At 42.7% G+C, this 62,448-nt stretch overlaps 3 protein-coding genes across 3 annotated transcripts; 2 read left to right on the forward strand and 1 right to left on the reverse strand.

The window, feature by feature from the left end:
* Nucleotides 1-5,542: 5,542 nt before the first annotated feature.
* Nucleotides 5,543-25,679, forward strand: mfsd2al2 (major facilitator superfamily domain containing 2a-like 2; the record flags this gene model as incomplete). The annotated part of the gene is made up of 13 exons (XM_034171522.1): nucleotides 5,543-5,737; nucleotides 7,278-7,402; nucleotides 7,496-7,628; nucleotides 8,694-8,772; nucleotides 8,854-9,017; nucleotides 9,549-9,639; nucleotides 9,933-10,054; nucleotides 19,266-19,349; nucleotides 19,446-19,529; nucleotides 20,764-20,876; nucleotides 20,947-21,090; nucleotides 21,174-21,329; nucleotides 25,448-25,679. Coding segments are annotated over 13 exons (1,722 nt in total), but the record flags the coding sequence as incomplete, so codon positions are not given.
* A 4,859-nt stretch (nucleotides 25,680-30,538) lies between these two features.
* On the forward strand, nucleotides 30,539-40,825 carry LOC117512784 (peptidyl-prolyl cis-trans isomerase FKBP1A-like). The gene is made up of 5 exons (XM_034172998.1): nucleotides 30,539-30,798; nucleotides 30,890-30,937; nucleotides 34,532-34,644; nucleotides 34,801-34,971; nucleotides 40,068-40,825. The coding sequence occupies exons 1-4, from the start codon at nucleotides 30,762-30,764 to the stop codon at nucleotides 34,930-34,932; spliced, it is 330 nt and encodes a 109-aa protein (XP_034028889.1). The 5' UTR covers nucleotides 30,539-30,761; the 3' UTR covers nucleotides 34,933-34,971; nucleotides 40,068-40,825.
* A 172-nt stretch (nucleotides 40,826-40,997) lies between these two features.
* On the reverse strand, nucleotides 40,998-50,703 carry LOC117512782 (syntaphilin). Its single transcript, XM_034172997.1, has 6 exons — nucleotides 50,512-50,703; nucleotides 46,116-46,231; nucleotides 43,472-43,603; nucleotides 42,745-42,894; nucleotides 41,319-42,519; nucleotides 40,998-41,240 (listed from the first exon to the last, which is right to left on the reverse strand). Exons 2-5 carry the CDS (start codon nucleotides 46,157-46,159, stop codon nucleotides 41,337-41,339), a joined length of 1,509 nt encoding a protein of 502 aa, XP_034028888.1. The 5' UTR covers nucleotides 46,160-46,231; nucleotides 50,512-50,703; the 3' UTR covers nucleotides 40,998-41,240; nucleotides 41,319-41,336.
* Nucleotides 50,704-62,448: the final 11,745 nt, after the last annotated feature.

Consider the following 62,448-nt stretch of genomic DNA (forward strand, 5'->3'; position numbering starts at 1 on the left):
GCTCTGTATGCACCACTCTGCATTTAATCATTAGTGATCGATCTCTGCTCCCCTCCACAGCATGTCTTTTTCCTGGTTCTCTCCCTCAGCCCCAACCAGTCCCAGCAGAAGACTGCCCCTCCCTGAGCCTGGTTCTGCTGGAGGTTTCTTCCTGTTAAAAGGGAGTTTTTCCTTCCCACTGTAGCCAAGTGCTTGCTCACAGGGGGTCGTTTTGACCGTTGGGGTTTTACATAATTATTGTATGGCCTTGCCTTACAATATAAAGCGCCTTGGGGCAACTGTTTGTTGTGATTTGGCGCTATATATATAAAAAAAAAGATTGATTGATTGATTGACAAACCCGTCTTTCTGCACGACTCCCAGTTACGATCCTGAGTGGGGATCTAACCCTTCAGGCCCCTGCACTGGTGGACACGGGGTCAGAAGGGAATCTGCTGGACAGCAGATGGGCAAGGGAGGTAGGGCTCCCTCTGGTGGCGCTTCCTTCGCTATTGAAGGTACGGGCACTAGATGGCACCCTTCTCCCTTTAATCACACACACTACCTGTGACTCTGGTGGTGTCTGGGAATCATCGGGAGGAGATTGATTTTTTTGTGACTCCTTCTACCTCCCACGTGATTTTCGGCTTCCCTTGGATGATCAAACACAATCCCCGGATTGATTGGCCGTCTGGGGTTGTGGCTCAGTGGAGCGAAACCTGTCACCGGGAATGTCTAGGATCCTCGGTTCCGCCCGGTTTGACCGCTAACGAGGAGGTTAAAGTTCCCCCCAATCTTGCGGCGGTGCCTGAGGAGTACAACGATCTCGCTGACATCTTCAGCAAAGATCTGGCACTCACTCTTCCCCCACACCGTCCGTACGATTGCGCCATTGATTTGATCCCGGGCACTGAGTATCCGTCCAGCCGGCTGTATAACCTCTCATGTCCGGAACGCGAATCAATGGAGACCTACATCCAGGACTCATTAGCTGCCGGGCTGATCCGGAACTCCACCTCACCGATGGGTGCAGGTTTCTTTTTTGTGGGCAAGAAAGACAGCGGACTCCGTCCATGCATTGACTACAGGGGACTGAACGAGATCATGGTCCGCAACCGGTACCCTCTACCCCTGTTAGATTCGGTGTTCACGCCCCTGCATGGAGCCCAAATATTCACAAAACTCGATCTTAGGAATGCGTACCACCTGGTTCGGATCTGGAAGGGAGACGAGTGGAAGACGGCATTTAACACCCCATTAGGTCACTTTGAGTACCTGGTCATGCCGTTCGGCCTCACCAACACCCCCGTGACGTTTCAGGCTTTGGTAAATGACGTCTTGCGGGACTTCCTGCACCGATTCATCTTCGTATACCTAGACGATATTCTCATTTTTTCCCCAGATCCTGAGACCCATGTCCAGCATGTACGCCAGGTCTTGCAGCGGTTGTTGGAGAATCGGCTGTTTGTGAAGGGCGAGAAGTGTGAGTTCCACCGCGCTTCTTTGTCCTTCCTGGGGTTCATAATCTCCTCCAACTCCATCGCCCCTGATGCGGCCAAGGTTGCGGCAGTGAGAGACTGGCCCCAACCGACAAGCCGTAGGAAGCTGCAACAGTTCCTCGGCTTTGCGAATTTCTACAGGAGGTTCATAAAGGGCTACAGTCAGGTAGTTAGCCCCTGACAGCTCTGACCTCCTCCAAAGTACCATTTACCTGGTCGGATCGGTGCGAGGCCGCGTTTAGGGAGTTGAAACGCTGGTTTTCGACTGCACCAGTTCTGGTGCAGCCCGATCCTAGCCGCCAGTTTGTGGTAGAAGTGGATGCCTCGGACTCAGGGATAGGAGCTGTGCTGTCCCAGAGCGGGGAGTCTGATCAGATTCTCCATCCTTGTGCCTATTTTTCACGCAGGTTGACCCCAGCTGAGCAGAACTATGACGTGGGCAATCGGGAACTCCTCGCGGTGAAGGAGGCTCTTGAGGAGTGGAGACATCTGTTAGAGGGAGCCGCGGTACCATTTACAGTTTTCACGGACCACCGGAACCTGGAGTATATCAGGACCGCCAAGTGGCTGAACCCCAGGCAAGCCCGCTGGTCATTGTTCTTCAGGCGTTTTGACTTCCGGATCACCTACCGCCCCGGGACCAAGAACCAAAGATCGGATGCTCTGTCCCGGGTTCACGAAGTCGAAGTCAAAACCGAGCTGTTGGATCCGCCGGAATCCATCCTACCTGAGTCCACTATCGTGGCCACCCTCACCTAGGAGGTGGAGAAGACCGTCCGGGAGGCCCTTGCACAGAACCCGGACCCAGGTAACGGACCGAAGAACCGCCTCTACGTCCCACCAGAGGCCAGAGCTGCTGTCCTGGACTTCTGTCACGGTTCCAAACTCTCCTGCCATCCAGGGTTGCGAAGGACCATGGCAGTGGTCCGGCAGCGCTTCTGGTGGGCGTCCATGGAAGCCGACGTCCGGGACTATGTCCAGGCCTGCACCACCTGCGCCAGGGGAAAGCTGACCACCAACGGGCACAGGGACTCCTCCAACCGTTACCTGTGCCCCATCGCCCCTGGTCCCACATCGGCCTGGACTTCGTCACGGGCCTCCCGCCGTCCCGGCACATGACTACCATCCTCACAATAGTAGACCGATTCTCCAAGGCGGCCCACTTCGTGGCCCTCCCGAAGCTCCCTACGGCCCAGGAGACAGGAGACCTCCTGGTCCACCACATCGTGTGTCTGCATGGGATACCCGTGGACATCGTCTCGGATCGAGGTCCCCAGTTCTCCTCTCAAGTCTGGAGGAGTTTCTGCAGGGAAACTGTGAGCCTCTCGTCTGGGTATCACCCGCAGACCAACGGACAGGCAGAACGGGCCAACCAGGAACTGGAGCAAGCCCTGCGCTGTGTGATGTCTGCGCACCCGACTGCCTGGAGTGAACATCTGGCCTGGATCGAGTATGCGCATAACAGCCAGGTGTCCTCTGCCACCGGCCTCTCCCCGTTTGAGGTGAGTCTGGGGTACCAACCCCATTGTTTCCTGTGGTGGAGGGAGAGGTCGGTGTGCCCTCGGTCCAGGCCCACCTGCGGAGGTGCCGTCGGGTGTGGCGCACCGCCCGTTCTGCCTTGTTGAAAGCCCAGATGGGGGCCAAAGCCCATGCAGATCGCTGGCGTTCCCCGGCCCCTGCATACCAGCCCGGGCAGGAGGTATGGCTTTCCACGAAAGACGTTCCTCTACAAGTGGACTCCCCAAAACTCAAAGACAGATACATTGGACCATTTAAGATCCTCAAGGTCCCAGCTTCACTGCGGATCCACCCGGTTTTCCATGTCTCTAGGTTGAAACTCTTTCACACCTCACCCCTCTGTGCTCCCGGACCGGCACCGCCTCCTGCCCGGATCATCGACAGGGAGCCGGCTTGGACTGTGCGTCGGCTCCTGGACGTCCGCCGGAAGGGCCGGGGTTTCCAGTACTTGGTGGACTGGGAGGGTTATGGACCCGAAGAACGCTCCTGGGTGAAGAGGAGCTTCATCCTGGATCCGGCCCTCCTGGCCGATTTCTACCATCGCCATCCCGACAAGCCGGGTCGGGCGCCAGGAGGCGCCCGTTGAGGGGGGGGTCCTGTTGTGTGGGCCGCTGAAGAGGAGGTACTGCTGGCCCACTACCAAAGGGCGCCCAGCCTGAAGTGCGGGCTTCAGGCACTAGAGGGCGCTGCCGCCTCACAAGAACAGCCGGGCTGACAGCTGTCACTCATCAACTATGACAGCTGTCACCAATCACCAGGTCATCAACCACACACACAAAAGCCGGACGACATCTCCACCTCGTCGCTGAGATATCGTCTACCTCTACGGTAAACTCTCAGCCGTTTGACTGTGCCGTTACGCACGTGATCTCTTTTCTGAGTGTTTGCAGGAGTTGCTGTAGCTGCTGTCAGCTGGGTGCGGCGTTTTGTGGTCCGTGTTGGAGTGACGCTCTTCACCCTCACGCCAAAACGATAAGTAACTCTTAGGCTCTGCACAACTGTGTTCTGTGTTAAAGGTGGAGGTGTTGTTTCCCACCTGGAAAGATGACTTGCTGACTGTTTACTGAGTGTATTGTCACACACTCATCACATCTGTTCTTCTGCTTCCTGCCAGCAGTACCAGATCCGACAGTCGGTGATGGTGACCACCTGGGGACTCGGGACTTGGCGGCTCCACTATCCTTCGGGTGCGGTGGCAGTGGAATTCGTGTGGGATCCGGTTCTACTCGAGACGGACGTCTCCTATCCTCGAGCCTACCCACACATCACCTTGTATATTTTGATTGTGATCCAAATTCTGCGTTTGTCTGTATTCTCGTTGTGCACATTTCACAACAGTAAAGTGTTGTATTTTTGGCTCATCTATTGTCTGCTCATTTACGCCCCCTGTTGTGGGTCCGTGTCACTACACTTTCCCAACATTATCAGCTCTTTAAGTTGGGATTTTTGTGGATTGGTGTACTTTTTATTATTGGTATTTATTGTTTTATTATACAGTTTTATTTTGTTTAGTGCTCTGATTCCTGGGAAAGGCCATATATTATTATTATTATTATTATTATTATTGTGTGATTTTTCTGTATATAAGCTGCACCAGCGTATTAGTTGCACAATGTCCCAAACAAGTAAAAAAACAAAACAAAAACAAAACACAACTTATGCACTAGAAAAAACAAATTTATCACTGTCAATAAATCAATAACAAGGCAGAGTAAAAGTAAAATAATGACTTAATAGATAAATTACTTACACCCAATGCATATATAAAAGTTAAGTCATTGACGTGGTTTCTTTATGTTTGTAAAACTGAATAAACTACTTTGATGTGTGTCAAAAACATTTTGAAGATGTCCAGTTTCTGTTAAATTTTAGATATCTCCTGTATGACTGACAAATTCAAGTCATATATGATCAGAATTTTATATAAGAAGCAATTATAGAAACTCATAAGATAAACATTCTAAGCAGATTAAAAGCTGTTAATATATTTGTTTTAGGTGGTTATGAATGTCTAATTATGTAACAAGAAACATGTTTATTATGCTATCTATAGTCTTATTAATACATAATAATGATAATAAGAATCTTATAAGGGCCTTATTACAAATTTTGGGAGGTGATAGTCAAGTGGCTAAAGTGGGCTTGTGACCAGAGGATCCTCAATTCAAATCCCCATCAGACGGAAAAATCACAAGGGGCTTTAGGTTAAGGTAACCCCCAAGTTGTTGCTGGTGTGCAGTTGAATGCCTTGACAGCACCCTGACATCTCTGTGTGTGTGTGTGTGTGTGTGTGTGTGTGTGTGTGTGTGTGTGTGTGTGTGTGTGTGTGTGTGTGTGTGTGTGTGTGTGTGTGTGTGGTGTGTGTGTGTGTGTGTGTGTGTGTGTGTGTGTGTGTGTGTGTGTGTGTGTGTGTGTGTGTGTGTGTGAGAGGTATAGTATCTTGACCATGAAAACACAATATAAACACAGTCTATTTACCATATAATTAGTTCATGTTTATTGCAAGGACTTTAATATAAAACATTTACAGCCTTTCAAAGTGAATTTTGTTGAAGTTGTATGTTGGCACGTCATTTCTTGCTCATGAAACTCTTCCATATGACAACCTGTGGCCCTTGCAGGACTCCCAGCGGATCCCTCGGATCACCAAGCTTTGTTATGCTGCTGGCTCGGTCCCGTATCAGTGCACTACAGCAGCTCTATTTGTCTCACAGCAGATATTCCTTCTGGATGTTGTGCAGGTACAAACTACACCTTTATCAGTTTTAAACGTTGAGTTAAATTCCCCCCCCGCCAGCCCTGGTCATACTGAACCATTGTTACTCACCTTTGAAAATTGAAATCTCATTTCAAAAAAATTAGTTTGAAAAGGAATGAATGAGACTGAACAGGACAACCATCAATCCAACATCAGTGACCTGCTTTCTACCTGCAACAATGTGTAAAGAAATACAGCTTGCTGGATGTATTTTTATTCTATTTATTCATATATTATTATTATTATTATTATTATTTGCTTAGTGCTGAATACACCAGTAACATATGGTGTGGTCTCCCTGTTTCCAACCTGAGGATGCTGTGTACCCTTATAAATGCTGGTCTTTGACATCAAATTGATCAACGTCTGATGGACAGGACACACATTATGGGGAAGGTCCACTAGTCTAGTCCAGTTCTAACCTCTTTATATAATTTTGTGGTGTATATTACAACCCCAAACTGATTTTAATGTTCACAAATAAATGTAATACTTTCAAACAGCTAACAAACCAGATCCAGTTTTGTTCAATTTACAAAGATAAATCATACACAGTAAAATCACCAGTGTCCATATGGACACTGACAGAGAGCTGTGTTCGGATACTCAGTAGTAAGTCAGACTCGTTTCCAGTGGGGGTTGGCCTCCGCCAGGGCTGCACCTTGTCACCAATCCTGTTTGTGATATTCATGGACAGGATATCAAGGCTTAGTCGGGGGGAGGACGGTTTCCAGTTTGGTGGGCTCAGGGTCTGATCACTGCTTTGCAGATGATGTAGTCCTGTTGGCTTCATCAGCCGATGACCTCCAACACTCACTGGATCGGTTCACAGCCGAGTGTGAAGTGGCTGCGATGAGGATCAGCACCTCTAAATCTGAGGCCATGGTTCTCAGCAGGAAACTGATGGATTACCTACTCCGGGTAGGGAATGAGGTTTTGCCCCAAGTAAAGGAGTTCAAGTAACTCTGGGTCTTGTTGATGAGTGAGGGGACAATAGAGCGCAAAATTGGCCAGCAAATCAGCACAGCATTCGCTCTGCAGTACTGTTGTGGCAAAAAGTGGGCTGAGCCAAAAAGCGAAGCTCTCGATCTACTGGTCAATCTTCATTCCTACTCTCACCTATGGTCATGAGGGTTTGGTCATGACTGAAAGAAGTAGATCATGGGTACAAGCGGCCAAAATGGGCTTCCTCAGGAGGGTGGCTGGTGTCTCCCTTAGAGATAGGGTGAGAAGCTCGGTTATCTGTGGAGAGCTCGGAGTAGAGCCGCTGCTCCTTCGTGTTGAAAGGAGCCAGCTGAGGTGGTTTGGGCATCTGGTAAGGATGCCCCCTGGGCGCCTCCCTAGGGAGGTGTTCCAGGCATGTCCATCTGGAAGGAGACCCCGGGGAAGACCCAGGACTAGGTGGAGAGATTATATCACCACAATGGCCTGGGAACGGCTTGGGATCACCCAATCAGAGGTGGTCAATGTGGTAACATTCCATATAAGAAATGTTACCAACCAACATTTCATTTGGTTCACAGATGGAGGCTATCTACGTGTCCATGATTCTGTTCCTGACTCGCGTCTGGGATGGCGTGACCGACCCTCTGGTTGGATACCTTGTGAGCCGCAGTAAGTGGACGCGCATAGGCAAACTCAAACCTTGGTTAGTGTCACCACATGCTTAACATACTCATTAGGCTGAACTATGAGTCATCCTTCTGTGTTGTGTTCAATGCTATCTGTGCTTCTCATACAGGATCGCATTTTCCACACCACTTGGTATCATCTTCTATGTGATGATGTGGATAATGCCATTTGGATCAGGTTCTCACGCTGCCAACTTAATGTGGTTCCTCTCAGTTTCCTGCCTGTTTGAGACCCTCATGACGGTAACTTGAACGCTGTTTCTCTTACTTCAAATCACTTTACTGTTACAGACCATGCAGTGTGTCATCATCAAGAACCAGCTTCAGTGGTTCTTCGTATGGATGACAGCCGATTTCCCGAGCAGATCTTCCACTTTCAGCTGAGTGAAGGAAAATGGTCTTGAAGAAATGCTAGCAGGGCCTCCATGAAGCACAACCTCAAGAACTGCTCCATGGAATGGAAGACCTGGGAAGAATAAGTGAGGGGCCAAGTCAGCTGTGAGCAGTGATCCACACGGGAGTAGAAGTCTTTGAAAAAATGCAGACGAACAACACAGAGGAGAAGAGGAGAAAGACGGAGAAGAGAGAGCAAGATCCTGACCGGTAAAAGCTTCCTGCAGCAAGCACGTGTAGTGTCAGTCAAAAACCGTGCACATCAAGACTGAGCCTGTTCAGTCATCTCCACGTCCACCATCCCACCTCAGAATTGATCAAGAGACAATCTTCCTTGCCATTGTGGAATTTCCACGACAACGACTATTCTCAGATGACAGAGAACCTTTTGTTGCTGTAGCTTCTGAGTTTTTCAAGCTCCAGTCTCACTTTGATGGATATAAATCTCAGAAAACCATGGTTTGAAATATTGTCCTTACCTTGGAAAACCTTAGAGGGTCGAGGATGTGGTGTCCATAATGAACCTGGATATTCCGTCAATGCGCCATGTTCTTGTTTTAACCATGGTAGGATTTCAAAATGCTTGAAAATATCTATTTTCCATCACAAAGTTTGACATACTTTGGTTGTCCTTTTTTTTGTGGAGGCTGTACATACCATGACATCACAGCATGTACAGCCAAGGAAGTGGAAGTGCCAAGGCTGCTACCAAGGTTGTGCCGAGGTTGTTTTTGCACATCACATCATGGTACAAGTCCAGCGTGTCATGTTATCAAACTGCATGATAGAATACATTCTCGGGCAACTGGGACCATCATATGCTAGTTTATCACATTATAGACCAGGACCTTTCCCAGTGTGTACGAGAACAGGGCTTCACTGGTGAAGGTGACATTTTCCTATCATCTCCAACAGTGCTACAACATCCCGTACCTCACACTGAACATGTTCCTGGGGGGAAACCAGAAGAACAGAGACTTTGCTACAGCATACAGTAAGTACACCAACTCCTCTGCAGATATCAGAACGCTGTTACCTGCAAGCCAACAATCGCTTCTGTCTGTTTGTTTGTCAGGAAAGGTCACAGACGCCTTTGCAATGGCGGTGGCTTCAGCCATTCAGGGCTACGTTGTAAAAGAGTACAACAAAGAAAAGCAGACAACATGTCAGCAGCATGACCACGATGACACCACACCTCAATCCACATCTTTGCCAACCACAACATTACTCCAGAAAACGGTAATGCTGCCATCGTTCACTGGAAAAGTGCAGCCAAATACATAAAAAAAAAAAAAGAGTTATCTCATTGAGGTAACCGTGCTGCATAGTGCAGAGAAGCAGAGCTTTGTTATTTTTGCAGAGTGATCCTTATCATCATCCGGGTTGGTACATTGTGATGTTGGCTTCTTAACTTGTTATATACAAGGGCTGACTGAGAAGTTTTGAGCCTGACTCAGAAGTATTAGGGTGTGGTTCTCCATCGCTTTGCATTCGGAGAACCTAACATTTCTCAAGAAAATGTGAAGTTTTGACTTTCTGGGTGCAGTGCTGAGAAATGTTGTGGTCTTCTTCTTCTTCACCAGTACGGATGTAGACAAACAAGATATAAGTGGATCAGACCATGTATTCCTGGTGTGAATCCCAGACAGGACAGCTTTACAGTTTGAGTCCTCAGACTTAGATTAAATGAATGCTACACGACCACGTCTCCAAAATGAGCGGGTTGTAGTCACATTGCTCTGAAGCTTAATCACTTTATTTCACCCCCAGCAAACGACTTTCCTGATATCCGCTTTGGCCATGGGTGGGATATTTTTCCTGTCCAGCCTGATTCTCCTGTTTGGGGTGAAAGAGCAACGAGGTGAGTGCTGGAATGTTGGGGAGTGGCTAACAAACATTACGTAACTTACTACTGAAGATGCATCAACGTTTTCCATGTTAATAATCAACCAGGTTGTGTCCAGATGCACATGCAGAGCAGGCAGGTCACTGCTGACCACAAACTTTGTGATGAAGGTTAAAGTCACTGTCTCAGAATACCGACGGCACTCAGTACATCATAAATAGACATTTTTGTGACTCTTATGGGCTGTTGCCATTTGTGTTTTTTAAGAACTAAACTTTGCCAAATATACTCCTGTTGTATTTTTTCAGCTCTGCCCTGTTCTCATGAGAAAGTGCGACCACCCTTTGTGACCTCACTTAGGATGCTTGCATGTCATTTTCCTTACCAGCGACTGGTGCTTGGTTTCGTGTTCTGCACATTTGCATTTCAGGTATACAGTTTTGTTTTGTTTTTTTAACATGACTACCCTGTGTGTCGGCAAAACCGGCAAGTTGGTATTGTTTTCACTGGTGTGTGTGCATTCGTGTGTGTGTGTCTGTGGAGATCAATCAAAAATGGCTGGATGGATTTCCTTCAAAGTTGGGGGTATATTTCGGTGATCGGAGTTTGGAGTAGTTTAGTCAAAGGACAAAAACCAAGGAAAACTTGATTAAAAAACAAAAAACACCATTCTTTCATAGAGCTTAACAATCAAAAAGCCTAGATAGGTAGATATCTAGAGATGATTAGACGTTGGAGTAGTTTAGTCAAAGGTTAAAGGTCACAATCAAAGAAAACATAGTCTGAAAAACCACCTGTTAGCTTTGATATCTAGAGGTTATTAGTATTAGTTGTATTATTTGTAGTAGTTTCAAACAGGCAAAGGTCAAGGCAAAGGAAAGCATGTTCCAAAAACAAAAACACCTGTTTTTTTTTTTGTTTTTTTTTTTTGCATATATCAAGAACCAAGAAGCCTAGATGGATAATCTACAGCATATATTTAGATTCTGGAGTAGGTTGGTCAAAGGTCAAGGAAACCACAGTTCCAACAAAACACAGTTTTATCCCCCTGGTATAATACGGGGAGATATAGCGATCAGCGTGTCCATCTGTCCATCCACCCGTCCGTCTGTCTGTCTGTTTTCACTTGTTAGCGTGATATCTCAAGAACCAGTTGACCAGTTTCATTCATATTTAGCATAAGACTGTACTTGAGTGATCCCCTGACATTACTGATTTGTGTGGACTGGGGGGATATGATGACTCTAGTTTAATATCTCAACAACCAAGAAGACTAGAGGGATCAGCTGTAGTGGGAATATTACTTGGAAAGTAATAATAGAAATCTTGGGGTGATCAGATCAATGGAGAAGGAAAACTTGGTCCAAAAAAAGCACCTTTTTTGTGTATCTCAACAACCAACAAGTCTATGAGGGCTCGAACTTGGTGGAAATATTACTTTGATAGATATCTAGAGGTGATTAGATTTTGGAATTGTTTGGTCACAGGGACCCAACAAGGGATCATGTTTGTCAAGGAAACGCGGTCCCTTATTTGTGACTGACTGCTATGAATAACTTTAAAATTGTCCCGATTTGCCCTGGATCTGGGCTCATGTGCCGTTTTGTCTTTTTTTTTTTTTTTTTTTTTTATCTGTGAGCCATTAGTCTTTGATTTTCTGTTTAGCATGATTTCAGTCTCTGGTTGTATTTATCTGGTCATTTTATTTTAGTCACTTGTTTAGTCTCATCTTGGTTTGGTTCTGATTATCTATTTTCTGTGCATATTATTTTTGTTACTGGTTTTATGCTCTGTTTATCATTTTTCTGTGTAGTCATTAGTTGTATTAGCTGTTATTCTTTTGCCACATTGTGAGTTCCAGTTTAGTTTCTGCCCCAGCCTTTAATGTCTTGGTTATAGTTCTGTATGCCTTCTGTCTGTCTTTTTGCTCCTGCTCTCATTCCTCTCCACTCTGCTTTGTGTTTGTCTCTGCACTATCTTGCACCACTTCTTTCCTCTTAGTCTATCTGCTTTGTGTTACTGCACTCTCGACACCTGTCCTCTCTCATCTTTGTTTTTTACCACACACCTGTTCTCACTTACCTTAATCACCACACCTTGTATTTAAGCCCACCTGGTTCTCTCCCTCACTGCTCGTTTGTTGCACTTCTTGTCTTCCTTCCAGCCTGTGTATTTTTGTAGTTCTTGATCATTATATTCTGCCGGTTACAACCTTGCTTGTTTTTTGACCTTGCCCTTTTGCCTCAGCCTGTGTTATACTGTCTCGCTGTGCCTCTGAACCCCGCCTGTTTGGTCACGCCTTTTTACCTTGTGCTTTCCTGTACTTCTGCATCGCTGACTGACCACCTGTGTACTGTATCCTAGTGATAGCAATTTCGAAGCCTCATGAACCAATGAGCCACTGGAACACAACTGGCTGAAAATCGACACACCGCATTGACACGCTTGATACAGTTTGAAGGGTGACATCTGCTGGATTGCTTTGAGAATTACCTTGATCAAGTGCCCTGACAAATGTTTGCATTAATTCATGACTGATGTGGTTTGTTCTTGAAAAATAATAATAAAAAAAATGTCATATGTATTATTGTGTCTTTCTTAATGTAATAAATAGTCCCTACAGATGCACATATTGGTTATGAAAGCCTTTATTGTAGACTATATGTAGATTTGTGTTATCATTCCTCAAACTATATTTGGATAAAATGTGACGACTCGTGTCGCCCAGTATTTGAGCCGGTCTTCTCCTCTGGAGAGAAATTAGATTTTTTAGACCAAGCCTGGAGCTTAGTTGAAGCCACCCGCTGGTTATATGATTACTTCCCAGAATGAGAAGATTTGGACAGTTTGTTTCCTGCTGGGAGTCTTCCTGCCTGGGTGTGGCAACCTGAACTGCGTCTGCCGTCCAGCCCACCTTACTGTGACAGTGAGTCTGATTGGGTGGACATAGAGGATGATGAAGATGATAATTATGAAGGTGATTCTTCATCAGAGATGGATGGGCAGGCACTCCAAGACACTGCTGCTGTTTTCTTTAAGATTCAAGACTTGTATTTTGAATTTTCGGACAATCCAGGACGGCAGTACCGAAAACAAGTTTTTTCGGCAACCATCCAGCTTTTGCAGGCTGAGCCCGATATAGTGGCGGCATATCCGGATTTGGCAACCATCAAAACACAGTTCAGGCAAGGTCAGTTGCCTCCTTACATTGAAGACCCAGTGGACTATCTTTTTGAGTCAAATATTCATGAGACCCGCTTCGACACGCCACGCATAATCACCCTGTCTGACGCAGCAGTTGCACCGCTCAAACCATCCACTCCAGCAGCTCAACAGTTCCTGACCCGGCCACTTTCATCACCGAGCTTCCCACAGAATACTGTGCCCACAAAGACCACGCCTTGTCTGCCACCTGCACCAGCTCCACGGCGTGCATCAGCGCAGATGCCTGTTTTGCAGCCATGTGTGGCACCCACGCAGGCCAAGATTCGTTCTCCTCTGGTGCCAGCACCACGCAAGTCCCAAGCTCTCATGTTTCCTCACTGCTCTCCGGTGCTCTCTCCCACCAAGTCAGCAGAACCAATCCTGTTTCCTGAATTGCCGACAGAGCCATCAGGAAAGTTTCCCCGTCAGAGCTCTCAGCAGTGCACCTGCCATCGGAGAAGCCTGTAGTGCACACATCATTGAGATCTTCAGCGGTGCCTACAGAGTCATCCACTTTGTGCATGACTCAGACCTCATCGGCGCTGTTTCCACCTCTGGAACTGCCAGCGAAATCACAGTTGACGTTCACGCCACCACTGCCATCTGCAGCGCATGCTACACGGGAATCTCCAGCAGCACCCAGAGACTCTTTCCCAGCGTACTCCTCCCCGATTCCATCAGTGCCGTCCCTGCATCCAGAATTACCGTCAGAACCGATGTCAAAGTTCTCGCTACAGCAGCCTACAGTGGCCCCTCCACAGTCATCAGCTGCACCAGCCTCTTCCAAGCACAGCACCTCCAAGCCCACAGCAGTGCACACACCGCCAAGTTCATCCACAGCATGCACGATTCCAAGACTTCCAGCTTCGACCTCTCCTTCAGTGTCTCCTCTACCCATTCAACCACCGGAGCCTTCCATGAGCTTCAGGTCCACTACAGAACAGTTAAGTTGGCGTTGTTTTGTTTTTTGATTGTACCTTTCAGTTTTTGATTCTCTTTGTTACACCTGTGGAGACCACAAGAGATGCAGTTTAGTGTTTCTGGTTGGAATCAGGTTTTGACTCCATTTGATTTTTGCACCACGTTACTCATCATTATCTCCAGTATTTTGTGTTTTAGATTTACATTATTTTTCTGGCCCTTTTTCTGGTGGTATTTTTGGTTAAACCAGTTTAGCATCCCACGTCTTTGGTTGATTAATTTTTCTCCCAGGATCTTCATTAAGTCCTCGGGTTTTAGTCACCCTCCCAGTCAATTTTGTTGGTACTAGTACTGTTTGCATTCTGTCATCAAGCATTTAATTTCCCAGTGTAGGTTTTTTGCTAATTCGTTTGTGCTATGTGGTTTCTGCAGTTTGTACAGAGTTCCATCTTGGTGAATGTTTTCTTTTTTGTATTCAATGATTAAGCAATTTAATTTCCCACGTCTGCATTCTGTTAGCTCTTCAGGCAGCCCCATTGTAAAGTGTTCCAAACTTGATCGCCACCTTTGTTTGTTTTGTGGGATTTCTCTCCTTTTGCGTTTTCTTAGAAAGCAGTTCAATGGCTCATGCAGTCCTTTTTCAAGTATATTTTTGTCCATGGCCCTAGTAGTGTTACTTTTTTTTTTTTTTTTTACATTCTTCACTTAAGCAGACTTTTTTCACCCATCCACACTCGGTTAGCACCTTTTGCAGTTCTGTTATTGGTTTTCCCATTTTTTGGCCCCTAAGTTGGTCTTGTCAATTTTTGCACCTCCTGCTTTTTCTATTCTTTAGTGCAGCTAGTTTGTCCCTCGTGTCATATTTTCGGTTGCTTACATCACCGCCATTTTGCGGATTTATTTGCTGTTGGTTCCCTCCAGTGTCAATAGGGCCATTGGGTTTCTCGTTTTTTATGTTCTGGTATTATGTGGCTTTGGTTCCCCTGGGTGTTAATTGGTTTTGTTTTTCAGCAGGTACTCTCTTCTCTTGTTTCATTGGTTAATTTTGTGTCTCCCTCCTTCCTCCAGTGGCTCAATCAGTCCCTTGTCCTGATGAGGTTTTGTTTTTCCAGGTTTTTATGTCATATGTCTGACCCTTGTCCTCCCCATGATTCTCATCACTGTTCCCCTGATTTGTCTGGAGACCTTAGTGGACCTTGTGGCCGGCCCTTGGACTCACCTATAGACCTTAAAACACCTCACAACCATCCTCCTGCTGTTCCTAAGCACTTTGATAGGCCTCATGGTTGTCCTCCCAATTCTACTCCTTTTATCATTGACTGCCCCGTTGTCTTTCAGCCTCTGCCACAGCCCACTGTACATTGTATGATGGACCATTTGACTGTTGCTGGGCCTGGTTACCCTCATGTCTGACCTCCGGGTTTCTCTGTGTCCCATTGTAGACCTGGGGTCTGACTTTATCCTCTGACCAATTTATGTCAACCATGCAATGGCCCTGCACCCTCAGTTTTTTACCCTGGTGGGTCGCCTGGTCTTTGTTCTGATGCTACTTTGGCCTCTGGTAATATGTTTTCTCTTAGACGGCCGTTCGGCCATCCGGGTTTTGATCTTGTTGTTTTGGGGGGGGTTTTGTTGCTTTCCTCCGGTTCCCCTGTTTGGCTGCGCCCACCTCCTGGCCCCCTCCTGTCCGCCCATGGATGTCTGCTTGTTGGATTTGCTTTTTGTGGCCATCTGGGTCGGCCATTTTGGGGGGGCTACTGTCACAATTTGTCCTGCATCTGGGCTCATCTGCTGTTTTGTCTTTTTTTTTAATCTGTGAGCCATTAGTCTTTGATTTTCTGTTTAGCATGATTTCAGTCTCTGGTTGTATTTATCTGGTCATTTTATTTTAGTCACTTGAGCAGCCGGGAAAGCAGGCCGACTGGGTGACTGTGAGGAGGAAGCGTAGCCCTAAACAGAAGCCCCGTGTACACCGCCAACCCGTTCACATCTCTAACCGTTTTTCCCCACTCGGCGACACACCCACCGAGGATCAAACTCTGGTTATTGGCGACTCTGTTTTGAGAAATGTGAAGTTAGCGACACCAGCAACCATAGTCAATTGTCTTCCGGGGGCCAGAGCAGGCGACATTGAAGGAAATTTGAAACTGCTGGCTAAGGCTAAGCGTAAATTTGGTAAGATTGTAATTCACGTCGGCAGTAATGACACCCGGTTACGCCAATCGGAGGTCACTAAAATTAACATTAAATCGGTGTGTAACTTTGCAAAAACAATGTCGGACTCTGTAGTTTTCTCTGGGCCCCTCCCCAATCGGACCGGGAGTGACATGTTTAGCCTCATGTTCTCCTTGAATTGCTGGCTGTCTGAGTGGTGTCCAAAAAATGAGGTTAAAGTTAAAGTCATTAACTTTAACTAGTAATGACTTCATGACTTTCTTTGCTAACAAAATTTTAACTATTAGAGAAAAAATTACTCATAACCATCCCAAAGACGTATCGTTATCTTTGGCTGCTTTCAGTGATGCCGGTATTTGGTTAGACGCTTTCTCTCCGATTGTTCTGTCTGAGTTATTTTCATTAGTTACTTCATCCAAACCATCAACATGTTTATTAGACCCCATTCCTACCAGGCTGCTCAAGGAAGCCCTACCATTATTTAATGCTTCGATCTTAAATATGATCAATCTATCTTTGTTAGTTGGCTATGTACCACAGGCTTTTAAGGTGGCAGTAATTAAACCATTACTTAAAAAGCCATCACTTGACCCAGCTATCTTAGCTAATTATAGGCCAATCTCCAACCTTCCTTTTCTCTCAAAAATTCTTGAAAGGGTAGTTGTAAAACAGCTAACTGATCATATGCAGAGGAATGGTCTATTTGAAGAGTTTCAGTCAGGTTTTAGAATTCATCATAGTACAGAAACAGCATTAGTGAAGGTTACAAATTGTCTTCTTATGGCCTCGGACAGTGGACTCATCTCTGTGCTTGTTCTGTTAGACCTCAGTGCTGCTTTTGATACTGTTGACCATAAAATTTTATTACAGAGATTAGAGCATGCCATAGGTATTAAAGGCACTGCGCTGCGGTGGTTTGAATCATATTTGTCTAATAGATTACAATTTGTTCATGTAAATGGGGAATCTTCTTCACAGACTAAAGTTAATTATGGAGTTCCACAAGGTTCTGTGCTAGGACCAATTTTATTCACTTTATATATGCTTCCCTTAGGCAGTATTATTAGACGGTATTGCTTAAATTTTCATTGTTACGCAGATGATACCCAGCTTTATCTATCCATGAAGCCAGAGGACACACACCAATTAGCTAAACTGCAGGATTGTCTTACAGACATAAAGACATGGATGACCTCTAATTTCCTGCTTTTAAACTCAGATAAAACTGAAGTTATTGTACTTGGCCCCACAAATCTTAGAAACATGGTGTCTAACCAGATCCTTACTCTGGATGGCATTACCCTGACCCCTAGTAATACTGTGAGAAATCTTGGAGTCATTTTTGATCAGGATATGTCATTCAAAGCGCATATTAAACAAATATGTAGGACTGCTTTTTTGCATTTACGCAATATCTCTAAAATCAGAAAGGTCTTGTCTCAGAGTGATGCTGAAAAACTAATTCATGCATTTATTTCCTCTAGGCTGGACTATTGTAATTCATTATTATCAGGTTGTCCTAAAAGTTCCCTAAAAAGCCTTCAGTTAATTCAAAATGCTGCAGCTAGAGTACTGACGGGGACTAGAAGGAGAGAGCATATCTCACCCATATTGGCCTCTCTTCATTGGCTTCCTGTTAATTCTAGAATAGAATTTAAAATTCTTCTTCTTACTTATAAGGTTTTGAATAATCAGGTCCCATCTTATCTTAGGGACCTCGTAGTACCATATCACCCCAATAGAGCGCTTCGCTCTCAGACTGCAGGCTTACTTGTAGTTCCTAGGGTTTGTAAGAGTAGAATGGGAGGCAGAGCCTTCAGCTTTCAGGCTCCTCTCCTGTGGAACCAGCTCCCAATTCAGATCAGGGAGACAGACACCCTCTCTACTTTTAAGATTAGGCTTAAAACTTTCCTTTTTGCTAAAGCTTATAGTTAGGGCTGGATCAGGTGACCCTGAACCATCCCTTAGTTATGCTGCTATAGACGTTGACTGCTGGGGGGTTCCCATGATGCACTGTTTCTTTCTCTTTTTGCTCTGTATGCACCACTCTGCATTTAATCATTAGTGATCGATCTCTGCTCCCCTCCACAGCATGTCTTTTTCCTGGTTCTCTCCCTCAGCCCCAACCAGTCCCAGCAGAAGACTGCCCCTCCCTGAGCCTGGTTCTGCTGGAGGTTTCTTCCTGTTAAAAGGGAGTTTTTCCTTCCCACTGTAGCCAAGTGCTTGCTCACAGGGGGTCGTTTTGACCGTTGGGGTTTTACATAATTATTGTATGGCCTTGCCTTACAATATAAAGCGCCTTGGGGCAACTGTTTGTTGTGATTTGGCGCTATATAAAAAAATTGATTGATTGATTGATTGACTTGTTTAGTCTCATCTTGGTTTGGTTCTGATTATCTCTTTTCTGTGCATATTATTTTTGTTTCTGGTTTTATGCTCTGTTTATCATTTTTCTGTGTCGTAATTAGTTGTATTAGCTGTTATCCTTTTGCCACATTGTGAGTTCCAGTTTAGTTTCTGCCCCAGCCTTTAATGTCTTGGTTATAGTTCTGTATGCCTTCTGTCTGTCTTTTTGTTTCTGCTCTCACTTCTCTCCACTCTGCTTTGTGTTTGTCTCTGCACTATCTTGCACCACTTCTTTCCTCTTAGTCTATCTGCTTTGTGTTACTGCACTCTCTGCACCTGTCCTCTCTCATCTTTGTTTTTGTTTTTTTTCCCACACACCTGTTCTCACTTACCTTAATCACCACACCTTGTATTTAAGCCCACCTGGTTCTCTCCCTTACTGCATGTTCGTTGTACTTCTTGTCTTTGTTCCAGCCTGTGTATTTTTGTAGTTCTTGACCATTGTATTCTGCCAGTTACAACCTTGCTTGCCTTTTGACCTTGCCCTTTTGCCTCAGCCTGTATTATACTGTCTCGCCGTGCCTCTGAACCCCGCCTGTTTGGCCACGCCTTTTTGCCTTGTGCTTTCCTGTCCTTCTGCTTCGCTGACTGACCACTTGTGTACCATATCCTTGCCTGTGTTCCAAGATAAAGCCTTTTGATTCTCCCCCTTCTGAGTCTGTAAGTCTGCATTTGTGTCCAGCATTCAGTCTGTCCCAAGCCATGGGCCCTGACAAAAATGAAGCCATCTTAAGTCATATAATGTCGTCAGTCACACATAGTCAAAAACATCACATGCATATTTACTAGTACATTTATATTGTGGTGTGTAGTGAACATCAGCCCTCTGATGACTTTATTTTCTAACCTGCTTGAAGCATGAGAGGAAAAAAGTTGATTTGTATTTTTCAAAGCCATACATGATGACTTACCGCTGGGTGTGTTTCCTCTGACAGACATCACTGGGTAACTTTGCACTGTTCTGCAGTCACGTGGCCGGGCTGGGGAACCATTTCCAGCTACTCATCCTGACCCTACTGGTGAGACGCACCAAACAAAAATGACATCCAGCGATTGTATAGAATGCATTGAGTTTTAAGAAGTGCACGACTGATTTAAAAGTGTCCCGTTGACAGAGTTCTTCTACGGTAGGGGTTCTGATTTGGCAAGCTGTTCTCAGGAGAGTGGGGAAAAAAACAACACTTTTTATTGGAATGTCGGTAAGAAAATAATGTCTTACATTGAAAACAATGTTCTTGATAGCAATGGGAATTGAAAAGCGGTTCCAGTAGAAAGCCAGTTTCAGATTTGTCAATCTGTCAGAATTGTACGCCTCATTCATGATGAATTCCTCTTCTCAGTACCGCCATGTTTTTCTGACAAGTCCATGTTGCAGAAATTCATGTGTCGTGACCAGTGGCGGGCACAGCTAACTGAAAAGTTAGCTTTGATAACCATTAATCTGCTAACTGAAAAGTTAACTTTTACAACGCTAAACTGATAAACCACTAAAAAAATTCAGCGTTACCACTAACTGCTAACTTTTAGGATTTACTCAGTCGCGGCCAAATCTGTCAACTACTGATAAGCCAGTTTCAAGTTTAACCGCTGCAGGGCCTGCTGGGGCTGTGGAATCACAAGCACAAAACAAATGCACAAAAAATAAATAAAATCCCCCAAACAGTCATCATCTTTATAAAAAGCAGTAAATCGCAATATTAATAGTCACAGTTTATCTCTGTATTATATTTATGAACACAGAAATGTCTCAGCTGTGTTGCGTTCAATGTGACTGGTAAAATCTACACCTCATCCGTCACGTTGAGCTACCCCACCGAAGAAAACCCACGTAAGTTTTGTAAAAAAAAGTAAAGATTTGCATGTACACGCTGTCTTTGCAGCAGACACAGTAATTGTAAATATTTATGCTACAGGAGCCCGTCTCGACAGAACACTAACCTGACTGCTCCAGACACACAGCAGACACTAACATGTATGACTTTAGGGTTTACAAATGTTTTTGACCGTTAAACTTTATCATATTACCAGCAAAAAATTTTTAGCAGAGTAAAAGTTAGCGGAACTAAATTTTTCAGAAGCTAATTGGTCTGCTGATGGCTTTCAAATTAGCTGAAAAGCTAATCCGCTAATGAAAAACTTAGCTTTGCTAATTAGTGGTTAACGAATTAGTGGAACTGTGCCCACCAGTGGTCGTGACATGAGCTGCGACGACATGACGCCGAAGTCTGGCAACAAGAAAAACAGCTGTGTTAATGCTGAAAACCTGTGTAGAGCTACACTTTGTTTTAAATAAAAAAAACAAAACAAGAATTGATAAAGATTAAGACCGATAATCAGAATCAGTAGTATTGATAAAATCTCAATTCCCATTCCCATTTCTCGACCTTGTATCTTGTAACCTGTGCTTATTTTCTTTCTTTATTTTGCCATCAGCTCTTCCTGCCATCATCAGCTGTGATCATGTTGGTTCCCACTAACCTGCCCATCCTCACCGTTATGTGCGTTTTGATTGGCATCAGCCTGGCAACCTTGTTCTTGCTGCCCTGGTGAGTCATCTCCATTTGAAGTGTAACTGAAAGTGAAATGTGAGGCTGAACACGGTGCTGTGCTTTAAAGGTCCATGCTTCCAGATGTGGTGGACGACTTCACTCTGAAACACCCGTCCTACCAAGACATGGAGTCTTTGTTCTTCTCCTGTTACGCTTTCTGCCAAAAGCTGGGAGGAAGCCTGGCTGTTGGAATTTCAACACTGACATTACAGTGAGTCATGTTCTATTCATTTTCTCTCCCCGTGTGTGTGTGTGTGTTCATCTGGAGTGTGAACTTGTTTTATCTCTCTGCAGGTTTGTGGGCTACAAAGCAAATGCGTGTCACCATGGTGACGGCGTGACGACGGCGCTGATGGTGCTGTTCTCATTAGTTCCTGTTGTTCTGCTGTTGATGGGGATCCTCACTTTCATGTTCTACCCGATTGATGAGAGGGAAGAAATGGCAGCTATGTGAGTCAGTGAATTCTCACCGCAAACGATAAAACAAGAAAAACCCATCAAAAAACATCCGTGATGTCTATCCAGTTGATAGGGTACATCTTCACAAGGCACAGCACTCAGTTTTTTACTTACTGTATTTCCTTCATTAAATGCCTAACCTTGAATGGGTCCTGCACTCTAAAAAATGAACCACTGTCTCAATCAGAAAAAGTGATGTAACAATTTGCATAGATTTTTTTTTTTAAAGTGATTTCAACTTAAGCTATTTCAACTTAACTAAAGAAGTTTTGTGGCATTAACTCAGTTGAAAGTTGAAATAATAATAATAAAAAATCTATGCAAATTATTGCATCAATTTTTCTCGTTGAAACAGCAGTTCCATTGTTAGAGTGCCTCATTTAATGGCCGGGTCAAAACTTTATCTGAAAATAAATAAAGGCTTGCCTTAAATAAGTGCCAGGCATTATGTGCATTACAAGGATTACATATGGTCGAGTCACTCTTTTTTTTCTAAGTCTACTGCGGAGTGGTACCGTAAAATCATTAATTACTAAATAGTAGTTAGTGAACTTACGGTCCTAGTGGTTTTATAAATTGTATGTGATAGTGATGAATTCAAAAGATTTTTTAAATCAGTGTAATCTCAGCTGTAGCAAGGCTAATTCCAGATTTGAATGATAATATTTTATATAAAGGATGCACATGCCTGTTGAGGCCACACATCAGCGATACCATATCTGTGCAAAGGCTTATACATATTGTTATCTATATATTAAATTAGCCAAGTGACCTCTGTGTGTGTGTGCATGTGTATGGTTTCAATCATGATGGAAGCGGGGAGGGCTGACATTTGCCAATGTTCATCCTGCTTCAAATGGCAGGATGAACGTTGCAAAAAAGTAAAGTTGATAGAACAAATATATTTGGAGAAATTAGTGATTTTTTGCTAACCAGTAAACAATGGACATTGTGCTGCAATGCACCATGGGAGTTTGAGGTTTTGGGGGTTTAAATGTTTTTGATTTATTGTGTTTTTGTACTTCAGTTGGTTTAGTTAAGTGTCATGTTGCCGTTACCATGAGCGAGTTAAGTGTCATGTTGTGGGTACCATGAATGAAAAGTGTAGTGCATTTAATGTTTTCCACCACCGTCTCTGTTTGAGCATGTCTAAAAATAGAAGCACCTGCTTGTGGCAGAATGTGGAAGAGACAAAAAGCTCTCAGTGCATGCATGCATACGTGTGTAAAACTTTTATCATGGAGAAAGTGGGTAAAGCTGACATTTGCCTTTTGGTGTGGTTATGTATTTTGGGTCAAGGATGAACAATGTAAAAACATAACATTGATAGGACTTATATTTTTGGAGAAACTATGGATATTGGCTTCTTCTTTGTCTTTCGGCTGTTCCCGTTAGGGGTCACCACAGCAGATCAATCGTTTCCATCTCACCCTGTCCTCTGTATCTTCCTCTGTCACACCAACCACCTGCATGTCCTCCTTCAGCACATCCATAAACCTCCTCTTTGATCTCCCTCTTCTCCTCCTGCCTGGTGGCTCCATCCTCAGCGTCCTTCTCCCTATATACCCTGGGTCCCTCCTCTGCACATGTCCAAACCATCTCAATCTCGCCTCTCTGACTTTGTCTCCAAACCATCCCACCTGAGCTGTCCCTCTGATATGTTCATTTTTAATCTTGTCCATTCTTGTCACTCCCAAAGAGAATCTCAACATCTTCAGCTCTGCCACCTCCAACTCTACCTCCTGTCTTTTTGTTAGTGCCACCGTCTCTAAGCCGTACAACATAGCTGGTCTCACTACTGTCTTGTAAACGTTCCTCTTCCCTCTTGCTGATATTCTTCAGTCACAAATCACTCCTGCCACCTTTCTCCACCCTGCTTGCACTTTCTTCTTCACCTCTTTACCTCACTCTCCATTACTTTGAACAGTTGACCCCCAAATATTTAAACTCATCTATTTTCACCACTTCTACTCCTTTTAACTGCACTATTCCACTGGGCTCCCTCTCACCACATCATCCAGCCTTTTCTCTCGTTCATTTTCTTCATTCATCAGCTCTTTAAAATATTCCCTCCACCTTCTCAGCACATTACCATGTGCATCTTTTACCACCCTAACCTGCTGCACATCCTTTCCAGCTCTGTCCCTTTGTCTGGCCAATCGGTACAAGTCCTTTTCTCCTTCCTTACTATTCAACTTCTTGTACAGCTCACAATATGCCTTTTCCTTTGCTTTTGCCACTTCTCTTCTCGCCTTACGCCGCATCTCCTTGTACTCCTGTCTACTTTCGTCATCTCTCTGACTATCCCAAAACTTTTTCACCAACCTCTTTCTCCTTTCCTGGACCTCTTTGTTCCACCACCAAGTCTCCTTGTCTTCCTTCCACTGTCCAGATGTCATACCCAGTACTGTCCTAGCTGTCTCCCTCACCACATCTGCAGTACTTTTCCAGTTGTCCAAAATTGCTTCCCCTCCAACCAGTGCTTCTCTCACCTGCTTGCTAAATTTCACACGTCTTCCTCCTTCAGCTTCCACCACCTGATCCTTTGAGCTCTCACTCTCCTTCACCCTTAAATTCATCCTACAAACAACCATCCTATGCTGTCTAATGACACTCTCTCCTGCTACCACCTTACAGTCTCCGATTTCTTTTAGCTTGCATCTCCTATAAAGAATGTAGTCCACCTGTGTGCACCTTCCTCCACACTTATATGTTACCCTGTGCTCCTCCCTTTTCTTAAAGTAGGTATTCACCATAGCCATTTCCATCCTTTTTGCAAAATCAACTACCATCTGTCCTTCCCCATTCCTATCCTTGATACCATATCTACCCATTACTTCCTCATCACCTCTGTTCCCTTCACCAACATGCCCACTGAAGTCCACTCCTATCACCACTCTTTCATGTTTGGGCACACTCTCCACCACCTCATCTAACACACTCCAGAAATCGTCTTTCTCCTTCATCTCACAACCTACCTGTGGGACATATGCACTGATGATATTCATCACCCCTTCAATTTCCAACTTCATACTCATCACCCTGTCAGACACTCGCTTAACCTCCAACACACTTAACATACTCTTCCTTTAAAATTACCCCAACACCATTTCTCTTCCTGTCCTCACCATGATGCCACAACTTGTACCCACCGCCGATGCTCCTGCTCTTACTTCCCTTCCACTTGGTCTCTTGCACACACAATATGTCTACCTTTCTCCTCTCCATCATATTAGCCAGCTCTCTCCCTTTACCAGTCATACTACCAACATTCAAAGTCCCCACTCTCATTTCCACCCTTCTAGTTTTCTTCTTCTCCAGCTGTTTGTGGAAATGTTCTCCTCCTCTTCTTCACCGTCTTTGCCCAGCAGTAGCCCAATTTCCACCAGCACCCTGTTGGGCAACAGCACCGGTGGCGGACATTGTTAACCTGGGCCTCGACCGATCCAGTATGGAAATTCGATTCTTAGTCTGCATAATTGGGTTGGCTTGTTTTACGCCGGATGCTCTTCCTGACGCAACCCTCCGGGCTTGGGACTGGCACTCAGAATGTACTGGCTGCACACCCCATATGGCTGAGTTTGGATATTAGCTAACATTGCTAACACGCCATTCCAGTAGGGGATGGTAAATCATCTCTTTATTAAAAGCATGCATGTGTGATTTTTATTTCATAAGTTCAATGTAAGTACATAATATAATTGTAAATACGGTAAAAATGCATCGATGACACAAGAAAGTGAAAACACTTATTTTCATTGTGGTCCATTTAAAAATCAAATGAAAAAATAGAAGTAATAATGCGTATATGACAACAACAACCTCAATGATTTTAAGACAGTAAATTAAGACAGTAAATTAACATTTAAAAATTAACAGGAAATGAAAGTTTTTCTTCTAAAAAAAAAAACTGTTGAGGTCTAAGGTTCTAAAAACATTCTGGACTCGCACATCATTACAACTCATTACAGAAACTTTGCCCAATTTATTATCACCCTTGAAAAATGTCAGCTACCTATTTTATAAACACTACCCAATCTAGAGCCTGTGAATCCCCGCGTGCAACACGTTAGTTATTATGAAACTGTCTTTTTATTTGCATTTTCCAGCCCAAATGCTGCACTTTTCGTCACACAAGAGGATACAGAGCATCGTGCTGATGTAACACTAACTCAGGTGTCGGCTGAATCTAGCAGCACTTGTGGAAGTGGGAGAGTGAGATTGTTTATGCCTCAGTATGATGATTGGACGCCACGCCAAAGCAGTGCAAATTTTCCTCAGAATGCTGCTGGGACTGTGCCTTTCACCTCAAAGATGAAATCCAAAGTCACACTAGTGTAGTGACGACACAAAGTTCAACAAAATGGTTCATAAAAAATGGCCCCTGCAATTTAATACTACAGTAAATGATACTTAACACATATTAACACTGCAGTGGTGTTACTTTTGAAGTAGTTTGTGGTTGTACTGGACTGTTACAATTTAAATGTTTTCTGCTTTATAATGGAAACAGATTCTTCTGTAATGATGATATACACAGATCACAGGTCACAGATGTCTTTGACTCCCTGACTCATGTCTTGGACTCTGAGTCAAAGTCATTGGTCATAGACTTTACCATAGAGTGTCATATTGTTTGTATTTCTTCATAACTGATGTGAATAAAGTCCAAGACATATTCAGTGACTTGGGAATGTTCATGTATCCATCCCCTGACTTGGGAATGTTCATGTATCTGTCCCCTGACTTGGGAATGTTCATGTATCCCTCCCCTGACTTGGGAATGTTCATGTATCCATCCCCTGACTTGCCTGAAGAAAACTGGCAAAAAAAACCCCAACAGATTATTATATGACTGTGACGTTACGGGCGCTCTCACTGATTACCAGTCTGATATTTTCCCATTTCGGACCGGTTACCATGACAAATCGGTCCGCAACACGCATTTTTGTTACAAACTAGGAAGCTAAAAACATGATTAGAAAAACCAAGTCAGACATGAATGTACTCCATAAATATCTTAACAGCATCAGAAAAAACACACAGATTGAAAGCTTACCAGCTAACGACCAGACCATCTGTTAGCAAGTTCTTCATGGAGGTAAGAAAGCAAATGAGCCCAACACTGTCAGCAGCATATAGATGATATTGTAAGTGCGTGTTTGCACAATCATGCATGCACAATCACAGTCGGATATTCACACGACTGGAAAGCAACCGGAATCCGTCTGAAATCCACCTGAAAGCCGTCCCGTGAGACCAACACGGAGGTGGTTTTGTGCTGTGTAATGAACGGCTCCGTGGCGCGTCCCTCCGCTTCTTTTTCCGGATCCCAGGTCCCGGATCAACAAAGCCTTCACATTGGAAATGATCTGGTTGTTCCAGCGGGGTGTCAGCCTGTCGATGGGGGCTGGGAGCGCGCCGCGCTCTCAGGAGTTGTGGGCCGTCCTTAAAGCGGCAGTAACACTCCGTAATCTGTTTAATCCCCATAAAATCGGCCCTGAAAGCCATATTAATTTTTCGAACGGTGTCCTCCTGGAAGTCTCTCACAGTTTCTGGAAAAAATTTGATGCAGCAAAGCTCCAAATCGTTCAGACATTTATTCGCAATAAAAAATAGACGAGAGGGGTGGACCACACCTCACTCAAAGCCTGCTCACAGGCGAATGACGCAACCGATAGGCATGAAAAAACTCACGCATGCGCATGAGGGTTCAAGCTTGTCTGACGCAATCACACGTGATTCAAATCCATATGGTTTTTTAAAAAAAAATAAAGTCGGATACTTTTCTAATAGACCTCATATAAATGGCTGTACTTCCTAAATGGATAATGATTTTTTTTTTTTAAATGACTTGAATTAAAGAATCCACTACAAGCACATTTTGACTGCTTCATTTTAACTCCAACGTAATGATGTACAGAGTTAAAAACAAACAAAAAACAACCTGTGCCACTGTCAAAATACTTGTACAGGGGAAACCGGGGCACAGTGGATCAGAAATGTTGTTTGTGGCAGGGTAAACACATTATGCAGGCCCGGATCCAATTTTTTTTTACACATCATTCATCGGTTTTCAGCTTTGGTTTTCATGTCAACCTATAGTCCGTAAATTATACGGATTTTTCCGAGTTTCAGAGTCATACGGACGTACAAATAAAGTCTGATATTCAGGGTTTGGTCTGTAGCGGGTCTGTAATCAACCGTTTCTGCAGTGCAAAATCTGTAGTTTTTGTCAAAAGCATTTCCTTTCAGACATTATTGGCATGAATGTCTTTCCATATATCTGAGCTGAACTCTTGCAGCTGCTGTGCTTCACTTCAGGAATTTGTAAAGAAATACAGCACATTTCATTTTGGGAGCAGAAAACATTTTAGTCGATTGTAGTTTCTTGTCTGTATTACGTTTGGAAAGTGGTGTCATTTTATTTAAAGCGGCAATTCATTTTGAAGTTATTGTACTTGTTATTGTATCACAACTGTGATATGTGTACAACTGTGATGTATTTGTTTTAGTATATTTAGTCATGGACATGATGAATATTGTTACCTGCTGGACTGTTTCTAATTTTGATTGGTATCAATGGAAAATGTCTTCTGTGAACTGTCTGTATCTCAATATATTATTATTAACAATATATGCAGTCATATTTTTATTGATTTTTATCAACTGAAAAAAAAAATCATATATAGATTCAGGTATAATTGAAAGATTTTGGCAATAAATTTGATCCTGTTTAGTCAATTTTTGTTATAGTGGTTTTTTTAGGACATCATATTTATACAAATAAGTGTTCACTATGGTCCATGAAGTATAATAAACATATTAAAAGAAGTGTGACATTGTATGTTGCACACAAATAAAAGAATGAAGATTAATGAATAACAAGACGCGTACGATTTTTATTTTATCATTGGGCAAAAATGCATCTGTCAGATTTTCACTCTGGATCCAGCCCTGTCATGCATAGGTTTAGGACATTCTATTGTGGATTTAACCCAGCAAGTTATTGTTTATAAGGCTGTGTTTAAAATCGATTTTAAAATTTTTGATTCACTGTGCCCCGGACACTAATTCATGGGGCAACTTAGAATATAATGAAAAACATGATAATAAAGATTCAAAATTATTAAATATATGCCGATGCACATACAAACTATAATCCAGCAAACCAGCTATGTAATGTGTGAGTGTCTTATATAGTGATATGAGTCCTTTAGAAACTATAACTACAACTGTCATAATTTCTGTTCTGTTAGTCAAAAAGACCTTCAATTAAGGAACAGCTGATCTGATGTTGAGACAAATTCACAATCATTACAATAAAAAAAAGTCTGACGCTGATATTCATGCTATTTTGCTTTGGCAAAAAGCGCCCTCACATGGATGAACAGAGTACTGCTGCGCATTGTTGAAAGTAGAGGTGGGCGATACCGGGAATTTTGGTATTGATCTGATACCAAGTAAATACAGGCCCGGTATCGCCGATATCGATACCGATAGTTTTCATATTTAATCTTCATAGATCCAAAAGACCAAGGATAGAATTTTTCCAAACATTGTACGTGACAACAAAATATGAGGTCTATTAGAAAAGTATCCGACCTTATTATTTTTTTAAAAAAACATATGGATTTGAATCACGTGTGATTACATCAGCCAAGCTTGAACCCTCGTGGGCATGCAAGAGTTTTTTCACGCCTGTCGGTGACGTCATTCGCCTGTGAGCACGCCTTGTGGAAGGAGTGGTCCAGCCCCCTCGTCGGAATTCCTTTGTCTGAGAAGTTGCTGAGAGACTGGCGCTGTGCTTCATCAAAATTTTTTCCAAAACTGTGAGGCACATCCGAGTGGACACCATTCTACAAATTAAGCTGGTTTTCGGTGAAAATTTTAACGGCTGATGAGAGATTTTGGATTGTTTCTATCGCTGTAAGGACTTCCCACGGAGCGGGACGTCGCGCAGCACTCAGAGGCGACGTCGTCCTCCTGTTTCAAGCTGAAAACCTCCAAATTTAAGCCTCTGTTGACCCAGGACGTCGTGAGAGAACAGAGAACTTTCAGAAGAGGTCGGAATCAGCAGTTTATTCGGACATTCCACTGTTAAAGGAGATTTTTTTAATGAAAGACGTGCGGACGGATTGGCGCGTCGGCTCGCAGCCGGCGCGGTGCGCCCGCCACAGGAAAAACACCTCCGTTGGAAGCCTTAAGGACAAGTTGGAACATGCCCTGCTGTTAAACCATTTCTCAGATACTCACTCAACTGAAAGCCACCAAAAGCCACCTGGATTTTACAAATGGTTATCAACACGGAGGTGTTTTTCCTGTGGTGGGTGCACCGCGCCGGCTGCAAGCCGACGCGCCAATCCGTCCGCACGTCTTTCATTAAAAAAATCTCCTTTAACAGTGGAATGTCCGGATAAACTGCTGATTTTGACCTCTTCTGAAAGTTCTCTGTTCTCTCACGATGTCCTGGGAAACACAGGCTTAAATTTGGAGGTTTTCAGCTTGAAACAGGATGACAACGGCGCCTCAGAGCGCTGCGCGATGTCCCGCTCCGTGGGAAGTCCTTACAGCGATAGAAACAAACCAAAATCTCTCATCAGCAGTTCAAATTTTCACCGAAAACCAGCTTAATTTGTCGAATGGTGTCCACTCGGATGTGCCTCACAGTTTTGGAAAAAATTTTGATGAAGCACAGCGCCAGTCTCTCAGCAACTTCTCAGACAAAGGAATTCCGACGAGGGGGCTGGACCACTCCTCCCACAAGGCGTGCTCACAGGCGAATGACGTCACCGACAGGCGTGGAAAAACTCACGCATGCGCACGAAGGGTCAAGCTTGGCCGATGTAAAAACATATGAATCAAATCCATATAGTTTTTAAAAAAAAATAAAACGGTCGGTTTCTTTTCTAATAGACCTCGTACATTATCGCAATCAACATTAAAAAAAAAATCACTCAACACAACTTAAAACAAAATATCCTGAGGTAGAGGGCTGGCAAACCACAATACAAGGGTGCGCTGCTCCGCGATGTGACACAGCGCAGCGCTGCTCTTACAGACAGAGAGTAGACTGTGATGAATCTGCGTGCGCAGCAGTCACTGCATGCAGGAGAGAAAAAAAGCTGATCGATCTTCTTACACGAGGATCGTTCAATATCAATATCAGCGTTGGTATCGATATTAGGATCGATCCACCCACCTCCAGTGGAAAGAATCTGCTCTCTGAGTGCCCCTTTGGCCACTGCTGCAAACATTTCTGGAATATTTTCCATCACACAGCCTGAGTTGTTGGCGTTTATTGTTATTAAATCAGCAGTAAATCGTGAGAGTGGGCTCTGGTTTTTGTCGTGAAGCCCCCACAGCTCCTCCTCTTCCCGCTCCGGTTGTCGGTGGGCGACAGAAAGAACAAGAATCAAGAAAATGGGAGTCGAAATTGAAACCATAAGTCCGGGTGATGGTGAGGATAAAGTGTTTTTTTTTTATAATCATTATTTTCAGGATTATTTAAAGCGGTTGTATTTTTATTATTACTTTTTTTTTTTTTTTAGGACAGACATTTCCGAAGAAGGGGCAGCAGGTCGTTGTTCACTATGTCGGTGAGCTTTTTTTTTTTTGTTGTTGTTACTCACATTGACCAAACTTGGTGTGATAAGATATGCGTAAGTGTCTTTTTTTTTTCCTCGCGCGGTCCTCAGGTTTCCATGAGCTAACGTTAGCATAGCAGCTACAATTAGCGTCTTGTCGCGTTATATAACGTTAATATAATATTGGTGCCAGCGATTCGCTCGTTTACATCTCACTGTCTTATATTTATATGGCGATAGTGTTGGTGTCATTTTAGACCTTTACGGTGACGGTGAGTGCCGCTGTGGTGTTAATCTAACGGTATTTGCTCGGCGAGTCGCTAGCCCACTGTGCTAATCCCGTTAGCTTTCTCCGTGGGAGGCTTCGGAGGATTAAAATCACTCACTGACAAATTATAATGTGGGTGTTGAAATGAGCGAAGTGGCACATAACTTGACAAAGGGAGCGATTAAAAATATTGTTTTTTAGTAGAGCAGAAATAAAATTACCTTATGAGGTGTAAAAACTGTTATTTATTCCTCATGAAAATATGTTTTTATGGTGCACTTCTTGTGCATGCTAAAGGATCGTTAGCAGATGTTTGGAAGCAACACATCCAGTAGAGGAGTCCAGATGGTTACAGTTGCTCACCAGCTAATCTTTCAGCGTTTCTTCATCATTTTTTAGCCCCAAGAAAGCAGATGTCTGTGCAGAAAACCAAGTTTCAGTATCTCATCTACTTCCTGAGATGTGGTAATTAGTGTATTTTAAATGAGGCTCCCTGATTTGATCTTGACCTCAGATGCTTGACCCTGACATGGCCTGCATGGTGAGATGATGGACCACCCAAGGTGAATTGAACTTACTCTTTGCATTTTGATGCTCTTGCCACAGACAGACATTCGCCCTATTGACGTTTCAAATCCCGCAAAACCTTGGGAGAGGTCGCCGCTCTGTGAGATCTCAGTAACATTGAGAACTGCATTAAGACGCTCTGATCACGCTGTGAGCTCCGCTCGCTTCCTGTTCATGTCGTTCTGGGGGAAAGAGAAGTTTGCTCTTTAACGTCTTGATATTATTCTTTACAACACTGTTTGTCCTCTTTGTTCCAGACTAATATATATAATATGTCTGAAATTCGGTTTCCGTTTATTAAATTCCACGCAGATTAAACATAGCAGACATGGATTATTTGTTATAATTGTTTTAGCAAGTTTTCAGGGTATCATGCATGCAGTCTCTTATTAAAGTGATGAAAAGCATAAAAAAATTACATTTTTGTAGTATAATTAATTTACAATTGTCGTCATGAGGATTCTCTGTTTGACTGCGGCGACTCTCTGGCGCACAAGGGATTATGGGATACGTCAGTAGGGCGAATGTATCCTCTTTAAACGTCACGGCTATTTCTGATTTAATGACACTTATTTCATTAATTCAGAAAACTGATGATTTTCTGGATCTATATGAAGTATAGATCAATTCAACAGCTCCTGGAGAAACGCCACAATTTTCAGCATAGGAGAATATATTTTTTTCTTTGGGATGTGGCTAGTTGTATGTAGCCATATTAACAATATCAAATTATTTTCATATGTAGTGCAGTCTTATTAGGATTAGTGGTTGTGATTAACATTGTTTAAGAATCTTTATCTTCTTCTTCTTCTTTGTCTTTCGGCTGTTCCCGTTAGGGGTCGCCACAGCAGATCAATCGTTTCTATCTTCCTCTGTCACACCAACCACCTGCATGTCCTCTCTCAGCACATCCATGAACCTCCTCTTTGGTCTCCCTCTTCTCCTCCTGCCTGGTGGCTCCATCCTCAGCATCCTTCTCCCTATATACCCTGGGTCCCTCCTCTGCACATGTCCAAACCATCTCAATCTCGCCTCTCTGACTTTGTCTCCAAACCGTCCCACCTGAGCTGTCCCTCTGATATGTTCATTCCTAATCTTGTCCATTCTTGTCACTCCCAAAGAGAATCTCAACATCTTCAGCTCTGCCACCTCCAGCTCTGCCTCCTGTCTTTTTGTTAGTGCCACTGTCTCTAAACCAGACAACATAGCTGGTCTCACTACTGTTTTGTAAACTTTCCCCTTCACGCTAGATACTTCTTCATCACCTCTGTTCCCTTCACCAACATGCCCATTGAAGTCCGCTCCTATCACCACTCTTTCATGCTTGGGCACACTCTCCACCACCTCATCTAACACACTCCAGAAATCTTCTTTCTCCTTCATCTCACAACCTACCTTGGGGCATATGCACTGATATTCATCATCACCCCTTCAATTTCCAACTTCACACTCATCACCCTGTCAGACACTCGCTTAACCTCCAACACACTTTTAACATACTCTTCCTTTAAAATGACCCCAACACCATTTCTCTTCCTGTCCTCACCATGGTACAACAACTTGTACCCACCGCCGATGCTCCTGCTCTTACTTCCCTTCCACTTGGTCTCTTGCACACACAATATGTCTACCTTTCTCCTCTCCATCATATCAGCCAGCTCTCTCCCTTTACCAGTCATACTACCAACATTCAAAGTCCCCACTCTCATTTCCATCCTTCTAGTTTTCTTCTTCTCCCGCTGTTCGTGGCAACGTTTTCCTCCTCTTCTTCATCGTCTTCGCCCAGCAGTAGCCCAATTTCCACCGGCACCCTGTTGGGCAATAGCACCGGTGGCGGACGTTGTTAACCCGGGCCGCGACCGATCTGGTATGGGAATTCGATTCTGAGTCTGCATAGTTGGGTTGGCTTGTTTTACGCTGGATGCCCTTCCTGACGCAACCCTCCTCATTTATCCGGGCTTGGGACCGGCACTCAGAATGTACTGGCTGCACACCCCATGTGGCTGAGTTTTTAAGAATCTTTATCAATAGCAAATAATGTCCAAGTATGTAGCCTTTTGATCATGTGACCTATATTGACCAATGAGAGAGAGAGACAAGACATACTAATTGAATTTCACTATGTGAATATTGCTAAGTTCGAATAGCCACTGCCTTTTTGTTGTTGTTGTTGTCTGAACAGCAGTCCTGAGGTGCCCATCCAAATTACACACACTAATAATGATTCACTCTATATTACTAAATGTGAGTATCTCACAATGTCTGAAACACAACCTAAAATGAAATGGGATTAAACAGGTCTGGTTTGTTTCTGAGAAATTGGGGGCTCAAGTACCTAAATGACAGGTTGTTGCAGGATTTTTGAGTTGTCTTGTAAATTCATAAATCTAGAAAACTGAACTAATGAGATAATACCTTCATTCAGAAAAAATAAGGTAATTAATTTTCTCAAGTGAACACATTACACTTCTGTTCAGTTCCCTTGGTTCTCTTGCTCATATGAGGATTTCCTGTTTGTCTTTTAGTATCACTGTAGATTAAATAGTTTTAAGATATTTGGTGTGTTTAAAAAAAAAAAAAAAAACATGAAATTTTTGTGTAATTTGTCTGCTAGGATTTTTTTGGGTGGAAATTTTCATAGCTGCTGTTCACATTTTGATTGACTAGATTTTTAAAAAGTTGACAGAAATTAATGATGAGTTGTAGGCCTGATGTAGAGTCTATGCTGAGTTACGGTCAGTCATTTATGAGCTTGTCTTGGCTTTCATCAGGCACGCTGACGAATGGAAAGCAGTTTGACTCTTCCAGGAAACATGGAAAGCCATTCAAATTCAAAATTGGATATAATGAAGTTATTCGTGGATGGGAAGAGGGAATAGCCCAGGTAAGGATTATTTATTTCTTAAAAAAAAAAAAGAAAATATTTAATGCTTTAAATAGAAGTAATGAATGAGTTACGTTGTTAAAGTAGTGTGCACATAATTAGCAGTTTAATGAAATTGCAGCAAATAGAACTAATAGAATGTCACCACTCCCAAAGATGAGTGTAGGTCAGCGGGCAAAGCTGATTTGCTCTCCAGACTTTGCCTATGGCAGTAAAGGGCACCCAGGCGTCATCCCACCAAATGCCACGCTCATCTTCGACGTGGAGCTGATCGGCCTGGAAGCCTGAAAGTTGTGCACTCACTTGAATTCCACTCAGATTTTCAGGGTAAGATGAGCATTTGTCAAACATTCACCACAAATATGCATGCGTCTGCTTTATGTTGTGTGAGAGTGTAAAGCCCCTTTCACACCGATGTATTCGTAGAGCTGCTCCGGCCACTTTTAGCAGCTGTACTCTGAGTTTTTTCACCCTACACAGTATGCTAAGGGCTATGCACATAGGACGGAAGAAATTAAACATGTTTAATTTTCTTTGGCGTAGAGTGCTCGACAGTTTTAAGCAGGTCTGCGCAGCACAGCGTTACTCTATGCAAGTCTGTGCAACATGGTGCTCCTGTACACATCCAAGAACTGAGTGCCTGTATCCAGAGTGATTCAGCTGGAGAACATGAGAACATGATCACACAGCCCACAGCACCTGTGTGTGCTGACAGCTGATGTAACTGATGGACGTGTGTGCTCAGAACAGGGAATCGAACCTCAACTAAGAAATCCACAAACACAACAGAAACAGCAGGTCTCTCTCTCTCTCTGTGACTTTAAAATAAAAGTGCACTCACTGCATGTTGGTGTGATTATCAGGTCTGATCAAATCAGCAGACCTGATCGGAGCAACCGGAGGTTTAAAAGTTTAAGGAGTCACAGCGGTTCATTCACGGCAGCCTTTACCACAGCCAGACTCAACATCTGTACACAATGAAAATGATCCACCAAAACAAAAAATAATAATGTTAAATGACTCTGTTTCTGAGCTGCACCACACTATGCAGTAGAGAACAGAGCGCACTTCCACAGAGGCAGAAAATAGCAGCTTTGGCTACATAACTGTAAAACCCTCACGACGCAGTCCACTGTTTTCCAAGTGCAGTGATGTGTTTTGCACAGCCGGCAGGAGTGAACTGGTTTTAAATAGCGGCAAGAGCTATACGTGACTGTGTACACACATTAAAAAGCGAACACACGCAGCTGCAAGAAGATCTACGAACACGGAAAACGGCTGAGTACACGCGCATTTCGGGCGTATTTACATGAAACACAACACCACAATAAGCAGCTCTACAAATATGCCAATGTGAAAGGGGCTTAACAAAGACAGGCGTGTCATTGGGTCACTGATATGCGAAATTTTGCGTGTTTAAACAGTTTTCACACCCCACATGAATGGTATGTTCCAGAATCCACATAGTTGGTGAAGGTAAAGCCCCTGTCACATTGGCGTATTCGTAGAGCTGCTCATTACAGCGTATCGTCTACGCTGTAATGAGCAGCTCTCCGCCCACTTCACGTGGAGTTTTTTCTCAATACGCAGCAGTATGTTGAGGGCTACGCGCGTAGGACGGAAGAAATTAAACATGTTTAATTTTCTTCAGCATACAGCACAGCATGGAGCCTTCACATGAGTACACGCAGCGCCGTGCTACTGCCTGCTGTTGTGAGCCCACCCGCGCTGCAACACGGTACTGTACGCCATTTCACACCTCCTGCCGGGCTCCATTGTTCTTCTGGAGCTATAAATACTGCAAGATCGTCGCTTCACTTTATCATACTGGACTCATGAGGACTGTTCACTGTGTCGCAAAGCTGACTGTTGTCGTTTCATAAAAGCTCTCTCTCTCTCTCTCTCTCTCTCTCTCGCGCGCGCGCGCACTATCAGACTCCTTAAAATAAAAGCACTCTCTTTCGCGCACGCTCTCTGTCTCTGTGGGTCTAATCAGAGCTGTGACTCTTTAAAATAAACGTGCACTCGCTGCATGTCGGTGCGATCATCAGACGACCAGATCAATCAGGTCTGATCAAATCAGTGGACCTGATCGGAGCAACCGGAGGTTTAAAAGTTTAAGAAGTCACAGCGTTTCGTTCAGGGCAGCCTTTACCACAGCCAGACACAGCAGCATCTGGACACAAAGAAAGTGATCCTCCAAAAAAAATAAAAAAAAAATAAAATAAAGTTAAATGACTGTTTTTGAGTCGTACCACACCATGCAGTAGAGAACAGAGCGCACTTTCACAGAGGCAGAAAATAGCACTGAACTGGTTTAATAGCGGCATGGCACACGCGACTGTGCACACATTAAAATGCGAACACGCAGCTGCAAGTATGAATGAACACTGAAAAAGGCTGAGTACGCGCGTATTTCGGACGTATTTAAATGAAACACAACGCTGCAATGAGCAGCTCTGTGAATACACCAGTGTGACAGGGGCTTAAGGTTCAAACGTTAGTTCCCACAGAAAAGGTGCATGTCGGCATCACGCAGTTATTGATGGCCAATCAAATGTGGAAAATAAACTTTGGAACGCTTTGAGGTTAAATGACCTCGATGAAAATGAGGTTAAAAAACAAACAGCCAAGTGGATGAGGAGTAATAATTGATTTGCAAATGTGCCATTGTGCTTTTCACACCAAAGGAAACCTCATCTTAATGCCATGATTCAGATCTGCTTGAAGATAAGTGACTTTCTGTTCATGTTTGTGTTTTTCTGTTAGCACGTAGGCTAAGGTAATGTAACCATAGCTTGTCGTACCGTCCTGACTGTTCTATGGCCTGTAATCAAACTGTTTGCTAGAGCCCGACCGATATGGTTTTTTTTTTAGATCGATGCCGATAACAATATTTGGATGGAAAAAAAATGCTAATAATCGATAAATCGGCTGATTTGCCGATAAATCAGCCGATATTATTTTTTTTAATGAATAAAATGTTCTTTTTTGGACACTTAACAAAAAGGTATGAGCTAAAAGCTGAAGCTTTGTCCTCATATTTATTAACTTTATAACAGAGAAGAATTTTCAAGTTCAAAAAATGCAATGAAGAATCAAACCTTTGTGAAATTAGCAAATACATATCCTTAAAAAGAGTTGTGAAATACATCTGGTCTTGTACCTCTTGTTGCTGCAACTTGGATATAGGTTCAGAATAAGGATATAGATCCTTATAAACGTACTTGTATGCTTTTGTCAGCTGATCAGTGCAGTGTGACGGCGAACTACGGAGGCCGGTGATGAACACACTTAAGCAGGGGTGTAAGCAGCTGTCGGTTGAATGGAGTCAGAGCTCCAGCTACTGGACAAACAGTGCAAGGACATTTTACATTGCACACACAAACATTATTTCAGTAACTGTTCTGTTTGTGAGAAATTATCGGCAAAATTTCGGCTGATAGTGAGTACTTTGAAAAGGGCTTATATCGGCCGATAATATCGGCCGGCTGATATATAGGTCGGGCTCTAATGTTTGCACTTTCAATAAATATATCCACTCTGCATTTGTAGCTCAACTTGAACAAATCTTGTAGCCTAACATCTGTAACATGTTTGAAGCGTGGTCACTTGTCCAGCTGTGTCATGAGCCAGTTCTTCATACCACATCGCTAGCATATACAATGGAGGTGAGGATAGCTAACCACGTTGCATTGTTTTGTTTAAGTATCCGTTGGTCTTGAAGCCATCAGTCAATCGTTTTACTAAAGGTTCTTTATTGGACGTTTGTGATGCATTCAATTAACTTCATTCAGCTTCTCTCATTTTTCACTCTGGGTTGGCATCTGAATGTTGATTTGGCACAACATTTAGGCCAGCTGCCCTTCCTGATTAGGAATGGATATTGATAAGATTTTATTTATCAATCCAATTCCATATCGATTCCCTTATTGATACCTCTTGTGAATTTTCTGTGTACTAAAAGTAGGCTTTACAGGTTTTCTATGTCAGTTTATTGTCTGTATTACAGCGCTTGGAAAGAGGTGTCATTTTACTTAAAGCAGCAATTCATTTTGAAGTTATTAATTCCGACCAGACTCTGTCGGCAGAGAGTGGCGCAACGTTTGGAGCTGTGCCAGTGTAATGGAGGATGATTCTCGTTTCTTGACTGCAACAATACAAGAGTCCCAGTTAGTGACTTTAAATCACGCAAAAGTGACTCATGACTGACATATTTTAATGGCTTTGAGAGGGGTTAAGAAGTGGACTTGCCGCTTCTGAAGAGCAGCAAATCAAAGAACCAATGAGCCAACGGATGAAAGCACTGCTTCATTGGTTCTCGCTTCAAAGTGGAGTCACACTGCAGAAACGGTTGATTACAGAGCCGCTGCAGGGTCTGTAATCAGTGTAGAGGAATGATCATTTTCCTGACAAACATTCTCAAAAACAATGGCTGCTCTGAAGGACTGATAAGGGAATCGTTAAGCAAAAAGGCTATTGATATCAGTGGATCGAATCATTTCTTAACGATACCTGAAAAGAACTGGTTCTCGATACCCAACCCTATTCCTGATGTAATGCTACATTACATGGAGAATGCGCAGGGGTGGTCTTGACCTGGGAACTGTCTGACCTAGAAACAAGCACACTAACAGCTTGATTGCAATTAAGATGCTTTGAGAAAACAGTTTTCAAAAACATTTCTTCAGTTGATTACGACAAAATTTTGAATTTCATATTTTGGAGCAACTAAAGTACTTTTGGAAACAATTCAAGGTACTACTAGTATTAGTCCAAATGTGAAAGGTACCCAGCCCTCGTCTTGATGGAAAGTGAGAATACTGTTGACTCTTGTACATGTAACAATGTTGGAAAAGAAAGGACAAGGTACAGTTACTGCTGAATTTTGTATGTAGTCAAAGGCTGTCTTTATTGTAAAGTTTCTTTATGTTGGGTTTCATTTATTTACAGTGAAAACTGACCATATTCCAAGTTTACGTACAATGAATTTTGTATATGAAAGCACATCAAATGTTCCAAGTTACAGATTTTCAAAATACTCTTATTGGGAGGGGTGCGTTGCCTCAGTTGCTTTTTTCCATCACGTCTAAGGGTTCATTCAGTGTAGAATTTCCCAGTGACGTCCCTGCTCTGAGACTATATCGGGTGTTATGATGTAACTCAGAATCTACTGATCACTGTAACTGTTTGTGATTTATCCCCAAAACCATAAAGCCAAAAGTTGAAATGTACATGTAGGTAGCACAGCATTGACATGTGCTCACCAAGTATGCATATTCATCCTGAGGTATTTGCGGTACTTCGTGACATTAAGAGCTTAGGGAATAAGTGTTTATAGAAGGCTTTAGTGTCTGTAGTGCATAATCCCCTTTTTCACATCCCTCTTATCACAGTGTATAAATCCTTTCCTCTCATTTCAGGTTGACTCCTATCTCGGGAACATGGAGGAAAATGATAACAGACGATTCCTGCATAGGACTTATGTATTATAGCTTCAGTCATCCACTTTCCTTTCATTTAAATGTATACTAAGTATCACTTGATTGAAACCTGATTCTTCTATACCTTAGATTCCATACAATAATAAGACAGACTGACCCATGTTTTATCATTCTGCTGTTTTTTTTTTTTGCATAACTTTTGTCTTGCCATTAGGACCCATTTATAAATTGGTGTTAGATCCATGTCATTCATGTGGTTCTGTGGCCTTTGCACTACAATGATTGCAGGTATTGAATTTTTTTTCTAGGTTTTTGCTTTTGTGATACTTATGGGGCTAAATTTGAAAAATAATATGGAATACCATGTAACCAGGGCGATTTCATGATCAAGCACACTTTTGCCATAAATACAAGCTTTGTGCAAATGTAGGAATTTGCTTTTGTATTTATACAGCAGTATAAATGCATTATGTATGAGAGTAACCATGTTTATTACCCCATACCTTTAAAATGTTTGCTTGTAACAGTATTTGAGGACTTGTTTGCCAAAATGTGGTCTTGTGAGAAAACATAGTTGATCTCTGGGAAAACCTTTTTAAATCTGCATGCCATGTTCTCCTCACCAATTTTTGAGCACATCAAGAAGTTTGTGATTATTTCAAGGAGTGTGTAACAAGCTGTGGAAGTTGTTAAAGATCTGTTCCTTACTCTGTACACATTAAAACCAGTAATTTTAACAATTTTGTCTTTTCATTAAATATTCTCATTTATGTATGTTACTATTTTACAACATACAAACCTACATTATTTTTTAAGACAGCAGCTTTGACTTGTAAAATAGTATTAATCACAAAGGTTTTAAATGACTTTGAGGGGAGCACACCAGTCAAGAGAATAAACGACAGGTGATGACTATTTTGTACTTTTATTACTCTGTAGACAATCTTTGTCAAGACAACAGGTCACATAGGGTAAATTCACTGAGGGGGCTTTTGATTTGAGTAACATAATCCAACTACAAGTTACATGCACTGCAGGCAGTCGCAGTAAGAATATTTGAATAAGCATCTATTGGGAAAAACTAATCATTTGTTCTCTAAATCCAAATAGAACAAAGGGAGGGTCTAATATATGACAGTAATAAAAACAAATCTGGAAAAAAAAAAAATCAGCAATGCTGAAGATGTTGAGAGCTTCATTTGTACTTTGTGAAATGTAACTGTTGAAGACAAGAGGAAGAACAAATGGTCATATTGGTGGTGTTCCATTCATGCTGGTAGGTCTGGCTGTATTCTGGCGCCGAAGTGAATGGAGGGCCACGGCACAACAACCTCTTAACAGTGACCCAATTTGATAGACTGGCATGACGTCCCGCGTCCCTCCTCGACACAGCCACGCCATGGTTGGGACCACTGGCATTGCCAGAGCCAACAGATCGACAAGGAAGGAACTGCTCCAGTGACCCAGCTGAGAGGAATAACCATCTTCATTCATGCTTTGGGATTCCTCCTTAGTGTTCTCCTCAGTCTCCAGCGCTGTCACCTCCAGGCTGACTGGAGGTTGCATTACAGGGTGGGGTTGCTTGGTGTGGAGTTCTTCTGGAATCTCAGAATGGGAGGAGGGAGGTAAAGATGTTGGAAACTGGCGTTTTATTGAGGGGGTGATGATGTCCACTGTTGCTAATGAAATGATGCTCAGCTCTTCACCAGCACTATCCTCACATAGCCAGGTCATTGTTGGGCTGCAGGCCTGGGAACGGACCTCTGGCTTCTTTTCTGCTGCAGGAGTTGGGATAGGGGTACTGGTGGTAGCAGCGGATGATGTTGGTACTGGGACTTCTTCCTGAGGTAAGTGCAGGAACAAGTGGTGATGGGGGAGGTAGGTTGGTCCATCACACTTGTAGCTGCTGCTGAGTGTATGGCAGGAGTGTGACATTGGTAGCACGGCACCCCTGCTGTACAACCTTTCAAAATTAGAAGAGCTCAGCACAGCTGAAGGACCTCCACTGAGGCCTTGTGATGGTAACTGTTCTGATGGCACCGCTGCCTCCAGAAGGTGGGTTTGCCCTGATATGCAAGATCCTCTACTTGGCTCAGCAGCGTGCACGCTATGCTCCAGTTGCAGTGCCTCGCTGCTCAAGCGGTTGCGAGTGGTGCTTCGGCTCAGAGTGTTGGCTGGGGAACAGCCACATGACTGAGATTTCCCTACTGGCCGAGGACCCCACAGTCCTGAGTATGGCTTGTGCTCATGGGGGCCTTGTTCAGGGACTCCCAGGTTGGCTCTCACTGACTCTACCACCCCTTGGAGGTGCTGGATCTCCCTGCGGGCCTCTTTAAGGGCTAACTGGGCTTCTACACGGTGGCATTCCTCTTCTATCCAGTCTTCCTGCATCCTAAACAGCTGAGTCCTCAACTCTTCTATCTCAAAATCCCTGATAAAGAACAAAGGATCATAGATTTATTATACATACTTCTCAAAACTGTTCCTCCTTTACCGACATAAACTAAGTATTTTATCAAAGGTATGCTTTTAAATGTTAAACTTTTAATATCATATAGGTCCAGCAGTATTGAAATCACAGGTACATAATAATGTGATGTAGCAACATTCTCAGGGCACTAACCCGCCACTAGATTTACCACCACCTAAGAGTTACCTGTGTTGTAATCTTTCAACGTTGTCCCTCAGCCGAGCTCGTAGATGACGTATGCACACCTCCTTTTGTTGCAGGGGAGTGAGATACTGCTCTGGGGTTGGGGGCTTGATTCCATGGTTATCACTGCAGGCTGTCTGCTTCACCTGACGCCTAAATCAATGCACAGGTAGAAAGAAAGAAACGGGAACCAGTGCAACGAAGCAAACAAGAATAGAGTTTAGCAATGTGGACTTGCATCAAGTTCTTGGGTGTAAACCCGACCTAGTTGGTGGCCTTTGAATGTTCCTCCAAGCCGTCCCTGTCTTAAGTTGTGCAGGTTCAGTTATCTTTCAATCATATTGTTGGTAAATGTGATAACTATCTGTTAGTTGTATTTAAGTTTTTGATCATGTCTGTTGTCTTGATGTCAGGATTAATCAAAATTTCCAAAGAGGACCACCCACCCTCCACCCATAATTCCTGACATGATTTGGTATGGCGTGAAGTAGATAACATTCCATTAGGATAAAGGCGTGTCTGCCCACCAGTCTGTGGTGCAAACACATGAGCAGCATCTAGCAGTAGTCTTTGGATCAGCGTAGTAATAAAACACAAGTTGTAGTCTGTGCTGTGTAAAAGGACACTGACAAAGACCTGGGCCTGGAGAACATGAAAACCCACCAGGAAAAGCTGTACATGTAATAACAGTTGGGTACCTCCTCTAAATATTGTTATTACTGGCCCTTACCTTGGCGTAGTGGGATATGTGCGAACTGTGGGGTGGCCCTCTGCTGCCCGAATTCGACCAGGATAGGTGTTGGTACTCGAGGTTTCACTCTGGGAATATCGCCCACTCCCACCACCAGTGCCCACTGAACGCCTGAAGAGAGCTCACGTTACTCCACATACTGTATATTTGACAGAGGTGGGACAAGGTCACTGTCAAGTCATTCTCAAGTCCTAAGTTTCAAGTGAGCTTGCAAACAATTGGTGATCATTATGACGTGAGACTTGACTTGAGACTTGTGACTTGCTGGTGACTTTGTCCCACCTCTGATATTTGATGCTTAGCAGCATTACCCCCGTTAAGGAGTTTATGTTCTCACTGACAGTCTGTGTGATTGTCAGCAGCAGGTCATCAAAAAGGAACTAAAAATATTTCAAATTTGGTGTAGAGGTAGCCTCCGGTTCATTGCAGAACTCATTAAATTTTGATGCTCAATTCAGATCAAGGAGCAGATCTGGCCTTTGATGTTTGAACTTTGATCCCAATCACTGATCTGTGGTCTCAAGTCCTTAGGTCATGATTTCAAGATTAAAACAGTCAGGAATCAGAATCACAGATGAGGAAATAGAAATCAAACTTCAGCAATCTGCATCAAAGTTTGGTTATTAGGCCCAAAAGGTCAGCGATAAAGATAAAAAAAATCTGGATCAAAGATTAGGGGTCACATTCAAACATCTATGATCAAGCAATCAGAATGTAATTTAAACGATACAGAAGAAAGGTAAGGATCAAAGATAAGTACTCAGGCTCAAGCGTCAACAATCAGGATCAAATGGCTGTGATTTTGATCGCAGTTCAGCAATAACTACCTGTTTTGCGATCGAAGACCAAGTTCAAACATGAGTAATCAGGATCAAGCTTCTTTAATCATGATCAAATCTTGGTGATCAGGATTAAAAAAATTCAGTATCGGGTTAAGCAGTCTGTTATCTACAGTAGTGTTCAGAATAATAGTAGTGCTATGTGACTAAAAAGATTAATCCAGGTTTTGAGTATATTTCTTATTGTTACATGGGAAACAAGGTACCAGTAAATTCAGTAGATTTTCACAAATCCAACAAGACCAAGCATTCATGATATGCACACTCTATTAGTAAAAAAAAAGTAGAAAAGGGGGTGTTCACAATAATAGTAGCATCTGCTGTTGACGCTACAAACTCAAAGCTATTATGTTCAAACTGCTTTTTTTAGCAATCCTGTGAATCACTAAACTAGTATTTAGTTGTCTAACCACAGTTTTTCATGATTTCTTCACATCTGCAAGGCATTAATTTTGTTGGTTTGGAATCAAGATTTTGCTCATTTACTAGTGTGCTTGGGGTCATTGTCTTGTTGAAACACCCATTTCAAGGGCATGTCCTCTTCAGCATAAGGCAACATGACCTCTTCAAGTATTTTGACATATCCAAACTGATCCATGATACCTGGTATGCGATATATAGGGCCAACAGCATAGTAGGAGAAACATGCCCATATCATGATGCTTGCACCACCATGGTTCACTGTCTTCACTGTGAACTGTGGCTTGAATTCAGAGTTTGGGGGTCGTCTCACAAACTGTCTGTAGCCCTTGGACCCAAAAAGAACAATTTTACTCTCATCAGTCCACAAAATATTCCTCCATTTCTCTTTAGGCCAGTTGATGTGTTCTTTGGCAAATTGTAACCTCTTCTGCACGTCTTTTATTTAACAGAGGGACTTTGCGGGGGATTCTTGCAAATAAATTAGCTTCACACAGGCGTCTTCTAACTGTCACAGCACTTACAGGTAACTCCAGACTGTCTTTGATCATCCTGGAGCTGATCAATGGGTGAGCCTTTGCCATTCTGGTTATTCTTCTATCCATTTTGATGGTTGTTTTCTGTTTTCTTCCACGCGTCTCTGGTTTTTTTGGTCCACTTTAAAGCATTGGAGATCATTGTAGATGAACAGCCTATAATTTTTGCACCTGTGTACACATTTCCCCCTCTCCAATTAACTTTTTAATCAAACTACGCTGTTCTTCTGAACAATGTCTTGACCCTCCCATTTTCCTCAGGCTTTCACAGAGAAAAGCATGTTCAACAGGTGCTGGCTTCATCCTTAAATAGGGGACACCTGATTCACACCTGTTTGTTCCACAAAATTGATGAACTCACTGACTGAATGCCACACTACTATTATTGTGAACATCCCCTTTTCTACTTTTTTTTTTTACTAATAGCCCAATTTCATTAGCTTAAGAGTGTGCATATCATGAATGCTTGGTCTTGTTGGATTTGTGAGAATCTACTGAATCTACTGGTACCTTGTTTCCCATGTAACAAAAAGAAATATACTCAAACCTGGATTAATCTTTTTAGTCACATAGCACTACTATTATTCTGAACACTACTATACATCAAAGTTCAGGAATCACTTCATTTCAGGTGAGTGTTCAGGGTCCCTGATTGTCAAATCATATGGGTACTTTGGTCCAGATCCAGTTAAGTGGTGGAAATCTGGTGGAGAAAAATGCATGTTCTAATAGGGTACTGCATCATGGTGGACTAAGGACTGGTATTTGTTTTGGGGCTTAACTTAAAGGAGACTACGTAGTTCACACATGAAAGCAGTCAAGCAATACCTGCGCTGACTTGAAGAGGGCTTCCGACTCGGAGTGAGAGACATTGATGTGCCAGAGACCTCACACCTTTCCAGGCCGTACTTTAGCGACAGATGCTAGGATCCTTTACAGCTGAACTGCAACAACATCAGTGAACACACTTTAAGAAGTCATTTTACAACAATTATGCAAAATTAATCCGCGGCTAATCTCTTAAGTAAAATTAATTATGACATGCACCCAAATGGAAAAAGTACCAAAGAAACTCCTTTTTATTCCAGCCTGACATACAGTAGTCATGATGTTCTTTTCAATGGAAGTCAGTGATGGTAAACCTAAAAATAATCTAAACCTGATGAGTCAGTCTGCCAACAAAGCATTCTTTCTCTGCTGACACAAAGAGGACGTAGTGAGTTCACAGTCAGGGACTTCCAGTCTGTAGAGCCAGTGCCACACATCAACATCATTTATCTTCAAAATAATAAGTGATGTTGCAATATAGTACCAACATCTGACATTCGGTACATGGTATAGGGTACAGGATGGCCAAAAATAGTGACCAATCCCTACATAAATAAGAACTACGATCAGTCTTACCCCCAAGAGCTATAGTACTGAACAAAAATAAAGCATAATGTCTAATATTTATTAAAAACAATATGTCTAAAATTTACGAGAAAATTTGCTCCTATTTATTCAGGTTATACACACTTTTTATTACTGAGTGAATACTCACAATGTTTTGTGCTGTCTTTAATTAGGCAGCACACCCGCAAACTGTATATATATGTACACCTGGAGAAAAGAGCAAGGTTGTGTCAATCAGGGCATCCAGCATGAAACCTGTCCCAAATATGCAGATCAAAAACTGGAATTCTGCACCAGATTGTTCCAATGAGCATCACCTACACTACTGGCAGCCGGGTACTGGGCAAAAACTATGTTAGTGTTGGGTGAAGGAGAAGAAGAAGAGGAAGAAGCCGTGTCCACAGTGTGTAAGTGAATCATTACTGCTATGACTGTTAAAGGGAGAGAGGTGACTGATGTGATGGCGAGGAGAAAGGTGGGCATACAAGACAAGAGGAAGGGGAGTATGGCCAGAACTATTGGAAGTGAGTTAAAACTGTTCCACCACGGTGTGGATGGGAAGACAAATGGTTTCAGGGCAATCCTGGAAGAAAATCAGATATATGAAGAGTGTCTCAGGGTGATAACTGTGAAGCTGGAAATTGAAAGCATGATGAGGAATATCATCAGTGCATATGTCCCACAAGCAGAGTGTGAGCTGGATGGAGGAAAAAGAGATTTCTGGAGTGAGTTACTGTAGATAAGGTGATGGAGAGTCTACCCAAGGAAGAAAGAGTGCTGACTGGAGATGGTGAAGGGAACAGAGCTGACGAGAAAGTAATGAGTAGAGTAGATACAGTGCCAAGGAGAGGAATGTGTAAAGATAGATGATCGTGGATGTTGTAAAAAGAATGGAAGTTGCTGGGGTGAATATGTTTAACAATGAGGAGGAGCACAGGGTGACTTATATGAATGGAGGCAGGTGCCCACAGGTGGGCAACAGGCTATGCAGGAGAAGCAACTTCAAAGTGACTGGAGACTAGTAGGTGCATGCAGAGGAGAGTATAATTAGCACTGGCTAGTGGTTTGTAGGACAGCTTTATAGATGAGAAGAAGAAAGAAAGTGAAAGCTGAATTAAAAATAAGACTGTGGAAGAGGAAGTAGGATAAATGTGTGAAATTTGGGGAGCAAATAAAAATAGACAGTAGGTGATGGTGCAGAGATGCTGGACAACTTGGTAACTAGTGCGGAAGCGGGGAGAGACCTGGACAGAGGAAAGACAACAAACAAACATAGTGGTGGAATGAGGAAAATTACAAGGACAAAGAGGTTGACGGAAAAGAATTGGGATTATCAGAGAGATAAAGAGTAGACAGGACTACAAAAAGATGTGGCATAAGGTAAAAAGAGATGTGATGAAGGTTTAGGAACATACAAATGTGAGCTGTACACAAAGTTGAACACTAAGGAGAAAATGACTTTTATAGAAGGGGCAGACAGAGGGACTAAACTGGAAAGAGTGTGCTGCAGGTTAGGTTGATAAAAGATGCACATGGAAATATGCCAGTGTGCACTGTGGAGCCTCAGCTGTTAACTGTAAATTATTACTCTATGCTGATGACTCTGCCCTTATTGTGGCTGATAGGAGTCTGGCAGTGATTCAGTGTAGATTATCAAGGGAGTTAGAGTGAATCCAGGAATGGCTGACTGATAATAAATTGTCCCTTCATTTGGGCAAAACAGTATATACACATGATGGCATCACGTACATTCACTGCATCAAAGAGTAAACCAGAAAAAACAATTCCATACAGGTGCAGTGCAACAGGAAGATGCTTGCTAGTCACTCGCATGTCACATACTTGGGCCTTGCTGAGCCTTGTATTCAAAATTCTTCATGGTATGGCTCCATCATTTTTTTTTCATATTGGTTCAGCTTTGTTCAAAATTTACACTCCATCAACACAAGATACCTCATGTCAAAGCATTTAGTAAATCTACTTTTGTGTACACAGCTGTCAAAGAATTTAATAACTTAGCTGTTAGGTCTTATAACACTCTAGTTAGTCCTAAGAAGCACCTTTTTAACAAACTTATACAAGAAGAATCAAATGCTTTTATGTACTATTAGTTCATTTTACTTTGGTTTAGTTATTTTATTCTGTTATTCAGAAAATGTTTTAGATTTCTGACTTTTGTACATATTTTATTTTAGTATTTATTAAGTGTATTTTATTATTATTTTGTTTTAAGGGTGGGAAATAAACATCTTATTGATTTCACGTGTTATCCTGGGTTTTTTTTATGTCATATATACATGTTTTGTTTGTATGACTCATTATTGGCCAAACACATGAAACAAAAAGTGCTAACAAGTGAGAATATGTTGACAAGGTGGAGAAAGTACTTTGAGGAGCTGATGAATGAAGAAAATGAGAGATGATTAAATGATGTAGCGAGTGAATCAAGGTATTTGACAGATTAGTAAGGATGAAGTTAAAACAGATATGAGATATAGGAGATGAAGAGTGGAAAGACACTTGCAAGATGACATGTCAGTGCAGACAGGCATGGATATGTCAACCCAATGTAATGCCTGTTTGTGATTTGTGAATTAATCTAATTAATTAATGAATCTATTAGTTTGCAATACCGTCACAAAATGCACCAGACTTTTGTGATGGCATCACGAAATGTGGGGTGACGTGATGGTGGTGGTGGTGGGGTGTCTGTGGGGTTATGGTTAGGATTAGATTATGTAATAGACTAATATAAAAAGTGTGTCCTAAAAATGTGACATTTCATGACAGGAGCATGAAAAAAAAAAGTGTGAGGCCGGGCTGGGATATGTTTAAGAGAAATGGCAGCAGGGTTTTTACCAAGTTGTTTAGCAACTTGTCTGTAGTTTAAGGCCTAGAAATGAGTTTACTCTGGAATGTTGCTTTGAATATGTTACTACAGCTTCACTGACTACGTTTACATGCAGCCAATAACCCTTTCATAACAGGAATATTAGCAATAACCCGGTTGTGCACGGCCATGTAAACACCCGCAAAAACCCGAATAAGACCCCTGGGTTACTCCTTTTCTAACCTGAATATCAGGTCATATAAACGTGCATACTGATGAGCTGGATGTTGATCACAGGAATTTTCTTGTTCCCAACCAAGATTTGTGTGCATACAGTTGAAACAAGGACGATTTTGTACACCCCCACTGCCTCTCCCATGGGCTAAAAATACTTTTAATAAGCAATTCACATGAGAGCTTTGACTAATGGCCCCTTCCTCCCCTACCAGCTTTGCCTACACATACAGTTGGTGCTTAAACTGCTGCACTGATTTATGTTATATATTTAAATTCTAGGACAGTGAGTCAGGCGGAGTGAGAGCTCTTCTGTCTGATGCGCAACAAGTGGCAAAGCGCGTAATTGGTGAGAAATACGCAATCATCTTACGTAAGTGCGAATGTTTACTGCGGAGGTGGATGCAAGAAATGTGTCGAAAGCAGCTCCACGGATGTCAGAAGGTTCCAGCATGTAGAGCCGATAAGTAACAGCCTTGATATTACGCACAATATGGTGTCAAAGAAGCATTTTATCAATCGTCTCCTACAACGACCCTGTTAGATAATCAGTCACTCGGGTCCTCAACAGCAGCCAAACACAGGAAAGAAAAAGACAAATAATCATCTAAAGATGTCTTTAAACGGGACATCCAGCAGGCTGAGACAACATCATTTTTTTTAAATTAAAACTAATATAATATATAACAGCTGATCCTTTAGTTCTACGTGTGTGAACAACTCAGCGTGCGCAGATTAAAACAGCAGGTTTGGATTTGGATTTACCACATTACGGCAGCATCGCTGGAAGTTGCGCATCGTGGAGAAGCTCCTCCAGGTTGAAAGGGTCGAGTCCCCGTCGGCAGGAGGGAGAAAAGATGCTGCTGATGCTGACGAGAGTCCATCCTGCAGCCGTGCGTCCCGGACAGGAGCCTGAGCCTGCGTCTGCTGCATCGAGCTTCTTAAAGCGACAGCAGCCCGTTTGGGAGCTGCACATGGAAAGCAAAGAAGAAAAGTGCACAGCTGCGAGGTGTATAAGCCACAAAGCCTTGAAATGGCTGATTAAGTGCAGGTACTGGCCTAACATGTTCCTAAAGAACACCGACTAATGGTCTCAAACTGGCAGTCCAAGGGCCAGATAAAGCCCAAGAAATGGTAGTGATTGTACCAGGGGCGTAGGCAGAAATCATAAAATGGGTGGGCCCAGAAAAAAAATCAGACGGGCCTAACCTTTGGGTTGTAGGTAAGGTGTAGGTATTATAATATACCATTTGAAAAAGTATGCCTTGTTTGGACATCACAAGCAATGTTATCACTTAGCCTACAGCACTGACAAAGTGAGCATACAGACGCTACACGTCAGACACAAGTACTCTTCATGGATAATGCAAGCTGCAGTGCAGCACCACACACATTCAGCGCAAGTCTGGTAGCCTACTTGGCTGGGCCTAAACCCAAAACGTCAGTAAGTATTTAAATAAGGCATTGTTTCAAAAGTGAATTCCAAGTTTAATGATGAACACATCTCAGCCAACTGCACAGATGCTGTGTGCACAGTTACACAGACGCAAAGTGTCAGACGGACAATGCAAGCTGCAACGCAATGCTTAGTCATGTAAAGTCCTTTAAAATAAAAACTCAAAATATATCCACAACATGAAAACAGGTTGGCTCGGTGGCCAAATTATGAAATTGATAAACAATGGAAACCATGGCTCAGCGGCCAAATTAAAAACCATCAGAACGGACACCAACATGATTCGTGGCAGTTGCAATATAATATTAACAATTCGGACTATTTAGAAGAAAAAAGTAATTAATGGTCTCACACTTACATTTGATGAATCCTTTTAATGCTACAGCAGGAGACGACGGTTTTTTTTGTTGAACTCTCTTATCACGTCATCATAGTCCAACGATTCAGTCAGTTTTCTTTCAAGGGAGAGTGGATTCAGTCTGTGAGTCAACATGGATGTTCCGGTGGACGTTTTTATCCATTTAACAGTAGAAAACAGCCGTTCGACGGTGCATGTTGTTATTGGCATTGTGATGAGGGCCCGCAGAAGACTATTTATTTGAGGAAAAATGTGCTCCCTCGTTTATCGCGGGAGTTACGTTCAAAAATAACCCGCAATAAACAAAATCCGCAAAGTAGTCAGCGCTATTTTTTGCAATTATTATAGATGTTTTAAGGCTGTAAAAACCCCTCACTACACACTTTATACACTTTTCTCAAACAGGCATTAACATTTTCTCACTTTTCTCTCATAAACAGACACACACAGAACACAATGCTCGTGCTCTCCCTTCGCTCACTGCCTCCCGAGGTACGGATGCGGGACCCGCAAAGAATCCAAGTCCTCTCTCGGTGGCCACGGAGCTCTGCGGCTGCGATCAACATCCAGATCAAAACAGTGAGTGTAGTCTCTGGACCTGTTGCCAGATTTGGCACAATTCCGCACAGCAGACAGGAGGGCGGTGTGATTGGCCCGCTGCGGTGTTTACTGAGCCTGCAGAAAGCGCATCGTTGGTAGCGAGACCAATCGCGGTGATGCCGACCGGTGCCGCGACCGGTCCACCTGATAAGGACGCAGAACACAATGCACCGTTAAAAAAATTGCACTAAAAAAAATCCGCGAAACTGCGAGGCCGCGAAAGGTGAACCGCGTTATAGCGAGGGACCACTGTACTCTGAAAATGAATTAATAAAAATCACAGAAGATGAACCAGATTTTTTTGACAAATTTATTAATTGTCGCTCAGTGCTAATGCAATACCATATCATAGGAATACAATGAGGCAACGACAGGTGACTGTCGAGTGTCGACTCAGCCTTCTCATTGGATGGGGCGGGCCTGGCTGACAAGTGGGCGGGCCCAGGCCCATCCAGGCTCACCTTTGGCTACGCGTAAGGATTGTACTTGTGTAGGTGAAACGCGATGTACCAACGCTCAGAGAGTGTATATGTGCACTAAGGTCACAGAATCCCCTTTCATTTTAGGTCAAAGTCCAATTCTTAGTTCACTCTTGTGGAAAACCCCAATACTACTTTTTTTTTGGCCTCCAGTTTTGAATCATTAAGTGGATCTGAGCAAAACTGCACAGACATAAAATCATGTACTCATCTTTGATCACTATCATGACCTTGTTCCCATAACTAACACCAAAGGACTTAGGATTAAGTCATAGATACTAATTTTGACCCTGATTGCTGATATTTCATCTTAATCACTCTTTGAAACTAAATTCCTTGACAGGAGTTATGTTTTCACTGCTGTTTGTCTGACTCACTTGCTTTGATCCTGTATTCAAGATCAAAAGAATTAAGTTGCAGTTGATTTGATTGAATTCATTACTATATGGTATTGTATAAAACAGATATAATAGCATGTTAATAAAAGGATTAACACAATAAAGTGCAAGCACTTCTTTCCATCATGGTCCTTGAGAATGGGGATGCATGATGAAAACATGAGCACCAAATACACTCAACAAAAATATAAACGCAACACTTTTGGTTTTGCTCCCATTTTGTATGAGATGAACTCAAAGATCTAAAACTTTTTCCACATACACAATATCACCATTTCCCTCAAATATTGTTCACAAACCAGTCTAAATCTGTGATAGTGAGCACTTCTCCTTTGCTGAGATAATCCATCCCACCTCACAGGTGTGCCATATCAAGATGCTGATTAGACACCATGATTAGTGCACAGGTGTGCCTTAGACTGTCCACAATAAAAGGCCACTCTGAAAGGTGCAGTTTTGTTTTACTGGGGGGGATACCAGTCAGTATCTGGTGTGACCACCATTTGCCTCATGCAGTGCAACACATCTCCTTCGCATAGAGTTGATCAGGTTGTCAATTGTGGCCTGTGGAATGTTGGTCTACTCCTCTTCAATGGCTGTGCAAAGTTGCTGGATATTGGCAGGAACTGGTACACGCTGTCGTATATGCCGGTCCAGAGCATCCCAAACATGCTCAATGGGTGACATGTCCGGTGAGTATGCCAGCCATGCAAGAACTGGGACATTTTCAGCTTCCAAGAATTGTGTACAGATCCTTGCAACATGGGGCCGTGCATTATCCTGCTGCAACATGAGGTGATGTTCTTGGATGTATGGCACAACAATGGGCCTCAGGATCTCGTCACGGTATCTCTGTGCATTCAAAATGCCATCAATAAAATGCACCTGTTCTTCATCCATAACAGACGCCTGCCCATACCATAACCCCACCGCCACCATGGGCCTCTCGATCCACAACATTGACATCAGAAAACCGCTCACCCACACGACGCCACACACGCTGTCTGCCATCTGTCCTGGACAGTGTGAACCGGGATTCATCCATGAAGAGAACACCTCTCCAACGTGCTTGAGTGAGCATTTGCCCACTGAAGTCGGTTACGACGACGAACTGGAGTCAGGTCGAGACCCCGATGAGGACGACGAGCATGCAGATGAGCTTCCCTGAGACGGTTTCTGACACTTTGTGCAGAAATTCTTTGGTTATGCAAACTGATTGTTTCAGCAGCTGTCCGAGTGGCTGGTCTCAGACGATCTTGGAGGTGAACATGCTGGATGTGGAGGTCCTGGGCTGGTGTGGTTACACGTGGTCTGCGGTTGTGAGGCTGGTTGGATGTACTGCCAAATTCTCTGAAACGCCTTTGGAGACGGCTTATGGTAGAGAAATGAACATTCAATACACGAGCAACAGCTCTGGTTGACATTCCTGCTGTCAGCATGCCAATTGCATGCTCCCTCAAATCTTGCGACATCTGTGGCATTGTGCTGTGTGATAAAACTGCACCTTTCAGAGTGGCCTTTTATTGTGGGCAGTCTAAGGCACACCTGTGCACTAATCATGGTGTCTAATCAGCATCTTGATATGGCATACCTGTGAGGTGGGATGGATTATCTCAGCAAAGGAGAAGTGCTCACTATCACAGATTTAGACTGGTTTGTGAACAATATTTGAGGGAAATGGTGATATTGTGTATGTGGAAAAAATTTTAGATCTTTGAGTTCATCTCATACAAAATGGGAGCAAAACCAAAAGTGTTGCATTTATATTTTTGTTGAGTGTAGAATAAACAGTGACAAACAAGAAAAATAATATGAGTAAAACAATTTTTAAAACACTAACAATATGAAAATGCAATTTAAAGCTGTTAAAATTTTTTAGTTTATACTGAATAAAAGGAGCAGACTCCTGGGACCTATAACCATTGTATAAAAGCTGTTTAGCATGTGACTTGAATTGTGTTTTTTACCTGAGATTCCGTGTTATGAGTAGTTAATGTTTGGCTGTTCATTAACAAGATACTGGTATAACAAAAAGATTTACAGTGGGACGTTACAGAGGGCATCTGGAGAGATGTGTTACTGGATCTTGTTCCGAATCTGATTGAATACTGATTACGCGTAATTTTGAAAAATGCCGAAAAATTAAATAGAGCGTTATGATTAACACGTTATTCGATAGGCAACGTACCAAACAAAGCAAATTCCTGAGCGCTAAAATGTGTTCTGGGTGGCAAATTTAAAAGTTACTAACTTTCACCCTGATTGCTGATATTTCACACTGGGTTAGGATAAAAGATCCTAGAGATGTGGATCAATGATCTTTGATTCTAATTGCTTTAATTCATTCCTTGATAGAGATTGCTTTCAATTCTGCTAGTATATCTTACTTTGAATGCTTTGAACAGGATCAAAGGAAGCCCTTGATCCCCAGACTAACTGACAAATCTTAGTACAGGATCAGAGATAAAAAAAAGAGGTTCAAAGCCAAGATCCACACCCTCATCCAGATCCTAATCAACACATTTAACTCTTCCACTCCAATTTTCACTGAAATCTGTTCCCGTCCTTTTTAGATCATGCTGACAAAAACAAAAACCCATCCATGAAGGCAGTAAAGCAGGAGGCTATAACAATGAAAAATTCAAAAAACAAAAAAACGACAAACATTTTAGTTTCCATGTATTGTACATGTTTAGCCACATGTTCTCCTTGAATTGCTGGCTGTCTGAGTGGTGTCCAAAAAATGAGGTGGGCTTCATAGATAATTAGCAAAGTTTCTGGGGAAAACCTAGTCTTGTTAGGAGAGACGGCATCCATCCCACTTTGGATGGAGCAGCTCTCATCTCTAGAAATCTGGCCAATTTATTAAACCCTCCAAATCGTGACTATCCAGGGTTGGGACCAGGAAGCAGAGTTGTAGTCTTACACACCTCTCTGCAGCTTCTCTCCCCCTGCCATCCCCCCAATACCCCATCCCCATAGAGACGGTGCCTGCTCCTAGACCACCAATAATCAGTAAAATCTATTTAAGTATAAAAATTCAAAAAGAAAAAATAATATAGCACCTTCAACTGCACCACAGACTAAAACAGTTAAATGTGGTCTATTAAACATTAGGTCTCTCTCTTCTAAGTCCCTGTTAGTAAATTATATAATAATTGATCAACATATTGATTTATTCTGCCTTACAGAAACCTGGTTATAGCAGGATGAATATGTTCGTTTAAATGAGTCAACACCCCCGAGTCACACTAACTGTCAGAATGCTCGTAGCACGGGTCGAGGAGGAGGATTAGCAGCAATCTTCCACTCCAGCTTATTAATTAATCAAAGACCCAGACAGAGCTTTATTTCATTTGAAAGCTTGTCTTAGTCTTGTCCATCCAAATTGGAAGTCTCAAAAACCAGTTTTATTTGTTGTTATCTATCGTCCACCTAGTCGTTACTGTGAGTTTCTCTGTGAATTTTCAGACCTTTTGTCTGACTTAGTGCTTAGCTCAGATAAGATAGTGGGTGATTATAGTGGGTGATTTTAACATCCACATAGATGCTGAGAATGACAGATTAAATCCAGTGTTGAGGCTATTATTAGATTCACTTGGCTTCACTCAAAATGTAAATGAGCCCACCCACCATTTTAACCACACTTTACATCTTGTTCTGATATATGGCATAGAAACTGAAGACTTAACAGTATTCCCTGAAAACCCCCTGTTGTCTGATCATTTCTTAATAACATTTACATTTACTTTAATGGACTACCCAGCAGTGGGGAATAAGTTTCATTACAGTAGAAGTCTGAAAGCACTGTAACTAGGTTTAAGGATATGATTCCTTCTTTGTTATGTTCTTCAATGCCATATACCAACACAGTGCAGAGTAGCTACCTAAACTCTGTGAGTGAGATAGATTATCTCGTCAATAGCTTTACATCCTCATTGAGCACAACTTTGGATGCTGTAGCTCCTCTGAAAAAGAGAGCCTTAAATCAGAAATGCTTGACTGGTATAACCCACAAACGTGCAGCTTAAAGCAGATACCCGTAAGCTGGAAATAGTGTCTCACTAATTTAGAAGATCTTCATTTAGCCTGGAAAAAGAGTCTGTTTCTCTATAAAAAAAAGTCCTCCGTAAAGCTAGGACATCTTACTATTCATCAGTAATTGAAGAAAATAAGAACCCCAGGTTTCTTTTCAGCACTGTAGCCAAGCTGACAAAGTCAGAGCTCTATTGAGCCGAGTATTCCTTTAACTTTAACTAGTAATGACTTCATTACTTTCTTTGCAAATAAAATTTTAACTATTAGAGAAAAAAATTATTCATAACCATCCCAAAGACATATCTTTATGTTCGGCTGCGTTCAGTAATACTGGTATTTGGCTAGACTCTTTCTCTCCGATTGTTCTGAGTTACTTTCATTAGTTACTTCCTCCAAACCATCAACATGTCTATTAGACCCCATTCCTACCAGGCTGCTCAAGGAAGCCCTACCATTAATTAATGCTTCGATCTTAAATATGATCAATCTATCTTTATTAGTTGGCTATGTACCACAGGCTTTTAAGGTGGCAGTAATTAAACCATTACTTAAAAAGCCTTCACTTGACCCAGCTATCTGTTATGTGGGCCGCTGAAGAGGAGGTACTGCTGGCCCACCACCACCAGAGGGCGCCCTGCTTGGGAGTGCGGGCTCCAAGCACGAGAGGGCGCCGGACCCTGAAGAAGTGACAGCTGTCATTCATCCCCTGCACCAGCTGTCACTCGTTCATCATCAGCATCACCATCTTAAAAGCCGGATCGGAACTCCACCTCCTCGCCGAGAAATCGACTACCGTGAGGTAATTTTCTCTGTTGACTGTAACACAGTGTTTAGGATTCTGACCTTTTGTTGCAGCCGGTATCCTGTGGTGTTCACCCTTATCTGGAAGTGGCGTGGAGCGTGACGACGACAACCGCGCTACAGATAAGTGGTCACACTAGGAGCTGCACGAGTGTGTGATTCGGAGGTGGAGGTTCTCCTCCTAACTGTGCACAGACTGTAGACCACTGAGTGTAAGGATTTACACTCACTCATCTTTTTCTGCTTTCTGCCAGCAGTACCAGGGTCGACAGCCGAAGACAGAGGTCACCTGGGGATCGGGACTTGGCGGCTCCGGTGTTCTTCAGACCGTTGGTGGTGGAGGCCGTGTGGGACGCGGTCTCTCTCTCGTCGGGGTCTTCTATCTTCGAGCCTGCCCACACGTCACCTGGTGTTCATTGACTTTGCAATTTCTGTACATTTAGTTGTGTATTGTCACAACAGTAAATTGTTACCTTTTGGCTTACTCATTGTCCGTTCATTTGCGCCCCCTGTTGTGGGTCCGTGCTACGACACCTTCCCAACACTATCTTAGCTAATTATAGGCCAATCTCCAACCTTCCTTTTCTCTCAAAAATTCTTGAAAGGGTAGTTGTAAAACAGCTAACTGATCATCTGCAGAGGAATGGTCTATTTGAAGAGTTTCAGTCAGGTTTCAGAATTCATCATAGTACAGAAACAGCATTAGTGAAGGTTCATCATCATCAATTTCATCAATTTTATTTATATAGCGCCAAATCACAACAAACAGTTGCCCCAAGGCACTTTATATTGTAAGGCAAGGCCATACAATAATTACGTAAAAACCCCAATGGTCAAAACGACCCCCTGTGAGCAAGCACTTGGCGACAGTGGGAAGGAAAAACTCCCTTTTAACAGGAAGAAAAACCTCCAGCAGAACCAGGCTCAGGGAGGGGCAGTCTTCTGCTGGGACTGGTGGGGCTGAGGGAGAGAACCAAGAAAAAGACATGCTGTGGAGGGGAGCAGAGATCAATCACTAATGATTAAATGCAGAGTGGTGCATACAGAGCAAAAAGAGAAAGAAACACTCAGTGCATCATGGGAACCCCCCAGCAGTCTAAGTCTATAGCAGCATAACTAAGGGATGGTTCAGGGTCACCTGATCCAGCCCTAACTATAAGCTTTAGCAAAAAGGAAAGTTTTAAGCCTAATCTTAAAAGTAGAGAGGGTGTCTGTCTCCCTGATCCGAATTGGGAGCTGGTTCCACAGGAGAGGAACCTGAAAGCTGAAGGCTCTGCCTCCCATTCTACTCTTACAAACCCTAGGAACTACAAGTAAGCCTACAGACTGAGAGGGAAGCGCTCTATTGGGGTGATATGGTACTATGAGGTCCCTAAGATAAGATGGGACCTGATTATTCAAAACCTTATAAGTAAGAAGAATAATTTTAAATTCTATTCTAGAATTAACAGGAAGCCAATGAAGAGAGGCCAATATGGGTGAGATATGCTCTCTCCTTCTAGTCCCCGTTAGTACTCTAGCTGCAGCATTTTGAATTAACTGAAGGCTTTTCAGGGAACTTTTAGGACAACCTGATAATAATGAATTACAATAGTCCAGCCTAGAGGAAATAAATGCATGAATTAGTTTTTCAGCATCACTCTGAGACACGACCTTTCTAATTTTAGAGATATTGCGTAAATGCAAAAAGCAGTCCTACATATTTGTTTAATATGCGCTTTGAATGACATATCCTGATAAAAAATGACTCCAAGATTTCTCACAGTATTACTAGAGGTCAGGGTAATGCCATCCAGAGTAAGGATCTGGTTAGACACCATGTTTCTAAGATTTGTGGGGCCAAGTGCAATAACTTCAGTTTTATCTGAGTTTAAAGCAGGAAATTAGAGGTCATCCATGTCTTTATGTCTGTAAGACAATCCTGCAGTTTAGCTAATTGGTGTGTGTCCTCTGGCTTCCTGGATAGATAAAGCTGGGTATCATCTGCGTAACAATGAAAATTTAAGCAATGCCGTCTAATAATACTGCCTAAGGGAAGCATGTATAAAGTGAATAAAACTGGTCCTAGCACAGAACCTTGTGGAACTCCATAATTAACCTTAGTCTGTGAAGAAGATTCCCCATTTACATGAACAAATTGTAATCTATTAGATAAATATGATTCAAACCACTGCAGCGCAGTGTCTTTAATACCTATGGCATGCTCAAATCTCTGTAATAAAATTTTATGGTCAACAGTATAAAAAAAAACACTGAGGTCTAACAGAACAAACACAGAGATGAGTCCACTGTCTGAGGCCATAAGAAGATCATTTGTAACCTTCACTAATGCTGTTTCTGTACTATGAAGAATTCTAAAACCTGACTGAAACTCTTCAAATAGACCATTCCTCTGCAGATGATCAGTTAGCTGTTTTACAACTACCCTTTCAAGAATTTTTGAGAGAAAAGGAAGGTTGGAGATTGGCCTATAATTAGCTAAGATAGCTGGGTCAAGTGATGGCTTTTTAAGTAATGGTTTAATTACTGCTACCTTAAAAGCCTGTGGTACATAGCCAACTAATAAAGATAGATTGATCATATTTAAGATCGAAACATTAAATAATGGTAGGGCTTCCTTGAGCAGCCTGGTAGGAATGGGGTCTAACAGACATGTTGATGGTTTGGATGAAGTAACTAATGAAAATAACTCAGAACAATCTGAGAGAAAGAGTCTAACCAAATACCGGCATCACTGAAAGCAGCCAAAGATAACGATACGTCTTTGGGATGGTTATGAGTAATTTTTTCTCTAATAGTTAAAATTTTATTAGCAAAGAAAGTCATGAAGTCATTACTAGTTAAAGTTAAAGGAATACTCGGCTCAATAGAGCTCTGACTCTTTGTCAGCCTGGCTACAGTGCTGAAAAGAAACCTGGGGTTGTTCTTATTTTCTTCAATTAGTGATGAGTAGTAAGATGTCCTAGCTTTACGGAGGGCTTTTTTATAGAGCAACAGACTCTTTTTCCAGGCTAAGTGAAGATCTTCTAAATTAGTGAGACGCCATTTCCTCTCCAACTTACAGGTTATCTGCTTTAAGCTGCGAGTTTGTGAGTTATACCACGGAGTCAGGCACTTCTGAGTTAAAGCTCTCTTTTTCAGAGGAGCTACAGCATCCAAAGTTGTCTTCAATGAGGATGTAAAACTATTGACGAGATACTCTATCTCACTTACAGAGTTTAGGTAGCTACTCTGCACTGTGTTGGTATATGGCATTAGAGAACATAAAGAAGGAATCATATCCTTAAACCTAGTTACAGCGCTTTCTGAAAGACTTCTAGTGTAATGAAACTTATTCCCACTGCTGGGTAGTCCATCAGAGTAAATGTAAATGTTATTAAGAAATGATCAGACAGAAGGGAGTTTTCAGGGAATACTGTTAAGTCTTCAATTTCCATACCATAAATCAGAACAAGATCTAAGATATGATTAAAGTGGTGGGTGGACTCATTTACATTTTGAGCAAAGCCAATTGAGTCTAATAATAGATTAAATGCAGTGTTGAGGCTGTCATTCTCAGCATCTGTGTGGATGTTAAAATCGCCCACTATAATTATCTTATCTGAGCTAAGCACTAAGTCAGACAAAAGGTCTGAAAATTCAGAGAAACTCACAGTAACGACCAGGAGGACGATAGATAACAACAAATAAAACTGGTTTTTGGGACTTCCAATTTGGATGGACAAGACTAAGAGTCAAGCTTTCAAATGAATTAAAGCTCTGTCTGGGTTTTTGATTAATTAATAAGCTGGAATGGAAGATTGCTGCTAATCCTCCGCCTCGGCCTGTGCTACGAGCATTCTGGCAGGTTAGTGTGACTCGGGGGTGTGACTCATTTAAACTAACATATTCATCCTGCTGTAACCAGGTTTCTGTAAGGCAGAACAAATCAATATGTTGATCAATTATTATATCATTTACTAACAGGGACTTAGAAGAGAGAGACCTAATGTTTAATAGACCACATTTAACTGTTTTAGTCTGTGGCACCACAGACTAAAACAGGTTGAAGGTGCTATATTATTTTTTCTTTTTGAATTTTTATGCTTAAATAGATTTTTGCTGGTTATTGGTGGTCTGGGAGCAGGCACCGTCTCTACGGGGATGGGGTAATGAGGGGATGGCAGGGGGAGAGAAGCTGCAGAGAGGTGTGTAAGACTACAACTCTGCTTCCTGGTCCCAACCCTGGATAGTCACGGTTTGGAGGATTTAAGAAAATTGGCCAGATTTCTAGAAATGAGAGCTGCTCCATCCAAAGTGGGATGGATGCCGTCTCTCCTAACAAGACCAGGTTTTCCCCAGAAGCTTTGCCAATTATCAAATGATCTTATGGCCTGACAGTGGACTCATCTCTGTGCTTGTCCTGTTAGACCTCAGTGCAGCTTTTGATACTGTTGACCATACAATATTACAGAGATTAGAGCATGCCATAGGTATTAAAGGCACTGCGCTGCAGTGGTTTGAATCAGATTTATCTAATAGATTACAATTTGCTCATGTAAATGGGGAGTCTTCTTCACAGACTAAGGTTAA

This window comes from Thalassophryne amazonica, chromosome 6 (assembly GCF_902500255.1).
Source record: "Thalassophryne amazonica chromosome 6, fThaAma1.1, whole genome shotgun sequence".
Lineage (NCBI taxonomy): Eukaryota > Metazoa > Chordata > Actinopteri > Batrachoidiformes > Batrachoididae > Thalassophryne > Thalassophryne amazonica.

What these genes read in the sequence shown, in the direction of transcription:
- LOC117512782 (XM_034172997.1), bottom strand. Translation starts at nt 46,159, where the DNA reads ATGTCTCTCACTCCGAGTCGGAAGCCCTCTTCAAGTCAGCGCAG. An exon ending in CCCTCTTCAAGTCAGCGCAG is followed by an intron (nt 43,604 to 46,115) that starts GTATTGCTTGAC and finishes AGCTCTCTTCAG; the next exon opens with GCGTTCAGTGGGCACTGGTG. An exon ending in ACATATCCCACTACGCCAAG is followed by an intron (nt 42,895 to 43,471) that starts GTAAGGGCCAGT and finishes GCATTGATTTAG; the next exon opens with GCGTCAGGTGAAGCAGACAG.
- LOC117512784 (XM_034172998.1), top strand. Translation starts at nt 30,762, where the DNA reads ATGGGAGTCGAAATTGAAACCATAAGTCCGGGTGATG. An exon ending in AACCATAAGTCCGGGTGATG is followed by an intron (nt 30,799 to 30,889) that starts GTGAGGATAAAG and finishes TTTTTTTTTTAG; the next exon opens with GACAGACATTTCCGAAGAAG. An exon ending in GGTCGTTGTTCACTATGTCG is followed by an intron (nt 30,938 to 34,531) that starts GTGAGCTTTTTT and finishes GGCTTTCATCAG; the next exon opens with GCACGCTGACGAATGGAAAG.